Raw genomic sequence first — 72089 nt, 5'->3', positions numbered from 1 at the left:
CTTCGAGGTCAGCCAGGATCGACTAATGTAATGGCCGGGGCGTGTGCACAGACCTTTTGTTTGATAATCTGGGTCAATACTGCCGATACAATCCCGGGTAGAGGTATGAGGGGACACAGAAGGACGCGGCCTCTGCTCCAGGTTGATTAAAGGCTGACGATAATCCCAGACGGACTCCCGGAGTCTCGGTGGACAAACACGGGAGACCCGCCGCTGCTTTTATCAGGTAACTCCACACTGATCAATCAAAACAAAGATCAAAGAGACTGGTGTCGGGGGACACTGTTCGGCCCCCACGAAAAACAGGAACGCTTCTTCGGTGTCATTCCCGAACTGTCGAGCAACCGCGTGCCGTCAGACACTAAAACGACGAATAAATCTCACGCTGCGGAAACCAATTGAGTGAGAGCTTCCTGCTGATAAGCCGGTAAGCATGCCAGTTCGTACCCAGTGGTGTGTGTGTGTGTGTGTGTGTGTGTGTGTGTGTGTGTGTGTGTGTGTGTGTGTGTGTGTGTGTGTGTGTGTATGTGTGTAAGTGCGTGTGCATGTATGTGTATGTGTGAGTGTATGTGGCGGTGTGTGTGTGTTTGTGTGTGTGTGCGGAAGTGTGTGTATGTTTATGTGTGTGTAGGTGCGTGTGTGTGTATATGTTTGTGTGTGTGTGCCTGTGTGTGTGGAGGTGTGTGTATGTTTATGTGTGTGTAGGTGCGTGTGTGTGTGTATATGTTTGTGTGTGTGTGCCTGTGTGTGTGGAGGTGTGTGTATGTTTATGTGTTTTTGTGTGTGTATGTTTGTAGGTGTGTGTATGTGGCGGTGTGTGTGTGTGCCTATGTGTGTGGAAGTGTGTGTATGTTTATGTGTGTTTGTATGTATGTGTGTGTCTAGGTGTGTTTGTGTGTGTGTGTGTGTGTATGGAAGTGTGTGTATGTTTATGTGTTTTTGTGTGTGTATGTGTGTAAGTGCATGTGCATGTGTGTGTGAGTGTATGTGTATGTGGCTGTGTTTGTGTGTGTGTGCCTATGTGTGTGGAAGTGTGTGTATGTTTATGTGTGTGTATGTGTGTAGGTGCGTGTGCGTGTGTATGTGTGAGTGTATGTGTGAGTGTATGTGGCTGTGTGTGTGTGTGCCTATGTGTGTGGAAGTGTGTGTATGTTTATGTGTGTGTGTATGTATGTGTGTGTCTAGGTGTGTTTGTGTGTGTATGTGTAGGCGTGTGCGTGCCTGCGTGTGTGTGTGAGCCAGAAGGAAGGAGGGGATGTTGTTCCACCTGACACGGCTCGTCCGCCCACCTGACAAAGCGCTAATTTGGGGAGCGCTTATTTCTTTGTTTCTCGGAGGAACAGAGCCACCAGGTGGCCGCTGAGCCGTTCTGCTCATGTCTCTTCACACAAAACCCTGAACGAGATGGACGCCTGAGAGCGGCGTGTCGAACTCGTCTTCACCGCGGGCCACATCAGCATCATGGCTGCCCTCAAAGGGTTGTAACTGTAACACTACATAAACTACTCCTGAACATAGTTAAATAACTCCCCTTGCATTTGATTATTGTTTATTTGAGTGTAGAAATATTGGACATAAGAATATTTCTCTAATATAACATAAAACCATTAAATTCAAAACCTTCAAAATAAAAGCACAGGATATTCTTTTTAATAATAATTTAATTGTATATAATTTTTCCCCGTTTTCTATTTCTTGGGAGTTTTTCCTGATCCGATGTGAGGTCAAAGGTCAGGAAAGTCGTTTGTATACAGACTGTAAAACCCACTGAGGCAAACTTTTAATTTGTGATATTGGGCGAAACTGAATTGAATTGAATACGTCTTTCAAGCCGTCAGGGGCCACATAAAGTGATGTGGCGGGCCGAATTCGGCCCCTGGGCCTTCTGTTTGACACCTGTGCCTTAGAGCATCTGCACACACACACACACACACTCACTTGCCACACATGGCGTGAGAAGAGAAAAAAAAGAGACACTTGTTCTTAGACACTGATTTATATTCCAAAGTGCTCGTGTCAGATCCCGCCATGTAAAAAGGGCTCTATTACTAATAAATGAACATACGAGATGTAAAAAAAAGACGAAAAGATTCCCTTCAAATTTGCCAGTATAACGTGAATCTTTTATGCAAATGGTATTTCAAATGAGGTGAAGCTATCTTCAGAGACCTTGACTGTTTTTCCTCAGCCCTCTATTAAAATTTATGCCACCACTGATTTATACATTTTATTAATAGCTCGCTGCCGAGGAAAGAGAAGCAAAAGTGATGAAACAGCTTCACTTCCGTCTTTCTTCTACGCGGTCCCTCTTTCCCTTCGCTGGTCCAGCAGGTCCCTCGTCACTCTCTCAATCTTTCATGCTCGCTCGCTCCATCTCTCCCTCTCTCGCTCCCTCTCACTCCTCTGTGGTGTCTCATAGTGATTTTATAATTGGGCTCTGCTCATTGTTATTCAAAACCCTGTAGAACCAATTAGTGGCAGACCTCCCGACCTTCAGTTGCTATGTAATGGCGGTAACTAAAGACTCTAAGTGAGGCAGCTGAGAGCAAAGGTCGGAGTTTTCTTTAGTTCCTGATTAATAATTCTGTCAACCCTATCACATGCAGACATTAAACAGAATTGCTACTTTAAGGCTCTCGTTGGATTTTTTTTTTGGGCTTATTTTTCACTTATTTTTACCGCTTTTTATTCATCTTTAAAGACGCCCTGGATGCTCCCTCCCTGCTCTCTTGTCATATAAATGCTGAGATAAAAGGATAATGAGACTTTGCAGGAAACCTGGGAGTGACCTCGGCCAACAAGTGTGGACCGTCGGAAAGTTTTCTCGAGACAGATCATTATCGTTGGTATTTTCCCTCACATCTCAGTCTCTTATCACTGATGTTGACTTTTATTTCAAACCTAGAACAAACAACTAGCAGTGACAGATTGTTCTGTGAAAATGTGACTGGATTCAGGGTAACGGATTGCTGACGGGCCGAGAATGATGATGCAATGTTGTGACAAAAAGAGTATCTGAAGCTTCAAGAAGTGTGTTATTACAGCCAATAAAAAAATTAAAAAGCCAATTGCCTTGTACGACTGTCACATGTTTTGAACATTTCAGCTGGATTTACAAGCACACAATTTCCTTAAATTAGGCTCAAATATCAGTCTTATAAGTATATAAAAAGGTGGAGATACTTATGGATGCCACAATATGAAACTTTGATATCGTGATTATTGGCAGAGTAATATATCACATTTTTTATAATTATTAATCACAACATTATTCACAATCCTATAGCTAATGAACTGTAATATGCATCATTATCATCATCGTCATCATCATCATCATTAACTATAGCCTGATGATTTGGGACGGCTGTAGCTCAGTGGGGTAAGGGGGTGGTCTTGCAACCCCAAGGTCGTCGGTTCGATCCCCGCTCTCCACATTCGTTGAGTGTCGAAGTGTCCATGAGCAAGGCACTGAACCCCCAGTTGCTCCCCGGGCGCATCACTGCAGCCCACTGCTCCTTAATAACTAAGGATGGGTTAAATGCAGAGAATACATGTCGTTGCCTGTGTACCTGTACTCAGTGCAATGACAATAGATTGAATCCAATCCAATGATTTATAGTGGCTATTTGCATAACACAATTGTAAGTCATTGTGAAATAAAATATTGTATTTTGATTGATAGAAGGATCTTGACATTGGCAGTTTATGTATCATAAGCTGCTTAGAGCTAATATTGGGAAGTTATACTGTTCATAATTCCCACTGAAATTCTCATAAAAACATATTCAATGAACTGAATTTATTACATTTTCTCACCAAATCTGCATTTTTAAATATTACATTTGAACACATCATGATAGTGTCATAATGGAGCATGAACGCGCCACAATGAAACTAGATGATCTCCGTTAGCTCTCCACCTCACCACAGATTTATCTTCTCACATTGTAGCACGATCAGGGATCGGTGACTACAAGACATTCATGTTAATCTCCAGATTGATTGTTAATCAGTAAAACTTCTTGTGTGCATAAAGAGCTGCGATGTCTGACACACACACAAACAATGTTGCTGACATTCGTCAACGTTGTGTTGACGATTACTCATTTAAACGTGCTATCAGTTAAACGGAAAAAGAGCCAAACGTGGGTTGTCACACAAAGGAGAATAGTGCAAGTCCACCTTAAGTCATTCCGCCTTAAGTGTGCCAGAGCAGCCGAAGTTGTTGTTAACTTCTGGGCTAATCCCGACACTTTAATCATCAGCCGGCTGACACAGGACACGAGAATCTTGTAAATGACTCTGAAAAGGTTCTGTTAATATGTTCAATATGTATGTTTTGGGTCCTTTTATTTTGAACTTCTTCTTAATCTCGAAACATGACATCGCAAAAAGTACGTTAGTTGACGGTGTACGGAAAGAAAAAGGGTGTTCATAAGTATTTGTCTTACTCTATGAACTGCTCAGCACCGAGCTGGAACGGGAACAAGGTACTCTGTTATATTTGGGCTTTGACGACATGTTTAGTGACTTTATTTTTTAATCAACTTGTAAAATGTATTGGGATAAGATGCTCATGCTATATATATGTATAAAACAAAGAGAAAATGTTGTAATTAATTTCCACATGTATATATGAATGTCATCTAATTAATGTTTACACTCATAAGAGCTCATTTCTGTTTTATTTGCTTCATAGCTTTTATGGTGATTTATGGAAATTAAATGGAAAAAGAAACACTCTTAAATTTATGTTCGTCAACAAGGCTCATGGTTGAACATGAGAAAAGGAAATTCAGGAAAACATCAGCACGCTTCGCTATTGGGGTCCGACTGGGGTCCGCTACAAATCTATCTCGTGTCTCCTCATGGGTCCTCCTCCTTGAGGAGCAGAAGCGTTTATTCACGGACAAATAAAGTGTAAACACACTGCACCGCAACGCTATCAGCTAATAATGTCGTGGCAGCTACACCGTCGAGGCCGAGCTGTATCACTGCTGGCAGAGAGGACTTGACCTCGTGGACATAATGTTTCAATAACAACACAAATAAATATCCAAATAGTTCAAAGCCGTGTTTTGGAACGGCTCTAACCGTCAGCACACTGTTGGCAAGGAGAAAGACACAACACACACACACACACACACACACACCATGTCCTGATCGCAGTCTGTCGTGACTCAAATACACTCCTCTTTTCCGTATGTGTTGACACAACAAGCTGTGATGCGTCTGAGCCGCGTTACAGAAACTTTATATAGAACAAGTATAAATTAAGATCCGCGGAGCCAACACACTTTTTAATTCCTCTGCTTTCACTTTTTTTACAACATCAGGCCACAACTTGAATTCCCACAGTCACTAAAAAGAGAATAAAGCCTTTAAAAAAAATGATTATATAGTTATTGGTTTCCTGATCCTTATCTCTGTAAGAAACTTCCTCAAATCAAATCCACTACACTGGTATTAAATGTTAGATAAATAATGTACAAATGCAGAAGAGAAGGAAACAGGGAAATGTAAAGGGAAGGAAGGGAGACTTCACCTCAACGCTTCTTGGATGTTGTCCTTTGACATCCACGGGGAAATGTCTGTATCAGTCCAGTCTAAACAAAGACAACCTGCCACAGTCTCTCCATGTCTGACCCGGTCATGCTCCCAACAAACACAAGATGAACTTTCCGCAACCTTGTCGTCACCGAAGAGAAGTTCACCTCCAACAGTGAATACTGACAAATGTCCTCAGACAGTCGGCAGTCACAACAGATAACTCCAATGTGACGCTACGCTCAGCCAGATGTCCCACAGTTACACTTAGGCAGCGTTAGTCGAGAAACATCTAACGCGCGGAGAGAAAGCCTCGGGAAGTCCCGATAAATATATCAGCAGAGAGACCGAGGAACAGATGTAATGCTGACTTATTGATGGACGTGCAGAGAGACAGTGGCAGACAGACAGGAGGCGCACACAGGCCCGCTCTTCTTTTCCAAATTAAAAAAAAATCTCGGAGGTATCCATGAGTTCGATACTTGTCAAGAGATATCACACATAATTAGTACATTTTTGAAATGTAATCCCTGAATGAAGATCTGTTCTCATTGGATAATTAAGCGCGGGTATTTTACATATGGACTTGTGTTCGTTATAAAGGTTCAGAATATGGACACTTTGCAGATGATAGAATTCAGGCTCCGGATGCGGTGAATTAAGTTTAACAATATTTAATGGCAAGAAGTTTAAACAAAGAATCAAGGCTCGCGATCGCGGGTCTGTCCGTCCTGAGCCCCACAGGCTCCTCCCCTTGTAAACACCAGGGAACGGTTTCTGTCTGACTCAGGGACCAGAACGAGAGGCCGGACCCTCACCTGTACAGACTCTTTTATTCGTCTCCAACAGCCAATCCCTGTTCTCAAAGGTTGGTTCTTTCATATTCAGATCGGGGATGCATTCCGGTTGGCTAAACCAATACTACGACAACATGGCTGGATTAAACGTCACGTCGCTGCGACGAGGCGTCACTTCCGGTCAGCTAACTAACTAGTTCCTTCACAATAAAAGTCTAGTAGGTCACTTCCCGGATTAAAGTAACGTCACAGGTTTCAACCGGCTTCGACATTTCTGAAATACTAACTAACATTGCGACATACATTAACTCTTGCCATTTACATTTAACATTTGCATAGAGAAAGAAGTCTTTCCCTTATGCTTCATAATACATTCATAATAATATTCTCCCTAATATTTCCTATTATAATATATTTCTATATGTATTAATTTAAAGCATAAGACTACAGAATCAAAATAAACTATTACAACCTAACAATGTGCACTCAACTTTAACGTATAACAGGTTTTTCAAAACGTGAAACAGCTTTTAGAGTTTTCCTCTATTCGCTGCAGAGCGATAACCGGTGGTAGCATCCATGCTAGAAGCTGGCATCAATATCGGCCTCCATGGGCAGCATGTTCACCATCAGCCCAAAACAAAAATATGTTTCTGACATTATCTGGGGGATCCTCGATGTTAAGTTTGAGTTTGAATTTAGTTTATTTCGATCAGCAAAATATACAACAATCAGAATTCAACAAAAGAAGAAAGTGGCTGACCGAAAGGGTCAGGGCTGAAGCTATCTAGCTTATAAGTGCCCTAATCTATGATTTCTCCAAAAAACTTTATTCAAAGAACCATATATATATATATATATATTATATACACACATATACATATATACATATACACACATACATATACATACACATATATACACACACATACACACACATACATACACACATATACATAAAACAAAACAAAAAAACAAAAATGTTATGTTAATTGCAGCATTTGAGGGGGACATAGAAATAAAGATAAGTAATGCATATCCTGTGAGGAGCACCGGCTATCGGAAAGTCGCAGCCTTGTTAGTTTGAGATTATTGGAGAAAACTCCTGCCGGTCCTAATTAACGCAACGTATTAAATCCTGATCGACAGGACGGTGTCGACACGTTGTCGACCAGATTGTTCCGAGAACCGGAGTTTCACCTTCGTGTGTGTGCAATGACTGCAGGAGTAGAACCTTGAGCCAGATGGAAAATACTATAATTTTATCGCCACTGGCATAATGAGAAATGATTGACAAGGACGGAAAAGCGAAGGCTTTAATAATCTCACTTTAATAAGAATTAATGGGGGCTTGTTGCCTGATTTCCCCTCTATGGTTAGAGAGAGAGAGCGAGAGAGAGAGAGGTTTGTAGAAAATAGGCTACCCCTAGAGTGTGTGTGTCGGTGCACATTTGCATACGTGAATGATTGAGATACCACGGAGTACGAGAAGAAGAAAAAGACAGCAAAGCAACATCAAATATCTTATTTTCACTCGTGGGTTTCCAGAAGAGAATGAAGAAGAAGAAAAAGGCAAACTAATGAAATCAGAAAAGACCTACTTCCAGTATTCCCGTGTACAGACACCGAGGGCTGGTGGAAGAGGAACTAATGACACAGATGAGAAAACAGCCCTCCAGTTAGTCCCATCAGCTTTACTCATAACGAACTTTGAGACCTTTTATGCCGCAGTCTAAAAATCTCTTTCGCTCAGAGAGTGCTGAGAGCCGTTCTGCTGCGCACAGTGCCAACCCATTACGAGGCCACAGTTCGCCTTAATCACGACCGGTTTCCCGCTCTTGTGTAATAAAATACTGGATTGTCAGACGCTCCCTTTACCAATCAAACCACACACTCAAGTGGATTAATTGATTCAACGCATGGATGCATGCTTGCACAAGCACTAACAAACATGGACAAAACCCTTCACCCTGCATAATATCAAGACGAGAACTAACGCCCGCGCCAGATCAACACCGCCAGCCAAAAGAGACGCGACGACACAAACGGCTTTCCACTGCTCCAGCAGGAAAGGGAGTGTTGGTAATTGGTGGATGTCATTATGTGAGAACGGTCATCTCCATCTCCCAGAATACATCCGAACTTAAGATGCCAATGGTTCTCTCTGCAGCCGGTCGCATTGTAAAATAGTTTACTTCTATCTACGCTGATATCAAACCAACCCATCTCCTTTCGGGCCCCGTTTTCTTTATTTATTGTAACCCCATCTGTCTCACAGAGATAGACATCAACAATTCCTCTCTTTTTTTTTATTGCTCAAATGCAGCTGGATTCTTCACGTGGCAGCCTTGTTTACTCTCTCGGAACACCCTCGGCCTTGTTTCAGCGTCTACTTTTATCTAAATCTGAGCGCTGGTGTCGATAGAGGACGACGGATGAGCAATTTGTTGGCAGGGGGGAGGAAATGAAGCTTCCTGCTTTTTATTGGGACGCTGCTGGGATCACGTGACACTGCCGAGGGGAGACGTGCGGCCTGCGGGAAGAAGGAGTAAACCATGGTGGTTTTTTCAGGCCGCTCGCTCGCAGACGTACACGTACGCTGCCGCTTTTAATTTGTGGAAGTCGGCAACCAAAACAAGATGTGCTTCTTTCTTTTTCTTGTGGGATAGTAAACTGAATATCTTTGGGTTTTAGACCATTCTTGTGCTCTGACGGGCATTTTTTTCCCTTCCAAAAGCCGTATGCCATTCAAGCTTTCATCGATTGTTCACATGTTCTTGATGATCTTTTCGGCCTCTTGAGAGTTAATTTTCTAAATTCCCCGCCGTGGTAACTCACGTTGCACAGTGTGACTCCAGAATCGTCAGGCAGCACTCTGCACTATGTGAAAATGTTGTTTTGGAGAGCACGGCGTGACCTTTACTTTGAAATTGCTTTTTATGGCGGCGTGGTGCGCAGACACCAATGACACATGCTGTTTCAAGGGTAATGGTGCTGTCGCAACAGAGCTCGGTTTGCGTGGCCTGAAGTTGCTGTAAAATGATACGGCAGCAGGCAAGTGGGAAAGAGAGAAAAAAAGAGGGAAGCTGAGGGAAGTTGAGGTTTCACTGAGGCCGAGAGAAATAACCGAAAGTTCAGCGAGAAATGATGAAGTGCGGAAAAAAGAGAGCCGGGGTAGAGAGATGAACTTAAAATGAAGCTAATGAGAGGGACATGTTGAAAAGGGACACCAAAAAAAAGAAGAGAAAAAAGAGAAATAAGAAAAGGGGAAGTGGATGGATGAGGAAAGAAAAAAAAGTAGGTGTGAAATGCAACATGAAGTAGTCATTATGTCGGTTATTGGGTTTAAGCATCATGTGGTTGTGGTGAGGACAGACGGGCATCCGTCCAGCCGTATGGAAAGCAGGTTGTGAAAGACAAATATGCTGACCCGAACCCATCGTGTTCCTCAAATGTGAAGAGCGGTTTCATGTTCACACAAAAGCAAGAGCTGAACATTCAAGTCGGCTAAGCCGCGTTCCTTTTTTTTTACGTGAGAGAATGGCTATGCCTGTATTTCATCGTTTTTCTTTGTTTTTCTTCCATTAAAAGCCACTAAAAAGCATCAAACTCGCATTCGAGGAGTCAACGCATGCTTTTGGCGTTGCACGATGTCAAGTGAGCACATGTCCACTCATGAAGCCCAAATGCATCGATATGACGTTGACTGGATCGACGTGAAAACCCATTGTCATTTTCCTCCAAAAGCCTTGAAACCACGAAACAGATGGCAATCCACACACTTGTTTTTTTGCTCACGAGAGAGAAAGCGACGTAGCTCGGGGAGATTGGCCCACGCCGCGACACAACAACTCAACGGGAATATTAATGCAAACAACAAACCTAATTGCTTTCACACTGGTGGGGGTGCGATGTTTGCATCCGTGAATCTTAACACTTGTTTCCGTTTCCCCAACACCAGTACTGGCCCTCTGTGGAGTATGGAGTGTTTAACACACACACACACCCACACACCCCTCCCCATCACCACTTTTGCAGCCCACCATAAATCCTTAACGACAAACTCTATAAACTTCTCTGGGCTTGAATATTTATAGATGCCTGTGGTTCCCCAGAGTGCCGTTTTCTGTCTGGGGCTCAACACACGACAGAAACCTCTCCGGCCTGCTGCGGCCCTCATGCTGAAAAGGCGCGGTGGTCCGCTGGGCTCGGGCCATAAACAAAAACGGCCCCCCGTGGCACGAAAGGAGTAACATATCAAGAGTTTATTCAAATCCAGAGCACGGGCATAAAGCAACCTCTCCAGCTGTCTGCGGCTCTCACGGCTCTCACGGCTCCCGCTGCTCCGGCTTCCTGACTTTAATCAAGCTGAAGTCTTTTAATCAAACAAAGAGTTGACAGGTAGTAAAAAAAAAATCCCTTCAGGCTGAATCGACTCATCATCGGATCTTATTCGGAAGTCCAACTTCCTACACGGTTCAGTGGCAAAACAGCCATTTAAGTCAAGTTACGAAGATGAAAGCCGGCCGGCATCGGTCCGCGGCGACGCGATAAAAATGTAGTCGCCGCTCAGCATCGACTTTTTAATATGCGTCTGATCATTTAACTGCAGTTCAATCTGAGCCTCTAAGCACCACATGACACGAGAGTTCAACAAAATGTTAAGTAGCACGCATACTGTGAACAATACTTGATGAAAACTTTGTAATTGTGGCTTCAACATGGGTCACGATGAAAAGAAGTAACTCTGAAGACATCCACCTTTTTGTTGATGTTATTATTTATAGATTGAGAACTAAAAGGTAATGCAAACAAGTTGTTTTCGTTTTTCATTGAGCAAATCTTGGCACATTCTGGTTTTACAGGGGAAATGATGAACGCAGAGTTTGAGCCATAATGACAGGTCAGCAGTTAACTGACCCAGCCCGCCGGCTGCTTTGAAGCACAGAACCACGTGAGAAACCCTCACTGGAAACTCTTTGCAAAAGAAACACCTGGCAAGTGATTGGATGAACCATCTGTCAATCAAACTCTTGCCTTCTCCTCGACAAAAGCCAATTCTTTGCTCTTCTTCAGATGAAGAAATACTCTGAAGTTGTAAGATAACTCCTGCTACTGCAACATCTACGCCCACCTCTTAATCACAGGATGCTGATTGGCTCACACAGACGCACTACTTGAAGCCTTTCAAGATGGGTATTTCTGCAATATGCGATCCCGCAAATTCCCGCGTGATCTCGTGGCGTCGCGAGAATCCAGCTGCCGTGAAAGTTAACGCGTTTACATCCCGACGTCAGTATACGAGTTTGCATGAAGACGATTAGAGCATCGATGTGTTTACCGGCAGTACATAAATTACGACAGTACTTTCCCTCATAATTGAGAGGATGTGTTGAAAGAATACAACTATTCCACTTCCTGTTGTTTCCGGGGGTTTTTTGCTAGAAATAGTGCTGCGTCTGTAATTCACTTGTGGGTCACAACGGGTCAGGTCAGCTTTAGTCTCGGGCTTCCCCAGGCTGTAAGGCTGTACTTGTTCATACACACAGAGACAGAGAGCCAGAGAAAGTGTTACAGAATAAATATGTCCTCTCCTGTAGACAGTTGCAGGGCTCTCAAGTTTTGAAGACAGGCAAGAGTGACATTTCCATCAGCAGCACCCCCCCCCCCCCCCACCAGGATTCCAGGATGCTTTATTTTCATTGGTTGCTGGATTAAATCTTACCCAGATACAACAGATTCTGGTTTTTTTCTGATTGGCTATTGTGTAGCCCATTTCTTTTTTTTGATTGGCTGATAAGTGGCTCCTCACAGCAGAACTCCAGGGGAGCGCTTTATTCCTCCACGGTGAGGGCAGCGCGGCCAGCTCATGTTTGCGCGCTGCGGCACATTAAAACATTAAATAGCCGAGAGTTTTTTTCAGCGTGAGAAATACGATGTGTGGCGGGAGTGCGTGACGTAAGACCGAAATGCGTGAGTGTCACGCTCAATGCGTGACACTTGAGAGCCCTGCAGTTGTAGACAAGCAAGAGGGAATGTTATACAGCGGGCTGGTGTTCACGGCCGCTCTGTAGAGACTGAATGAACACCAATTCATTCAGTTAAATGTTCACTCCATTGGCAATGTAAGAGAACATATCTTTAAAAGAAAAAGTATTCAACTATAAGAATAAAAAAGGAGATATTCCCATTAGTAGTCTAGTAATGGCCGTGCTTTTGTTTAGAGTTGTGAACAAACTGTACTGATGAGCAACATAGATGTCAGAAATATAGATTATTTATGTATGTATGTATATATATATATTTACTGTTCCCACAATGGGAATTACAAAACACTTACAATAATTGACAACATCAGCCGTATGCGAACATCAGACAACCACATGTTATCCAAAGAGGATCCACATGTAAATGAAGACTTTAGAAGCCACATTAAGTCGTAAATCAATTTAGAATTTGTTCAAAGACTAAACAACCAGATATGAATGTCTGAACCAGTAAATCAAAAAGCTTGAAATGTGAAATTAATTTCAAAAATACAATATTGCCATAACACAGCCCTGTTAATTGATTTTCACCATTTCCAACATTTAAAATAAGTATATTAGCATAAACATACTAGCAAGAATTCTAATGCTGTCGCCATACTTACCCAAGTGGTGTACATGGTGTAGCTTTAATTGTTACATTTTAAGTTGCGTAACATTATGAATAAATGGGAGGAAGAATAAGTGATTATAATCATGAGTCATGTTTTATAAAGATATTTCAGAAACCATTGTACATTCTCTTTTGAGGAGGTAATACTCCTACTAATACTACTGATACTACTATTACTACTACTATACTAATATTACTATTACTATTTCTACTACTACTATTACTACTACTACTTGTACAACTAATACTATTACTACTCCTTATATTACTACTACTACTTATATTACTACTACTACTACTACTTTTACTACTTCTACTACTATTACTACTACTACTTCTATTACTACTACTACTACTACTACTACTTATGTTACTACTACACTACTACTTTTACTACTACTACGACTACTACTACTACTACTATATTACTACTATAATTATTATTACTACTACTACTACGACTACTATATTACTCCTATTATTATTAGTACTACTACTACTACTACCACTACTCCTACTACTCTTCCTATACCAGTCTACGACCTCACACCACTACGATACCTCCTAATTGTAATCATGTCCGCGGCGCCTCGGAGGCATTCGGTGCCTTTGGATCATTTCTTCCGAGCAGGAAGCAGAAACCTTGCCACACCTCGTGAAACTACGACACAAAACAGAACCTCCACTGAACTGGCCTTGTGCTCCGTCAGGTGTGAGCAGAGCTGTTAACATGCAGCGTGGTGGAGGTGGCACCGCCTGCGCTACTGTCCGTGGTCCGCCGTGTAGAAACCTCCGACCTCGTTGAGAAAGCTCAACCGTTTTTATAAGTCTCTTAGCACCCCTTCACAGCGGCAATGTTTCACTTTTACTAATAACTTTCACCCTTTCTAATAATGCTAATTGCCCCCAATGATTCATAAGTAATACGTCTTTAAGGGGAAAACACTTTTAATGGAGGCCTGCCAACACCCAGCTGAAGAAAATTAACTTGCATGTAATTTCCCCCCGGAGTTGGACGTGTTAAAACCAATCTGACTGAATGTTTGTGAGATTTTGAGAGGAGAGTGGGGGATGCAGATGGTAGGAGTGTGTGTGTGTGTGGGGGAGGTGTTTATGTGTTGACATGATTACAATAACAATTAACTCGATGCTGAAAATACTTGGCATTCCCTTCCAATATAATGTTGTTTTTTCCCCCTAATATGTGTTTGAGTGTTGAAGTGACTGAGCTAAACTTTGTTCATTTCCATTCTAATTTTTTATTTCCCATTTTAAAAAAATCTTGCGGTCGCCGCAAAAAGAGTTCATCAACAGACATCGTGCCGGTGGGCAATTATAAAGAGCTGCTTCGCTAAGCAGGCGGTTTCCACCGAGGAATCTACCCGCGGCGACGTGCCGCTTCTAACAGCTGGCCCACGGTGACATAATCCTCAACGTTAACGCCGTGCATTACAAGCTCTGGACGTCTCTGACCTCAACACCCACCAACACACAGCAGAGATCAGGCAGGGACAATTACTGTTCAAAATCCCTCCCCACCCCCACCCCCCACAAATAAAAACACGTTAGATGCATTTGCTAAAATGTAAGACAAGTAAAAGGTACAAATTGTCACATTTGACCAACTGGAACCATCAAATGATTTTCTTAAAAAACTATAAGGACTCGTAGATTATCAAACTGTGTTTTCTGCCCGGTGACTCGTCGTTGCAGCTGTAACATGGATTCACTTTCACGTATTGAAAGTCTCGGACTCGTGAAATGTGTTTTTGGTGCCGTATTTAAGAGGCACGGCTTAAGTTAAAGGTCGAGTGTGAGAAGTCAGATGTTCATAATTGTACTTAAGTAAAAGTAGAAAAGTACTAAAGTGCAAAAAGCCAAAGTACTCATCATGAAAGCATGGCCCATTTCTAAATAATGTATGTTATTGGATTATAATTATTGAGGTGTACATTATTAAATGCTGCAGGTGGTAGCTAACTTAGTAACTTTTGTTTTTAAGTACATCTAGAGGAGTTCTAAGTCCACTATTTGCCACTGAACTGTATCGGGAAACAAGCAAGTTAAAATAATGAAAGTGTGATATACCTCAAAATGGTACTTAAGTGCAGTACTTGAGTATATACCCTGTATACAAATACACAACACACAAACATCCCTCTGACAGATGAAGTGGAGTAACTGTGTGTGTGTGTGTGTGTGTGTGTGTGTGTGTGTGTGTGTGTGTGTGTGTGTGTGTGTGTGTGTGTGTGTGTGTGTGTGTGAGTGTGTGTATGTGTTATCTCAGCTTCTCGCTTTGTTGTCATCGCCGGCCGGCCACGCTTGTTTTCGTGCATGTTTGTGTACGTGCATGTTTACGCGTGTGCATGTTTGTGTACGTGCATGTGAATGCGTGTGCATGTTTGTGTACGTGCATGTTTATGTGTGTGTGTGTGTGTGTGTTTGTGTACGTGAGCCCCATTGGTCAGCTAGCGGCACAGCCTCTCGCTCCCTGTATCCAGGATTGGTTTGATACTGATAAAGTCTTTCGGCAAACACCTATAGGAACTACTAGAAATCAGTATTCATAAACATACAGCTGTTTTCAAACTCATTAACGTATAATATCACAACGCTTTACTCAATCATCTCTCATATTTGAAGTTTTTATTAACTTATCAATAAACCAAACAAGCACGAGTTGCATGAACACCAATAGACAGGGAAAATAAGCATTGATGGTTCAGTATCGCCACTATTAACTATTTTCAGCACAGAGGTGCTGAGGAGATCGCAGAATTTTATTAGCATCCAGAGTATCTCTGCTAACAACTGATGGATAAATAATGTGTATAGCTTTTACCCAAGAGCTACGAATGCAAATCAACTTGGCGAGTCCCTGGAACAGGAAGCTGTTTACAGACAAGAACGAGAAAACAAATTTGTACCGAGACAATTTTAACCATGGAATAATCTGCCACCGTGACGAAAAACTGCATCATTAGCACTTTTTTTCTTTTTTTTTTAAAAGGCTCGAGCTTCCAAGACTTCCTGATGGCCGTCTCGGGGAGGGCAGATTCATCTCACTAACAGTGTTTACTTTCACATATGGACGCTCTAATCCACCTGGTATTGTGAGTACTTTTTTTCTTTTTTTTTTAAACAATCTCTTGAGCAGATGTTGTGGGACAGGAAGCTGAGGCTTTGTGCAGATTTCATGGCCACGATTGCCTCCTGTCGCAACGCGGTGCTGGTGAATCATCCGTCACCTGAAACAGTGATTATAGTGCGTGGCAGTAAAGTGTGCACATGGGGGTCGCCTCTGTGACCTTTGACCCCTTCCCGGTCCTGTAACCCGTCTTTAGACTGACGCGTAACAGGATGTCGTCTCCTGTCCGGGGTCCCTCACGATTTACAGATGGACGAATTTAGGTCAAGAAAAAAAAAAAAGTCATCATTCAACCCATCCACGAGTTAACGTTAACTTTGTGGAAATGTTTCTATTTCTAGAAAACAAATTCATCAGGATCTTAAGCGTGATGTTACATGTTCCACACACAATATGACTCGTTGTCCCAGATGGAGATTCTCACTATCTAGCTGAAAAACATTGCGTTCCACTGTCAACATACATTTAATTAATGAAAGGGTCTCAATAAATGAATTAAAAAGTTTAACAACTTGGTTAGTTCCTACTGAAATTAGACAAAAGCTGATTTGTGTGCCGCCTGGGGGCGGAGCAAACACAACACTGATATATATCAGCTTTTTAGTCTACATGGAGAACTTGTTTTCACATCCATTAAATACTGAGCATCATTAGTCGACATTTGAAGTCACGCTTCTGATGAAAATACAGAGAAATAAATATGGATGATCTTCACAGAAGTACTAGAAATGATCACAATCTCTTAACTTGCTGACTTTGTGTGCCGGGCAGGTTTATCATCAGATAAGAACGGGTTCAGAGCAGTGAGACTGAACCGAGAGTGAAGTCGCAGGCCGGAAAACCAAAACATGAAAGACGCAGAGAAGAACGAGTCTGGAGATAAGTGTCTGTGGGTTGGTGACCCCTTTAACATACAGTGAGCCTGTGTGAGCCGTTGTTGCTGTACACATACTGATAGTCGCTGCAGTAATACGCATTCAAATAATAAAATATTCAAAGTGCAGAAAGTGCAGAAAGTTGAAATGGTATAAAAAGTCAAAGTATTTTCAGACATTTAAAAATACAAAAAAACACAAAGAGAGTAGTCCGACAACTGGAGTGGTTTTACAGTAATTTGCTGCTATTCCAGCTTTGCACAGAAGTCTTTAAACACTGGAGGTATAAATAACTCCAACAGCTGAGGGTTAAAATACAAACGAGGGATTAAAAAAGAGGTTGAGAAACAAAGGTGGTGGGGGAAAAAAGAGAGCCAATCTAATTAAGATCTCAATCACTCAATTAGACTTGAGCAGGAGAAACAAATGGCAAATAAATTATTTCATCATAACAACCGGTTTAATTGCTCCAAGACTGACATCTGGCATGCCCCCTCCAGACTGATGAGTGTGTGCGCGCAGAGAGAGAGAGAGAGAGAGAGAGAGAGAGAGAGAGAGAGAGAGAGAGAGAGAGAGAGAGAGAGAGAGAGAGAGAGAGAGAGAGAGAGAGAGAGAGAGAGAGAGAGACTACAACAACATTGGAAGGGCGGGAGTTCAACGATGAGTGTGCCTCCACTGAGCCCTGACTGCGTTTATGAGCGTGAAACTGCCCCGAGTGCAGTGGTGCGGCAGCCCGGTGTATCCATCCGCACTTCACCCCTCCCCCCGGTGTATTCGTCCGCACTTCACCCACGTGGCCAGCGGAGAGCGGTTGAATTAATGGAGGCCGAGGGCAGACTGAGAACGGGGGAACCTTCGAGAAAGAGGGGTCGGTTTTTTGTGTTGTTTTTTTCGCCCGACACGCACAGAGAACGTGTGGCCCCGGTCGTCGATACGACAAGCGGGAGTTTTGTGAGACGCGAGAGGTGCAAGCTGTGGCCGGAAGGTGCCGTGCAGAAACAACAAAGACTAGCTCATTTCTCCCCCCCCCGGCCTCGGGTTCTCAGTGCTCAGCTGCACCGCGTCTTGTTATGAGTCTGTCTAACCACTTCCTCATGCTGCTGGCAGAGAGGTCAGAGTTCAGCCAGGTCCTCTGACAGGCTGCAATAACAAGAACGCAGCGAACGAGAACTCTCTTTTTTCATGTTCTCTCTTCGGCGACGATACCTCTTTTTCATTCTACCCGCAGCCCCTCTCCTCTCTTTCCCTTCCTGTAGCCAGTAATCGCATTTTTCACTGAATTCGTCACAGGGGTGGCCTTGTTATGTTCACCCTCCGCGCACGTCTGTATCATCCTCATGCTGTCTGATCTCTGTCTGAAAGCCTTTTTTCCCTCTTTTTTTTAAGGAAGAAAGAAAAAACGTCATCTGAAAGAATTTGTGCAATTAAGCAAAGAGTCGAGTATTTTGAAACGGCACTGCAAGAAGAAGGATGCGTTGCACAAAGATGATGACATCTATGAAAAATGTGATAAATACATGATGGGGGGGGGGCGGAGTTAGTGCCTATAGCAGCACTGGCGGGCGGTGTTTCCCTCTTGGTCTCGACTCACTCGCATTAAAACACGAGCTGCTCTGAGGGGCGCGACACCGTCATGAAGTCAGTCCGCTCATTGTGTCGCTTTAAGCGGATCTCGCCTCCTGAACAGACGGAGATATGCTGCCCTCTGCTGGTTCAGACCGGTACTGCAGCTACAATACAATACCAAGATTTTTTTTTTTAAACTCGCAAAAACACAAAAGTCAACCCACATATGTGGAGTTAATCTACTTAAATGTGACACTTTTTCTAAACGGTTTATTGAATGTGGAGTTAGATTGAATTCAAGCCATAAATCGCCACTGTTTCATTTGGAATCCAAGAGCGCAGAAAACAACACGGCTATCATTATACTTAAACGCTGCGTTGCTTGTGCAAACAAGAGAATAAAAATGCAATTCAAACGTCCACACAGTCGAAGAGTTTCCAATATTTGAAAATGTAAGCTTCAGTCCTGTTAAGTATATTCACACGTCAATAATAAACATTACTGAAGGTTTCAAATTTGTCAAATATATTTTACTCAAGAATTAGACACGTTTTCTGTGATTGCCTTGAAATATAGAGCAACCAAACTAAAAGGTAAAACTGTTACTGTTTAAGTTATGATAATGTCACAAGTTGCTATCATTTGCCAGATCTATATTTCCTATGGTGGCTGCACTTTAATATTCAACCGGACATATTAAAATGTTGTATTAAATTGTAGAATTTAAAACAAACTATGTGATGATCAGTGTCGGCACATTTCTGAGTCCTGATTGACAGTTTATGTAAAGTTGTTAACCGACAAATAATCCCCAAGCTAGTTATGAAAATAACTACAAAAGACAAACTGCAGAAAGCTTGAGACTTTTTCTCTGAGCTGTAACTGTTTATAGAGCTGAACTATGTTCCCTCTGTTGTCCCACGTATCGTATTCACGAGTCTAATCTGAAATTATTCACTCCACTATTCCACTGAAAGCAATAAAATTATAACTCAAACAGGTCAAAGTTCACAAAGAGGGCGATACGCCCTCCAGTGTAGAACCATTCCTCCCACATGAGCCCGACGGCCTCGCCAAGCTGCACATGCCCGTGAGTCCTTACCATGCACGTGAGTCCTTACCGTGAGTCCTTACCGTGTCCGTGAGTCCTTACCGTGCACGTGACTCACCAGTTATAACTGTGTATCAAGCCTGAGTTTGTCTTAATAGGTTGAAAATACAAGCGTGTGGTGTTCAGTTGCAGCATTATGAAGCTCGCCAAACGTCTTCAGCCGGTGACTGAAGGTGTTTCCATCCGATTCATGAACATCGATCAGGTGTTCTGAACCTCATCCTCATCCTTTTTCTCTTCTTTTTTTAAAATACCGTGTTTACTGTGAGCGGATACAGAACATTTTACTATGAAAACAAGCTTATTTTTCTGGAATATTCTGCAGCAATTCTCCGTCCATCTGTGAGTGTGTGTGTGTGTGTGTACACACTGATGAGTGTAAACACACTCACCGCGTACGCTGAATACATGCTGCGACACATAAACTGGATACTTGGACTCAAGTCGTATTAATGCTCAGGTTTTAGTATCTACAAACACGCTCCATGAGTAGAGACAGTCTCTGTCTGTCAGTACAAAGCAACACATTCCATCTCATATGTGACGTGAATCGCTTCCATCTCTTTATAAAGAAGTAAGGGATGACCCGAAAGTCGTCAATGTCTCCATCCCAAAATGGCTTGAAGTCTAGTTTCTCATGTTGTCACGACGCTATTAGAGTGGACCCAAAAGCACGACTCAGACAGGAGTAACAAAGATTACTGTCTTTGGTTGGAAACAGGCTGGGTCAAAACCGAGAGATCAGTCGAAGAAGCAAACAAGTCCAAAAAGGGGCGGGGCAGAGAATCAGAGGTCAGGGCAGGCAGGCAGGGTCAGAACAGGCAGGTCAGGAATATACTCTAATAACGCTGGAGAACTTGGCACGAAAACACAAGACAATCTGGCAGAGGACAAGTGGAAGTGAGGGAGCTAAATAGTGAGGGACTAATGAGGGGATGGGCTGCAGGTGAGAAGGGCGTGAGGACCAGGTGAAGGGAATGAGGGACTAACGAGGGAGTGATCAGAGGCAGGTGAGAAGGGCGTGAGGACCAGGTGAAGGGAATGAGGGACTAACGAGGTGATCAGAGGCAGGTGAGGGGAGTTGGATTGACGAGATGGTGTGACAGGATGAAAACAACTATTACAAAAAGGAAGGCGTGGAGCTAAACTGTTACACATGTTATGACTGACAGCTTAGAAATTGAGTCAATCTCCCTTTCACCTTTAAAAAAAAAAAAACTCAATTCCAATATATTTTGGGGGGAAAACTGAAAACCCTGAGAATTTTTTTTTTTTTTGAGGGGCGGCTTTAAGGAAACAGATTTAGGGGAATATGAAGTATCTGTGCAGGTGTGCCTGAAGTAAACCTGGGGGCTTTTTTTTCTTCTTCTATTGTTGACCACTTTGACTCTGATATCCCGAGCACACGGGATTCTTTCTCTCCTCTTCCGTGAATATAAAGTCATCTCCGGCATGTTAAAAAGTTGAATTTCATGCCGGCCTTAACAACTTACATACAAAGTGATAATGGAACCGAGCGGGTCAGACGTCAACAACACAAAGCAGATGCTGCCGCGGGGTGAGGGACGTCTGCTGCGCGTGGGTTTAAGGCTCAAGTACCAGATGTTTACATTTGATCTTCCAACAAGCAGCAGGTCACATCCCAGGGAGAGCACGCTGGTGTTAGTAGGTCCGAATGGTGTGTGTGTGTGTGTGTGTGTGTGTCTGGTGTGTGTGTGAGACGTATAAGTGGGTCAGAGATGTGGTTCCAGGGTCGCGCTGGTGGACTCTGAGGTGTGTTTGCACATTTCTGGCATGGGGGTCCATCCGAATGGCTTCGACCTCGCAGGTCAAATTCAATATTTGTTGTGCGGATGATTTATAAATATTTCCCTTTGGTCTCGCCAAGGGCAAGATGTGTTGCCAAGGGAAAGCGCTCTCTGAAGTCGAGCCAAGAAAGTCGGTTTTGTGAGATGCCTGCATGCTTAAACACACACACACACACACGCGCAAACACGGATGTATTCTCTCTCTCACGCACACATACACATCTTGCATGGATATATTCTCTCTCTCACACACACACATGAATTCTCTCACACACACACACATATCGCATGGATGTATTCTCTCTGACACACACACACACACATATCGCTTGGATGTATTCTCACACACACACACACACACACACCTATAGCATGGATGTATTCTCACACACACACATCACATTGATGTATTCTCACACACACACATCACATTGATGTATTCTCACACACACACACCTATAGCATGGATGTATTCTCACACACACACATCGCATTGATGTATTCTCACACACACGCATTGCATGGATGTATTCTCACACACACGCATCGCATGGATGTATTCTCACACACACACACATCGCATGGATGTATTCTCACACACACATCGCATGGATGTATTCACACACACACACACGCACACACACCTCTCTCTCTCTCTCTGCAGCTTGTCAGGCCCTGATCAGGTGAACAGGAGCACTCCCCATGAGATTAAAAACCGGAATGCCGGAAACGTCCAATCATTGCGAGTTAGCATCAGAGACGCAGCGAGGCCGTCGTGGCCAACAGGGCCGAGATCAGAGGGCTCGACACGCCGGCCGTCTGAAGACAACACTGTGTTTAAACTGCCGTCTAATGAGGGGAAGAAGAAAAAAGGGCTGCAATTAAATCGAGTTGCTGCACAGCGGGGGAGGACGTTATGAGGGGGGGGGGGGCTCATCTTTTTCTGCCTGAATATCAGACGGTTAGAGCCGGTGATTAAAAGAGGACGCCATTCAGTGAGCGGAGAACATCACAACAACCAATTAAAATTAAATTTATTTAGAGGTTTTTTTTAAATATATATTTTTTAACGATAGTCTTTGGAGAAAAGTATAAAAGCTGGTTCTCATGTTTGGTCGACTGCTGTAGGTGCATCATCAAGAAACACATTTAATTAGTTTACTAATTATATGTAAACAAAAACAAAAGGACATGCACATTAATAGAAAAATGTCTGGGCCGCATCATGAACAACAACAAAAAAGAGCTAATTTATAGACGTAGGATTTTAAAGACGTAGAAAACTTGCCAGCTTGAATCTGGAGACTCCAAACTTCGCGAGTGAAGAAGGACATGCACAGATCTTTAACTAAAGTACAAGTAAACGTGTAAAAATACTCAGAAGTCAAAGGTAGTTGTCCAAATTCTTATATTAGTACAAGTATGTACCAAAAGTACTCCGTGTTACATCCTGACCACTCATAAAAACAAAAGTTACTCATCATTTAATGGGTATTTATAAAGCCATCATAAGTGCACTACTTAGAAAGTGGTACCCAGAATGGTTCTTTTACTTTATAATCAGATGGACAGCTTATTCTATAATACTTCATTTAGTTTTATACAAGGGTTGCATGTCAAATCTTAATCTGCAAAGTAATAAAACTATCAAATCAATGAAGTGACGTCAAATTTAATGGAGCACAAGTATGATGTAACCCATCATTGACATATTTATGGTATAGGTACCTACCATAAACATATAGTTGTATACTTTCCACCACTAAAAACGTCAAAGCACTGTGAACATTACACTATATACTGTATATATATTACGGGCTTATTATTTCGAAGGAACATGCTTTCAACTTGATCAATTCCAATCAAAACTTGGCTTTCCTTTAAACCTTTACAGAGGATGATCTAAAAAAAAATTTTGGCAAAAATCTACCCCCGGAGAGTTCTTGATTCTGAGCCATGTTGACTAAAGATTACCAAATGTGGAAGAAAGGGGGAAAGAATGAATACAGATGTGTCCGTTTTTTTACAGCCTGTTTACATCTCGTGAACTCCCGCCCAAAGAAAAGAGTTTTCCTTTTATGTGTCTAATGAGATGGTGTGACAATATGGCCGCGTGTAACACGCTCAGCTCTCAAGGCCTCTCAGGCCTATGAAGTTAGATTTGAAGTCGGGCTGAGTTCATATCTACGCTCCGCGATAACTCAGCAACTCAACCCCCACGGCCGAGGCGGGAGAGAGGCTTTGAGCGTTTGACCTTTTGACCTCCTCGCTACTGAAATCCCAGCTGTGTTGAGGAAATGAACCCCCTGAACTACTTCATCATCATCATCATCATCATCATCAAGCCACTACAAAGCAAAGCGAAGAGCTAATTCATGTCGGGGCGAGAGGCTGCAAATTATAGGAGCTGGACGCTCTGAAAGTCTGATACTGCGTTCAAGAGCGCTGAACTTCTGGGTCGTTTGTGAATCCTTCAAAACACAAATCATTGGGATGTTTTTTTTAATGTTGATACTTCTCGTGTGCTTTCTTTCCCCCTCCGAGAGTTTGATGTGAACATTGTTCAGTTATATGTGCGTTCAGAACAAAACTGGAGCCAAGAGCGGTCGGAAAGAAATAGTTCAGTACGCACCCGAAGCGCCACAACATTAAACTAACAACACCCCGTATTACGGCCTAAGTGGACTTAGTTTCAGAATTTTCCATCAAACTCGTCGGTTATTGGTTAATGATCTGGGAAAGAGGGTCTCGGGAAAAAAACTAATAATAAAAGTTAGCATTCTAACTCTTTGCCAGGAATCACAATATATTGTAGCAACCCTGTTAAGTGGCTCTGTGTAGTTGGAGATATAAGCCGTCAATCACGGTGTGGCAGTGTGCATGCTGGTCGAGCGGCGTGCCTGTGATTGGCGGAGCAGAGGGGAGGCGGGGTTAACCTGTCGGGAAACGGAAGTTGGGTGTGGTTGACGGGAACCGTTGTTGTTGTTAATGTTCGAGCTGATAAGAAGAGTTATCTGTATCGCTTAATAACGTCATCCTGTTTAAGTGCCATAAGTGCCATTACGTACGAGACATTACAATATCATTTTTTTATTTTATCTAAGTGTTATAAGCACTTTATTACACCCACTGTGCTCTTTTTGCTATTATTAAAAGTAAATGTTTGACACTTAAGGAAACTAACTTTTTATTGAGAGGTACAGCTGGAGCTCCCCCCCCCCACCACTCTATTCTCCGTCACTACCTTAAGCCAGAGTAATGTGTAACAGTTAGTCCTCGCTGCTTCACTGAGCCGCCCTTCGTGTCGGCGGTCTGTTTCGGCTGAACTGCCTCCCCGACCGACACGCCATCCCACGATACCGCAACCGAAACTGCAGCGGCTCCCCCCCCCCAGAGAAACCCCCGCCAACGTCAAATCAACGTCAGTCCTCCAGACTCGCTGCTTTTCATCCCCGCCGTCATCGTGGAAATCGAACGCAGCCTTTTTCCGACCGCACTAACAAGCTCCAGCTCACACCCTTCGGGCCTAACCCGACGTCTTAAAGACGACTGAAGGAGGTAGAGCCTCGGCCATGTTTCCAAGCACCCGAGCAACCCCAAAAGCCTTATCCCATTAAACCACATACACCGTCTCGTGTGATGCGCCCACGAGCAGACATGCAAAACCGGGGCTATTTTCCATTTGAGAGGGAGGGATTATTGTGAAAGAAGTGGTGGGAAGCATGGCAGTCGGGGAGAGGGGGAGATGTGGCGGTTTGGGCCCCCCCCATCTGTTTCTCGCTAAGTCAATGAAGGGGAGGAAGAAAAGCTGAGCAGATACTCTAAGCATTAGTGGTTAACCAACTACTAATGAGGGGAAAAAGATAAACATTGAACTCAGATGAAACCATTTAGCATACGCTGGTGTGCAATGTCCTGACCGGGTTTCAGGGAAATATGGCCAACACTCATGTAAGCCTCATGTGCAATAAATAAAGGGATCAAAACAAACAAAAAAGGAGAGCAGATTGGGCCTGTTCTAATCGATCTGTGCCTGTGTTTTAAAAACCATCCTCAGATTCCAGGGATCTGCGTAACGCATGTATCACATACATGTAGACTCCACACCTTTGATGCAGCAGATCTCCGGGGCACTGGGCTCTGGTGTAGCCTTGGCATGTAAAGCTTGATCCTCCTGCCAGGGTTTGAGGCCCGAGGCTTTTTTCATTCCTCTGATCGCCTCTCTCTTCCCTCATCCTCCTACCCCCCCCCCCCCACCCCCCGCTGCCTTCCCCTCCTCCGAAGCTCTGGAATAAATCCTGGGAAATGAGAGGGCCTCCTGCCCCCTCGCCGCTCTACTCATTCCCAGGTGTGCAAACCCCAGGTCAACCCGGGATCAGACGGTTACGCTGCCAAAAACGTTGGAGGGTGGAGGAGGGAATATTAAATGACGGCGGATAAAGAGTTCAGGGAGGAGAGGAGCAAGACGAAAGGTGAGGAGTGGAGGGGGAGAAGAAAGAAAAAAAGAAACGAGATGAAATACAGGAATGGGAAGGACGAGACAGCGCTTGCTTTTTGGAAATGTGAGCCATGCTGGAACCATTGGACTCAAAATCAGCACCATGTGTCCTCCAGAGCCTTATTATCCCATAAATGAACTTTATTGAGGCAACAAAGTGCTTCGGAGCTCTGCAAAAAAACATTAAAGGGGAGACCTCGCCTGTCTCGGGGCCCGGAGCCAAGAGTGGTCCGATTCCTCAGGGGACTTGTGAAGAAAAGAAAAAAGAAGAGGGGCCCCCGGCCTCGTGTTCGCTGCCCCCAGTGTAGCCTCGCGAGCTGGCCGGCCAGCACCGCCTGAGTAATGGCCTATTAGTGACGGAGAAATAGTTAGCAATTACTCCGGGGAGACAAACATGGCACAGACCTCTTGACTGAGCTGACCTGTGGAATTAACCAGGAAGGAAGGATGACAGACAACAGGTAAAACAGCAGGAAGGAAGGAGGCAGCGGAGAGAGAAGGAGGCAAAGAAAACAGAGGACACGACGTGGGCCGAACAACTGGGAAAAGCTTTTTCCGTCGGTCGCTTGATTACTTGCATATTTCGCAGGGAGAATTTTCACCACCGAATATCAACTTTCAGTTTATAAATGTGCTCACAAACAGACGTGCAGAAACGCTGAGTCAGATATATGTACAAGAGCACTTTAGGGGTTTAAAACATGATCATTCTTGCATCTACGGAGTGCCGTGTGCTCTGTACTTAAAGAAGAGCTCCACTTGCACATCAGTTTCCAGGTGATGAAGAGAACTCCCGCATGTGCAGGAGAAAAAAGAGAGAAGAAAAGTTGAATGAAATCCCTTTTGTGGCTCCAGAGGGAGCCATAAAGCACTCGGGAGATGAGGCGCGTGTGGCAGCGTCGGGTCGAGGCCCCCCGAAGACTACAAGGATGAAGATGAAACAAATACATGGGGAGGTGTGGAGTTTCAACAAAAAAAGCCAGTTCACGATGCAGAGCTCATCTTCGGCTTGCGGCGATCGCGGCTGGAGGTCGCATCGGCCGAACTGGCACACGCCGCTGGATGGCGGGTCGCGTTGAGGCCCCGAGAAAGAAGAATATGTGGAATAAAAACAAAAAAAACAAGGGAAACCGAGCAGGCTAATCCGGCCGTGTAGGAGAGAGAGGGTGAGCATAACCACAATAAGATGTCACAACTCCAGTCAGACACAAGAAGGCCTCTCAGTTTCTGTAGGGTGGGGGGGGGAGCTGGCAGATCGCTGCGTGAGATAACAAAATGTTGGCGACAGTTTAAAAAAGGACTGGACGTGGGCCGTGTATGTGTGTGTGTGTGTGTCTGCTGTGTGTGTGTGTGTGTGTATACAACCAACCGACCTGCTTCCTTCGCCAGGCTACCACTGGTGAGGCGTGCGGTGGACGACCGGGGCTCGTTCCAACAGAAATAAAAGTCTCAGATCCTTGGCGGGATGACGAATATTTATAGAGATGGATTCTTTGTGGCCGGGAAAGGGGTTACGATGGTAAACCGAACGGCCGCAAGTAGATGCATGGGACTGATTAGGACCCTGGAAATGAGATTAAAGAGAGATCTACCAACAGATTGAATTGTATTTGCCATAATTGCTGAGAACAGCTTATTTAGTGGAGACCGCAAAAAAAAAGAGAATCATAAACCCAAAGGAAGGAGGAGAGGAGAGGAGGGAAGGAGGGGAGGGCTGCCATTTGAAACCAGCAAGCTTTACTCACAGAAATCAAACCCGGGACATGTCTTGTATGAATTAGAGGGTGTGTGTGTGTGTGTGTGTGTGTGTGTGTGTGTGTGTGTGTGTGTGTGTGTGTGCATGTTGCGTTTGTATGAACAGAGGACGGGATGAGGGATGGATGACTTACTCAGAAAGTTCAGCTCAAAGCCTGTAGGAATGATTTAGATTATCTGGGGGGGGGGGGGAGGTGGTGGTGGTGTGTGTGTGTGTGGGGGGGGGGGGGGTATGTTTAGGCCATTTCAACTCTACTTTAAATGGAACGTCCCCCATGTGCCTGCTGTGCATACATCTGATATTTCTGACTGGCCATTCCGTCGACAAAAGAGCTTTCATGAAAAATAAATCTTGTGAAGAGAAACTAAAACAACAACAACAGATACATAAATAGAAATAGAAGCGCGGGCTGGAAGATAAAAGAGAGCGCCGTGCGCCAGAGAGCTCCTCGCTCCCATTCCTGGGTTGATTGTGCTTAAAGTGAAACCACATGAACTGCGCCGCTTCCACAGGGGAAGTAAGAAGTGTGTGGAGCTAAGAGCTCACATTTACGGACTGCCCTGAAGGCCCCCGAACACTCGCTTTTTTCTTCTTCTCTGTAACATTAAACATGCATGACTAAATGAGCAACTATCAATATCAAAGTGCAAGGGAACAAACTCGGCTAATTGTCTCCATCGGCCTTCACCGGTGTCGTTTGATCAGATTTGATTGACAGTTGTCTGGCAGCGTAAGAAAACAGGACTGTAAAACATTTTTTATTTAAATATCTATAAATCCTGTTTGGTGCACATATATATTAGTGTTGGCAGATTCTTCTGACAGCTCCAACCACTAAACGAACCTCGGACAAAAACCACAATGACTATTGGCAGAATATTCTGTGTTTATGTCCGATAACATTGTTCTAATTTATTATAGTAAGAAGCGGGGGGGAAACTCAGCCATGCACCTCACATGGATTATAAACATGACAGCTCTTATGGATATGACATCATTGAACACTTCCAATTATTCATAAACATCAATTTGTACTTCACAAAATTGAGATTATACACTCCGAACTTTATGCCACTTTTTCCACATATTTATGCAACTCACCAACCATGATCATCACCGTCAACCTGTGTATGTGTTTGACTGCCTAAATTTTGAATTAGCACCTTATTGATATTTTATATTTGCTCTATTTTCCTACTTTGGCACTGGAACTTAACATGACAATTTCCCTAAATCAATATAATAAAGCTCTATTATCTGAGAGGCTGAACTGCAGCGAGATGCTAACGCCAGCCAGCTAACACGATGAGAGACGATGCGAACATATTGATCAGCAGATTAAATTTGTTTCCACGTTCACCGTGATAATTGGCACGAAGCGCATGTGTATTTGCCTCGGAGGTATTTGTTCATAAACCAACATATTGGATGAGTTGAAAGTTCTGACCAGGTGATGGCGCTACATTAAACGTCAGTGGATAACCTGCTGGAAATTCACTTTGGTCACTGCCTTGGGTATATATTTAGTTTCCTTTGTATATTTAGTATTTTAGTATTGTTATTGTTTATTTTGATTAATGCCCTAATGTGCACCTGCTGCTGTGATCCTGAAATGTCTCCACTGTGGGACTAATAAAGGATTATCTTATCTTTTAACCAAAATAATTAAACTACTAGAATAATGTGTGTGTTTAGGTGCATATGTAGACGTCTGGCTCGGCAAAAGGAGGTGACCTCTTTGTATCTATTTTTATGTTTTTGTTTTCCTGTTCCTCGAGGTGGGTGTACCAGTGGGAGAGGTGGGCTTATTATCCGTTTGTATACGACAACAAAAAGATGAACAACAATGGAAATATCAGTTAAAGTACATGTTTACTGTGTTATGTACCTGTCAATATTTACCCTAAAAAAACACATCGTCTGGAGACAATCCATGGAGTGAAATGTTGACGTTGAACCGTCGTGGACAGGGGTCCCCAAACTTTTTCCTGTGAGGGCCACATGACTGTTCCCTCCTCTGATGGGGGCCGGGGGCAGTTTGTAACAGAAACAGTGTGACGATCGCAGGGGTGCCTAAATGTAAACATTAATTTTTTTCTAAAAAGCCACACATAACCAAATATTAATAACCCTTTCTGGGATCTTCACAGAAAAAAAAAAGTCAGGAAATAAATAACACTATTTATGAAATAATAAAAATAAAAACAATCATAATGCGTCTCTGGTATTGTTCAGGGGGCCTTAGTTTGGGGACCACTGGTCATGGAACTCCAACAATCGTCTGGAAACACAGAAACACGGGACAACAATGTGGTTTTCTATGTTAGGCACTTTTATTGATTTTCACTGAGTCACAAACACAAAGATTATTGTCAAAGACACAGACCGGTCCACGGCAACGTGGTTTAGAGATTTAACTGGATTCAAATAACAGTCTATGTTAACAGTCGGTGGCAGACGGGAAGTAATGACTCAGAGCATCTGCATGAGGCGTTTACTAAACTGTTCGTGTAAGTTTTTTGGCCAAAATATAACAACAGAGAGTGAGAATTTGAACTTTGTAAAGCTGGAAGATAAAAGACACAAGTGCTCCAAAGAAAATCACCGTTCCGGAGGTTCGTTTATGCACATAAATAAAAAGGCGTCGGCTCTCTTGGCGTCACAGTCGACGTTACCCTGAGCGTGTTTTGTGCCGCTCTACTTCCAGACCTGCTGAATATCAGAATTGTCACACTTGTAATTAAAAGTAGTACAAAGCTATGAAAAATATATCAGTGTAAAGGCATCAGAGACTCGCTCAGCAATCACAACACCACTACACGACACCATCGAGAGGCACAAAGAGCTGGCTCAGGGGTACTGCTGCGGACACCGGGGCTTCATATACGGGACATGTGCTGTCCTTCAAAATAAAAGGGGGTGTGGTATATAAATGTAGCAATGCAAAGCGATAGATATTAGTCGATAAAGCTTCGTCATTTCATTGTCACATTCACATTTTCATATTGTCCCAGTTTACCGTGAGAGATAAAAAATAAAAATAAAAAGACATTTGCAGATATGCCCGCTTCCAAAAGGCAGCAGCTGTTATTACAACTTCTAAACAACTTGGCCTGCCAAGTCTCTCCACTAGAGGACACTCTGGGTTCAACTAAAAGGAACTGTCGGACACAGCAAGAGACCTCCACTCCCTCCATCACGCCATCACTCCATCACTCCACCACTCCATCACTCCATCACTCCAATCCAGCACAAACCAAAGTCCAGACCGAAGCCGTGTGAGCGACGTGACTCGGAAATCTGTCGTGACATTAACATTTACCGTATTGCAAAACAAAAAGAGAAAAAGGCGAGTCCAGGTTTGGATGAAATCACGAGTGCCAGTCTGGACCTCCAGGAGGCGATAACTGCGCCACAAAAAATTAGTAGAGAGACTCGTACGTCTCGAGAAAGTCGCTGACGTGAACAAGGTCAGAGGGCAATTGTGCCAACATGTGCATTTAAATAATTATTGGATGCAGTTATCGGTCCCTCCGTCCATACCGCGTGTGTCTTTACAAACAAGTCAGAGATGAAAGTCAAAGTCCACCGTCCTCTTCCTGTGAGCAACTTCCGAAAAAGAGATTTTAGAGCAAAATGTACTTATTCTTTGGCGATGTCCGAACAAAGAGGGACCTTTCCATTGAAAAGACAGCTCTGAATACTTGATGAAGCCTCATATTTGCACAGATGTCAGTCAGATCACAGCGACCGAGACCTCCTGATATACTATATGTATCGACTTATAAAGGGCTCTTTTAGTATCCAGTACTAACAGGTGGAATAATTACAGCAAATTAAACCGATTTCAGTGTTCAGACTTCTAACGTCGGAGAAACCCGACCTTCGAAAGGGCACATTGAGTAGAATTCGTGAGTTCACGAGTGAAAGCTTTGACTCACTCCTGCTGCTCGCTTGCCGTTTCCATTTGACATACTTGTGTGTTTCTTGGTGCCGTGTCCGCTTCCTTTTCGATTCCCCCGCTTTCCGATCTGGCACCCGGTTGTTGTTTTATAGAAGTCGACGCCCAGAAACGTTTCAAACGCAGACGGACACCGACGCACTCCTAGTGGGTCGTGAGTGAATTTTAAGGGGGATTATTTTTTGCATTCTGCCTTTGAAGGTCCAGTTGAAGAAATTGTGACCGCATGTCTCAAATTCTAGCAACAAACTGGATGAGTGCTGTCGAGTGGGAATGTGGAACGTGGTCTTTGTGTTGGTGTCCATTTGACATTTCGGCTGTGTCAGATAACCCCCAACCCCCCCCACAACAGATCTCATTTCCACCAACACTCTGTAAGAGTGAAAAATGTTCCCGCACGCATGTCAAACATGTACGTTAAGATGATTTCACAATGAGGGTGCCACCATTTCAATTCAAGATTATTTTTAAAAAAGTGATCGAAAAATTCGTTTTTGGATTCCAACCTTCGAAATCAGTGGTCGAGATGGCGGAGAAACAAGAAAACTTTAAATGGCACCGCTATTTTCACAGGTCAGTTTGATGCAGAAATGTGTACAATAACCGCTGTAAGTACAGTTTTTGTTGAAATAAGTTGAAATAATTTGTATATTCATTTACGATTTTTTCACTTTTACCCACAACTTTGATGTTTGGGAACCAAAGTGCAGTCATACTACTGAAAAAAGAAAAGAAAGAAGAAGCCTGTTTTGGACATTTTACCAAAGGACAAAGGCGTGCACACCCACAAGGCACCCACAGGGCACCCACAGGGGCCACAGGGCACCCACAGGGCACCCACAGGGGCCACAGCAGGTGAGCTCAGGAGGAGGCGATGTGGACATGGTGGATTGGAGTCAGCAGGCAGCATTTTGTTTCGCCGAAGCTTCAACACACAAACTCCTGCCTCATGCGGATGATCTGCAGCAAGGCGGCCTGCACGTCCTCGTCCATGTGGCCCTGGGAGAGAAACACAAATTCAGTTAATCCGGTCCCGATTATCACTAAAAGCCGTGTCGTCAATCGCTCACGGACATGACGGATATCTCGGCGTTCCGGCCTCTCGACAGCTGCGGTGCACCTTCGTATGTTCAAATCGTTCTGGCCGAGTCGTAATTCTTGTTTTGATTTTGCAGCCGGCTCCCAGTGGACTCAACGTCACACGTTCCCAAAAGCATCCGCAGCGGCCGCTTCCCACATGTAACCGGAGTGTTTACATATGAGGAAGCGTCTCTCCGCTGGAATGGTGACGACGTGCTGAAAGCCGACTGATCGCGATTGAACAAAACGCTAAACCGCGAATCAATAAAAACTGATTTCAGAACATCTTTTACTGGTCGTCTCCGGATGGTTCCACGGTCGCGGTGACCGTTTATTGGTTTATTGTGAGCCGCCAGTGTGTCACTGATTTGCTTCGCCTCTCTAAAACGTCGACTGCGTGCTAACGAGAGCCGCGCTGCAGCTGTTGCAACAGCTGCCCACTTTTGTCCATTTTCTTCCTTTTTGCTCGACGGCGTTTGAGAAGGTATGACTCGCAAATAACATCTGCAAAGTTTAGTTATCGACATCGGAAATGCGTGGCCGTGAACGACCGAGGATCGACACCAATGTCGTTAAACGCTTATTACCTTCGCATTGAAAATGCGGAAGGTTATGTTTTGATCGCCGTGTATTTATTTGTATGCGTGCGTGCGTGTTATTTGCATAACTCAAAAAGTATTAAACCGAATCGCATGAAATTTGGTGGGATGATTGGTTATTATCCGGGGACCATTTGATTCGATTTTGGGATCGATCGGGTCAAAAGTCATAAAAAGGTCAAAATCTTCTTTTTATCAGTCAATTTTTATCCAATTGGCATGCAACTAATGCCAAAATGTTCATAATTCAATGCCCAATCTTGTGATATGCGAAGGTATGCGCTCTACCGAGTGCCCATTCTAGTTTTTTATGCGATTCAGAGGTTTGATTAAAAAATATGAATCTCTTCTCCAGAACACGTACAGGAACAATGTAACTTTGCTCCTGTTCTCAACAAGATCCTCATCGAAGTGGAACCGAGTGAACAGAACCGGGGACCGCTCATGAAGATGAAGGTCAGAGAGAAACGTACCTGTGCGGCACTGAGAAGATGAGTCCGGTAGATGGAGACCACCTCTCTGTGCTGCCTCTCAGCATCCTGACGGAGGAGAAGAGAAACGCGTTCAGTGGTCGTCGGACGCCTACGTGTTACGATAACAGCGGCACACGTTTGTTTTCTACAGTGGGCGATGTTTCGCTTTCTGTCATATGAAAGTCATGTAAAATACTTTATCTTGAGGGCAATATAAATATGTCATTTCATTACTATTTCACTTCCAGTTATTCTTGTATTAATTTGTCTTGAATCCTCGAAGTTCCTTATTTGTGTTTCTTAGTGCCTATTTATTGCTACATTGTAACTAGGTCTCTGTAAAAATCACTTAATGTAGTTTCCATGTTTTATTCTAAATCAAAACGAATGGATTGTAAAGCCAAAATGTTGCAGTATAAATATAAAAATCTAATTAATTAACCTCCTTAAGATAATTCAAAAAAAAAAATATATCACTGTATTTAAGCGTAGATGATGTTTTTTTCCCCAGACAGCCTTCAACAAAAAAGACAGTTACTGTGCAGTGAATGGAATATAAAAACGGCAGAATATACACATGATGATGTCATTTCCTGTGTGTCCACTCACATCCAGCTGTTGCTGCAGGCTCTTGATCTGACCGTGCAGCGTGTCGATGAGCAGCGTCTGTCTCTTATTGGGCGCGCTGCTCGTGTACGCCAGCTGGGAGAGACCGTTCAGTGCCTGCTTCAACCGCTCCACATCTGTCAGCAACTCTGTGATCTGACACACACAGATGCGTCGGCACACACGTTAATGTTCATCCATTTATCATTACGTGCAACCAGGCAACAAAACTAGAAACAACACCAAATCGGATTTTTGTGTGTGTCAAAACAGACACAAAGTAGAACGGGCACTCGGTAGAGTGCATACCTTCGCATATCACAAGATTGGGCATTGAATTATGAACATGTTGGCATTAGTTGCATTCCAATTGGATAGAAATTGACCGTGCTATGGTAAAAAGAAGATGTTGACCTTTTCATGACCTTGACCATGACCTTTGACCCGATCGATCCCAAAATCTAATCAAATGGTCTCCGGATAATAACCAATCATCCCACCAAATTTCATGCAATTCAAGAAGATGTTGACCTTTTTCATGACCTTGACCTTGACCTTTGACCCGATCGATCCCAAAATCTAATCCAATGGTCCCCGGATAATAACCAATCATCCCACCAAATTTCATGCGATTCGGTTAATACTTTTTTACTTAAGCGAATAACACGCATACAAAAATAAATAAATAAATACACGGCGATCAAAACAGAACCTTCGGCATTTTCAATGCGAAGGTAATTATTGTGAATGGAAGATGATCACATTTTGCGTCTACATTCAGCGAAAGTCAAAAACAAATACTGCCGACACCAAACGTCGTTGAAATAAAACGACCGCATTCAGCGTTACCTTCTTGTCTTTGGTTTCAGTCTGCTGCGCCGACTTCTGAATCGCCCTTTGAAGATCACAGATGGTGTTGAGCGACTTGTCGTCTCTCCTTCAGCTGGCCGACCTCCTCTCGACGGCGCGCCCTCCTCCTGACGGCCTCCATCTCGGCGCGGCTCTGCTCGCCGTCCCTCGCCCGCGCCGCCTCCCGCCGGGCCTCTTCGCTCTCCTCCGCTGAGCTCCGGAGCGCGTCGCTCAGGCCGGCCGCCGCCTCCTCCTCCAGCCGCCGCTTCTCCGTCGTCAGCCGGCTCATTTGGTCTTCTCGGCCCTCGGCGTCGGCGAGGGCCCGCGTGGCCCGCAGGAGCTCCGACTGCAGCGCCGACTGCAGCGCCGACGCATCTCGGGCCCTCTGGGCGCCGTTCGCCTCCTCTTGGCGCAGAGCCAGGCGAAGCCCGGCGACCTCGGCCTCCAGGGCGCCGCTGGCCTCGGCTTGCTGCTGCAGCAGAGACGTCCGATCCCCACGGCGCTCCTGGACCTCTTTCTGCAGGGCGCACACCCTCTGCGCCTCCTCCTGCTGAGCCTCCCGCGCCTTCTTGCAGTCGGCCTGCGCCCGCTGCATGGCGTCGTGGAGCGCTTTGAGCTCCGTGTCGTACGTCGCGATCCGAGTCAACTCCGATTTCAGCCGCTCCTGGAGGTTCTGGATCTGGGCGCCGCCGAGGGCGTTCTGCTCTTGGAGATCCGCTCTCTGCAGCGTTGCCTCCTCGTGCCGCCGCTCCAACTTCGCCAACTTCTGAGTCAATCCCTCGAACTCCTCCTCCACATTCTTGTGCTTTTCACCGGTGACGACCGCCGAGTCCAGTCTCCGTTGAACGGACGCCATCTCGACTCTGAGCTTGTCGTTCTCCCGTTTGACGCTCTCCCCCGCAGACACTTCTCTCTTATACTTCTCTTCCGTCTCCAACAGCTGGACCGTCAGCTCCTCCACCTGCGCACTGTGGGAGTGGTCTTTCTCCCTCGCCGCCGTCAGAGGGATGAACTTGGACTGGATGGCCTCCTGTATGGTATCAAGTTCTTTCTTCTGTGCTTCCAGTTCTTGGGTAAGCTTGACCGCTTCCTCCTGAGCCACAATGACTATTGGCAGAATATTCTGTGTTTATGTCCGATAACATTGTTCTAATTTATTATAGTAAGAAGCGGGGGGGAAACTCAGCCATGCACCTCACATGGATTATAAACATGACAGCTCTTATGGATATGACATCATTGAACACTTCCAATTATTCATAAACATCAATTTGTACTTCACAAAATTGAGATTATACACTCCGAACTTTATGCCACTTTTTCCACATATTTATGCAACTCACCAACCATGATCATCACCGTCAACCTGTGTATGTGTTTGACTGCCTAAATTTTGAATTAGCACCTTATTGATATTTTATATTTGCTCTATTTTCCTACTTTGGCACTGGAACTTAACATGACAATTTCCCTAAATCAATATAATAAAGCTCTATTATCTGAGAGGCTGAACTGCAGCGAGATGCTAACGCCAGCCAGCTAACACGATGAGAGACGATGCGAACATATTGATCAGCAGATTAAATTTGTTTCCACGTTCACCGTGATAATTGGCACGAAGCGCATGTGTATTTGCCTCGGAGGTATTTGTTCATAAACCAACATATTGGATGAGTTGAAAGTTCTGACCAGGTGATGGCGCTACATTAAACGTCAGTGGATAACCTGCTGGAAATTCACTTTGGTCACCGCCTTGGGTATATATTTAGTTTCCTTTGTATATTTAGTATTTTAGTATTGTTATTGTGTTGTATCTTTTATTTTTATTAATGCCCTAATGTGCACCTGCTGCTGTGATCCTGAAATGTCTCCACTGTGGGACTAATAAAGGATTATCTTATCTTTTAACCAAAATAATTAAACTACTAGAATAATGTGTGTGTTTAGGTGCATATGTAGACGTCTAGCTCGGCAAAAGGAGGTGACCTCTTTGTATCTATTTTTATGTTTTTGTTTTCCTGTTCCTCGAGGTGGGTGTACCAGTGGGAGAGGTGGGCTTATTATCCGTTTGTATACGTCAACAAAAAGATGAAAAACAATGGAAATATCAGTTAAAGTACATGTTTACTGTGTTATGTACCTGTCAATATTTACCCTAAAAAAACACATCGTCTGGAGACAATCCATGGAGTGAAATGTTGACGTTGAACCGTCGTGGACAGGGGTCCCCAAACTTTTTCCTGTGAGGGCCACATGACTGTTCCCTCCTCTGATGGGGGCCGGGGGCAGTTTGTAACAGAAACAGTGTGACGATCGCAGGGGTGCCTAAATGTAAACATTAATTTTTTTCTAAAAAGCCACACATAACCAAATATTAATAACCCTTTCTGGGATCTTCACAGAAAAAAAAAAGTCAGGAAATAAATAACACTATTTATGAAATAATAAGAATAAAACAATCATAATGCGTCTCTGGTATTGTTCAGGGGGCCTTAGTTTGGGGACCACTGGTCATGGAACTCCAACAATCGTCTGGAAACACAGAAACACGGGACAACAATGTGGTTTTCTATGTTAGGCACTTTTATTGATTTTCACTGAGTCACAAACACAAAGATTATTGTCAAAGACACAGACCGGTCCACGGCAACGTGGTTTAGAGATTTAACTGGATTCAAATAACAGTCTATGTTAACAGTCGGTGGCAGACGGGAAGTAATGACTCAGAGCATCTGCATGAGGCGTTTACTAAACTGTTCGTGTAAGTTTTTTGGCCAAAATATAACAACAGAGAGTGAGAATTTGAACTTTGTAAAGCTGGAAGATAAAAGACACAAGTGCTCCAAAGAAAATCACCGTTCCGGAGGTTCGTTTATGCACATAAATAAAAAGGCGTCGGCTCTCTTGGCGTCACAGTCGACGTTACCCTGAGCGTGTTTTGTGCCGCTCTACTTCCAGACCTGCTGAATATCAGAATTGTCACACTTGTAATTAAAAGTAGTACAAAGCTATGAAAAATATATCAGTGTAAAGGCATCAGAGACTCGCTCAGCAATCACAACACCACTACACGACACCATCGAGAGGCACAAAGAGCTGGCTCAAGGGTACTGCTGCGGACACCGGGCTTCATATACGGGACATGTGCTGTCCTTCAAAATAAAAGGGGGTGTGGTATATAAATGTAGCAATGCAAAGCGATAGATATTAGTCGATAAAGCTTCGTCATTTCATTGTCACATTCACATTTTCATATTGTCCCAGTTTACCGTGAGAGATAAAAAATAAAAATAAAAGACATTTGCAGATATGCCCGCTTCCAAAAGGCAGCAGCTGTTATTACAACTTCTAAACAACTTGGCCTGCCAAGTCTCTCCACTAGAGGACACTCTGGGTTCAACTAAAAGGAACTGTCGGACACAGCAAGAGACCTCCACTCCCTCCATCACGCCATCACTCCATCACTCCACCACTCCATCACTCCATCACTCCAATCCAGCACAAACCAAAGTCCAGACCGAAGCCGTGTGAGCGACGTGACTCGGAAATCTGTCGTTACATTAACATTTACCGTATTGCAAAACAAAAAGAGAAAAAGGCGAGTCCAGGTTTGGATGAAATCACGAGTGCCAGTCTGGACCTCCAGGAGGCGATAACTGCGCCACAAAAAATTAGTAGAGACTCGTACGTCTCGAGAAAGTCGCTGACATGAACAAGGTCAGAGGGCAATTGTGCCAACATGTGCATTTAAATAATTATTGGATGCAGTTATCGGTCCCTCCGTCCATACCGCGTGTGTCTTTACAAACAAGTCAGAGATGAAAGTCAAAGTCCACCGTCCTCTTCCTGTGAGCAACTTCCGAAAAAGAGATTTTAGAGCAAAATGTACTTATTCTTTGGCGATGTCCGAACAAAGAGGGACCTTTCCATTGAAAAGACAGCTCTGAATACTTGATGAAGCCTCATATTTGCACAGATGTCAGTCAGATCACAGCGACCGAGACCTCCTGATATACTATATGTATCGACTTATAAAGGGCTCTTTTAGTATCCAGTACTAACAGGTGGAATAATTACAGCAAATTAAACCGATTTCAGTGTTCAGACTTCTAACGTCGGAGAAACCCGACCTTCGAAAGGGCACATTGAGTAGAATTCGTGAGTTCACGAGTGAAAGCTTTGACTCACTCCTGCTGCTCGCTTGCCGTTTCCATTTGACATACTTGTGTGTTTCTTGGTGCCGTGTCCGCTTCCTTTTCGATTCCCCCGCTTTCCGATCTGGCACCCGGTTGTTGTTTTATAGAAGTCGACGCCCAGAAACGTTTCAAACGCAGACGGACACCGACGCACTCCTAGTGGGTCGTGAGTGAATTTTAAGGGGGATTATTTTTTGCATTCTGCCTTTGAAGGTCCAGTTGAAGAAATTGTGACCGCATGTCTCAAATTCTAGCAACAAACTGGATGAGTGCTGTCGAGTGGGAATGTGGAACGTGGTCTTTGTGTTGGTGTCCATTTGACATTTCGGCTGTGTCAGATAACCCCCAACCCCCCCCCCGCCCCACAACAGATCTCATTTCCACCAACACTCTGTAAGAGTGAAAAATGTTCCCGCACGCATGTCAAACATGTACGTTAAGATGATTTCACAATGAGGGTGCCACCATTTCAATTCAAGATTATTTTTAAAAAAGTGATCGAAAAATTCGTTTTTGGATTCCAACCTTCGAAATCAGTGGTCGAGATGGCGGAGAAACAAGAAAACTTTAAATGGCACCGCTATTTTCACAGGTCAGTTTGATGCAGAAATGTGTACAATAACCGCTGTAAGTACAGTTTTTGTTGAAATAAGTTGAAATAATTTGTATATTCATTTACGATTTTTTCACTTTTACCCACAACTTTGATGTTTGGGAACCAAAGTGCAGTCATACTACTGAAAAAAGAAAAGAAAGAAGAAGCCTGTTTTGGACATTTTACCAAAGGACAAAGGCGTGCACACCCACAAGGCACCCACAGGGCACCCACAGGGGCCACAGGGCACCCACAGGGCACCCACAGGGGCCACAGCAGGTGAGCTCAGGAGGAGGCGATGTGGACATGGTGGATTGGAGTCAGCAGGCAGCATTTTGTTTCGCCGAAGCTTCAACACACAAACTCCTGCCTCATGCGGATGATCTGCAGCAAGGCGGCCTGCACGTCCTCGTCCATGTGGCCCTGGGAGAGAAACACAAATTCAGTTAATCCGGTCCCGATTATCACTAAAAGCCGTGTCGTCAATCGCTCACGGACATGACGGATATCTCGGCGTTCCGGCCTCTCGACAGCTGCGGTGCACCTTCGTATGTTCAAATCGTTCTGGCCGAGTCGTAATTCTTGTTTTGATTTTGCAGCCGGCTCCCAGTGGACTCAACGCACACGTTCCCAAAGCATCCGCAGCGACCGCTTCCAACATGTAACCGGAGTGTTTACATATGAGGAAGCGTCTCTCCGCTGGAATGGTGACGACGTGCTGAAAGCCGACTGATCGCGATTGAACAAAACGCTAAACCGCGAATCAATAAAAACTGATTTCAGAACATCTTTTACTGGTCGTCTCCGGATGGTTCCACGGTCGCGGTGACCGTTTATTGGTTTATTGTGAGCCGCCAGTGTGTCACTGATTTGCTTCGCCTCTAAAACGTCGACTGCGTGCTAACGAGAGCCGCGCTGCAGCTGTTGCAACAGCTGCCCACTTTTGTCCATTTTCTTCCTTTTTGCTCGACGGCGTTTGAGAAGGTATGACTCGCAAATAACATCTGCAAAGTTTAGTTATCGACATCGGAAATGCGTGGCCGTGAACGACCGAGGATCGACACCAATGTCGTTAAACGCTTATTACCTTCGCATTGAAAATGCGGAAGGTTATGTTTTGATCGCCGTGTATTTATTTGTATGCGTGCGTGTGTGTTATTCGCATAACTCAAAAAGTATTAAAGCGAATCGCATGAAATTTGGTGGGATGATTGGTTATTATCCGGGGACCATTTGATTCGATTTTGGGATCGATCGGGTCAAAAGTCATAAAAAGGTCAAAATCTTCCTTTTTATCATAGTCAATTGTTATCCAATTGGCATGCAACTAATGCCAAAATGTTCATAATTCAATGCCCAATCTTGTGATATGCGAAGGTATGCGCTCTACCGAGTGCCCATTCTAGTTTTTTATGCGATTCAGAGGTTTGATAAAAAAATATGAATCTCTTCTCCAGAACAAGTACAGGAACAATGTAACTTTGTTCCTGTTCTCAACAAGATCCTCATCGAAGTGGAACCGAGTGAACAGAACCGGGGACCGCTCATGAAGATGAAGGTCAGAGAGAAACGTACCTGTGCGGCACTGAGAAGATGAGTCCGGTAGATGGAGACCACCTCTGTGCTGCCTCTCAGCATCCTGACGGAGGAGAAGAGAAACGCGTTCAGTGGTCGCCGGACGCCTACGTGTTACGATAACAGCGGCACACGTTTGTTTTCTACAGTGGGCGATGTTTCGCTTTCTGTCATATGAAAGTCATGTAAAATACTTTATCTTGAGGGCAATATAAATATGTCATTTCATTACTATTTCACTTCCAGTTATTCTTGTATTAATTTGTCTTGAATCCTCGAAGTTCCTTATTTGTGTTTCTTAGTGCCTATTTATTGCTACATTGTAACTAGGTCTCTGTAAAAATCACTTAATGTAGTTTCCATGTTTTATTCTAAATCAAAACGAATGGATTGTAAAGCCAAAATGTTGCAGTATAAATATAAAAATCTAATTAATTAACCTCCTTAAGATAATTCAAAAAAAAAAATATATCACTGTATTTAAGCGTAGATGATGTTTTTTTCCCCAGACAGCCTTCAACAAAAAAGACAGTTACTGTGCAGTGAATGGAATATAAAAACGGCAGAATATACACATGATGATGTCATTTCCTGTGTGTCCACTCACATCCAGCTGTTGCTGCAGGCTCTTGATCTGACCGTGCAGCGTGTCGATGAGCAGCGTCTGTCTCTTATTGGGCGCGCTGCTCGTGTACGCCAGCTGGGAGAGACCGTTCAGTGCCTGCTTCAACCGCTCCACATCTGTCAGCAACTCTGTGATCTGACACACACACACACACACACACGTTAATGTTCATCCATTTATCATTACGTGCAACCAGGCAACAAAACTAGAAACAACACCAAATCGGATTTTTGTGTGTGTCAAAACAGACACAAAGTAGAACGGGCACTCGGTAGAGTGCATACCTTCGCATATCACAAGATTGGGCATTGAATTATGAACATGTTGGCATTAGTTGCATTCCAATTGGATAGAAATTGACCGTGCTATGGTAAAAAGAAGATGTTGACCTTTTCATGACCTTGACCATGACCTTTGACCCGATCGATCCCAAAATCTAATCAAATGGTCTCCGGATAATAACCAATCATCCCACCAAATTTCATGCAATTCAAGAAGATGTTGACCTTTTCATGACCTTGACCTTGACCTTTGACCCGATCGATCCCAAAATCTAATCCAATGGTCCCCGGATAATAACCAATCATCCCACCAAATTTCATGCGATTCGGTTAATACTTTTTTACTTAAGCGAATAACACGCATACAAAAATAAATAAATAAATACACGGCGATCAAAACAGAACCTTCGGCATTTTCAATGCGAAGGTAATTATTGTGAATGGAAGATGATCACATTTTGCGTCTACATTCAGCGAAAGTCAAAAACACAAATACTGCCGACACCAAACGTCGTTGAAATAAAACGACCGCATTCAGCGCTACCTTCTTGTCTTTGGTTTCAGTCTGCTGCGCCGACTTCTGAATCGCCCTTTGAAGATCACAGATGGTGTTGAGCGACTTGTCGTGTCTCTCCTTCAGCTGGCCGACCTCCCTCTCGACGGCGCGGCCCTCCTCCTGGACGGCCTCCATCTCGGCGCGGGCTCTGCTCTCGCCGTCCCTCGCCCGCGCCGCCTCCCGCCGGGCCTCTTCGCTCTCCTCCGCTGAGCTCCGGAGCGCGTCGCTCAGGCCGGCCGCCGCCTCCTCCTCCAGCCGCCGCTTCTCCGTCGTCAGCCGGCTCATTTGGTCTTCTCGGCCCTCGGCGTCGGCGAGGGCCCGCGTGGCCCGCAGGAGCTCCGACTGCAGCGCCGACTGCAGCGCCGACGCATCTCGGGCCCTCTGGGCGCCGTTCGCCTCCTCTTGGCGCAGAGCCAGGCGAAGCCCGGCGACCTCGGCCTCCAGGGCGCCGCTGGCCTCGTCTTGCTGCTGCAGCAGAGTCGTCCGATCCCCACGGCGCTCCTGTACCTCTTTCTGCAGGGCGCACACCCTCTGCGCCTCCTCCTGCTGAGCCTCCGCGCTTCTTGCAGTCGGCCTGCGCCCGCTGCATGGCGTCGTGGAGCGCCTTGAGCTCTGTGTCGTACGTCGCGATCCGAGTCAACTCCGATTTCAGCCGCTCCTGGAGGTTCTGGATCTGGGCGCCGCCGAGGGCGTTCTGCTCTTGGAGATCCGCTCTCTGCAGCGTTGCCTCCTCGTGCCGCCGCTCCAACTTCGCCAACTTCTGAGTCAATCCCTCGAACTCCTCCTCCACATTCTTGTGCTTTTCACCGGTGACGACCGCCGAGTCCAGTCTCCGTTGAACGGACGCCATCTCGACTCTGAGCTTGTCGTTCTCCCGTTTGACGCTCTCCCCCGCAGACACTTCTCTCTTATACTTCTCTTCCGTCTCCAACAGCTGGACCGTCAGCTCCTCCACCTGCGCACTGTGGGAGTGGTCTTTCTCCCTCGCCGCCGTCAGAGGGATGAACTTGGACTGGATGGCCTCCTGTATGGTATCAAGTTCTTTCTTCTGTGCTTCCAGTTCTTGGGTAAGCTTGACCGCTTCCTCCTGAGCCAGCGCGTAATTCCCCGACACTTCGCTCGCTCTCCTCTCCGCCTCGAGCACGGCGGCGTTCAACTCGTCCGCGATGGCTCGGTGGTCTTTGACGCTCACGTAGTCTCTTTCCATCTCCAACTGGACTTTTTCCAACTTTGCTTTCAACTTTTCATTTCTTTCTTTCACATTCCTCACCTCCTCCCCACTTTCCTTACCCTTGGTCTCCGACTTCAACCTCTCGGCCTTCGCGCTCTCCAAGGTGGAGCTCAACTCCACCTTCACTTGCTCGTGCTGCCGCCTGGGAACATACTCGCCCGCTAAGCTCTGCTTCAGAGTCCGGCTCTGCGCCGTCAGCTGCGCGCACTCCTCGTCCCGGTCGTCGCATCGCCGCCGCAACACTTCGAGTTTCTCCGACAGCTCGGCATTCTGGGATCTCAGAGCGTCCATGTCGCTCAGGTGTTTCTCGCCGGCGTTCTGCAGGCTGCTGATGTTCTGCTGCAGCGCCGGCCTCTCGGATTGAAGCTGCCGGACTCGCCCTTCTGCTTTTCCGCAACGTTCGCTGGCTTCCAACAGTTTGTCCTCCAGCTCCTCCAACGCCGTCACCATGTCCCTCCGGGCGTCGTCGTGCGCCTTCGCGGGAACGTAGTCGACGTCGATCCTGCCGCTGAGCTCCTCCAGCTGCTCTCGCAGTACATCCCTCTCCTCCTCGCTCTCTTCGACCTCCTGAATTAGACCCTGGCTTCGGGCCGTGACGTCGGCCAGTTTCTTTCTCAAAGAAGCGTTCTGCTCCTCGAGCGCCGCCCGTATCCTCTGTTGCTCCTCGGCGAACATCGACCCCGGTCCCCCCTTGGACGGCGGGCCGTCCAGCTTCCGGTGGAGCTCCGACACCTCCTCCAGCGTGCGGTCGTAGTCCTCCCTCAGCTCGGCGATCTGCCGCTCCTTCTCATCGACCGCGTTGCTCAGCAGGTTTTTCATGTTGTCGAACTTCTCCGCCGGCACCGTGTTGCCGTGTTTCATCCGGCTCTCCTTCAAGCGGGTTTCCATTTCCAGAAGGGTCTCCGCCAGTTCGTCCCGGTCGGCGGTCACGGCTCCCAGCGCTTGGTTCAGCTTTTCTGCCTCCGTCGACAGCTGGCTCTCGCCGCTCTTGTACTCCTCCAAGGCCTTCTCGCTGTGTTTGAGGCGGTTGCGAACGCGGCACACTTCGGCCGACGCTCCTTCGTACTTGGCCTTGACGTCCAGGAGCTGAGCTCGCAGCTCTTCCGTCGCCTGGCCCCCCAAGTGCTCCTTCACGGTGACGACATGGGCCTGCAGCTGTTTGACCTTACACTCAGAATCCAGCATCCTCTTCTGGATGTCGCCCAGGGCGTCCTCCAGTTCTTGGACCTGCTGGTCGGCCTGTTTCTGGATGGCGTCTCGGCTGAGAACCAGCTCCTGGCACTCTCGGTTCTTGCGGTTCAGGGCCGTCAGGAGCCGCGTCGCCTCTTCATCCGCGACCACTTGTCTTCTCTTGACCGCCTCGAGTTCACGTCGGAGGGCATCCAGATCACCGGAGGCGTCCCGGCCCGCAGTGGCATGACTCTGCTCTGGAGGTCGAGACAGCGAGCGCGACATGCCAGGTTTCGGGAGCTGTTGCAGAGAATGAGGAAAATATATTTTGTTTTATTGTCATTATCATTTATGAGAGCGAAGAGAAGAGATGTCAAATGCTGCGTAATCCATTCACAAAAAAAAGGTTTGTTGGCTACCTTTCCTTAGATTGATAATTTTACAGATTTAAATTTAAATCAGTCAAATTCTCTCTTACGGAGGAGGGCAAGAAGAAGATAAGCAGGAACTGAATACTGTATAAAAGTTTTCTTCCATTTTTTTCCTCGTGAAAGGGTTTTTCTATATTTCTTGGGAGTTTTTTCTGATCCGATGTGAGGTCCTGGGTCACGGATGTCGTACGTGTACAGATTGTAAAGCCCTTTGAGGCAAATTCGTAATTTGTGATATTTGGCTATATAAAATAAACTGAATAGAACATTTAATTGAATTTGTATGGAGAGCCTACTGTCAGCCCACCATTGTTAACAGACTGCTCAAATGCAAACTACTGTACTTTAGACATTTGAAAGTCATGTCAAACTGTTCCGCAGATAGAAACTTACATGTTCGTAGTCCAGGCTGTGAGCTTGTTTGACCAAAATGTTTTCTTTACCTGCGGGAAAAACAGGTAACAAACATGACACTCAGCCCTCGTCATACTCTGCAGCTGAATGTCGAAATAATGGTCTCAAAAGTTTCTTTATGAGTCAAGAGATGACACTCACCTTTGATAACAGACTGTCCAGAGTAGTCCCCCTGTGAATACACACAGAAACATACATTTACAAACGGTACAGACCTTTATTCTAGTTTCAAAACTTGATAGACTATTCTTCATAACCCTTATATAAACGAGGATGTGACATTTGAGATCAAACTATTTTACAAGTGAGACGTTTCGGAAGGTGGGTTCACAGAGCAACATCCAACACATGACAACACCATCAGATAACAGCAATAGATAGGACAACATATACATTACATAACATAACATAGCAGCATCTTGGTCACATGTTTGTTAATTAAGGAAACTGCCGCGAGGTATACATCGTTTGATCAGCACTGATGTATTTTGCACCAACACTCAAATATGAAACTGAATGTACATTTTTTTTAAATTTAAAATTACAGCTCAAGACTGTCGACATGTATGAAGTCGGAAGTAAAAATGAGATTAAGTCTAAAGTCACTGACCAAAGTACTCCGGAGCTGAACCTTGACAGTCTCCTGGCCTCGAGGCCCTTCCTCTCTCTCTTTGGAAGTCAGTAACATCTTCAACTGATCCTTCTGATTCACGAGGAAGAAACACGAAGATCAATAAGTGACTAATAAGTGAATGATTTCATAATATCATTTATCAAAAGGAATATGTACACTTTACTCACTCCTCAAAAATACATTTAGATACATATTTTACATCTTTATGAAAGAAATATCTGCCCCACACCATTCGGTAAGGGCTTCTAAGACTATTTTTACAAACATTATCAAATGGGCTTAATAAACATGTTTGGAGGTAAATTGACCAAAGTGCTGCAAATAATATATTTGTTTCACTTTTAGCAATCGTCTTTTTTGATGGTTACATCTGACTCACAGATCTCACTGCACACAATCAGTTAATAAGCAGCAACTTCTAGAAGATTGAGCCTCATTAATAATAATTGATAATTAATAATAATAGCAAACACACACCTTAACGCATAGATGTTGACGTTTGTGGGAGTCATACATTTGACTTTTTGTTGATCTTTCTTTTCTGACTTTCTAACTAAAATCAATACTTTATTGCATTAAAAAAAATGTGTTTGAGGAAATTACACAACGCTGACTTGCTACAGCACTTGACCCTAAATCCTGAATGTGTGGACCTGGCAGCAAGTTATCAAGTGCCATTACGTCACAGTTGGACTGAGCTACCTCCCTTGCCCCTTGATAACACTACGCCAACTTCCTCAACCTCTTTCGTTTGCTCTTATTTTTAGGATTCAGAGGTCACGCGGTAACTTAAGACGTCTCCAGGCTGCTACTGCTGGATAATAAGATCCTTTCAAACTAACTGCGAATGAGGCCCACAATGTCTAATGCATCATTTCAGTTTCATACCTCTTTTTGAGCGTCTTCCACAGTGATCTTTTCCTGCAGAAGAATGAAAAAGAAAAAATGTTTCCAGTCAATTAAGTGATTAATATCTCACAACAAACCACTACATTATTTTTTATTAAATGTCGTCGCTATTATTCTGGCAGCTAAAATTTAGCAATCTAATATGCTCACTGAATGATGTACGTCATCACTATTTTACATCAGCAATCACAAATCTCAAAGGCTGCTTTGGGTTTAGAAACATATTTCCCACTCCTTGATATTGGGATGATGACATTAAGCCAAGAGAGCTCGACTCAAATCATCTTTTAATATTATATATTTGCTTATATTTGTCTGGTTAAAGAGCCTCAGATGTACCCACACACTGAAAACACAAGCCTGTTTGCAGGGTTGCTCACGCTGCTTAGCTATTCTTTAGCCACGTAGCTCTTGTTGTCTTGTTTACCTGTGTCAGCTGTTGCTGCAGCACGTTGACTTCATCTAACAAGGCTCCCTGGTCCTGGTGGTAGTTCCTAAGACTTTCCTGCAGGGTCTCGTTCTGCCTCTCCAAGTCCTGAAACAACCGCCAACACATGCAACAATAAAGCTTACAAACGTCAACCAACCAAAACACAATTACTGAATGCTTAAAAAATAATAATGTTTTCCCTGTTTTATGGTTAAGGATATATGTATGACTGAATTTGACATTGTATGCAGTGAATTCAAGCAAACACTCCTTAAATGTCAGGAAAGTTGCGTGTGTGTTTGTGTGGAATAGAGAGGATAAGGCTTAACAGCACTTACATGTATGATCAGATCCCTTCTGTTGACCTCAGCTGCCTCTGATCTCTCCACTGAATGCTGGGGATGAGACGGGGATCTTTTTTTACAACCATGTTTTGAAGATATAACATTACCACAGGTTCTAAAAGTGTACAGAACAACACTCAGTTGTGATCACTAGATGGCAGTCATGCAAAAAAAATGCTTTGAAGTGTGGATTCAAAGTGTCTTTGTATATGAATGGCATTGTGCTTTACCATATTTGAATTTTGTTCATTAAAAAACGAGAATGCCGAAGAAATTTGCCGCACCAAATGTCAAGGTGTATAGTAGTGTGGTGAATAAAGGCTGCTCCTCGCTATAGTTAGGGTGTAATGGATGGGCTGAGCCAGTGAACTGAATGCTGCAGGATTACCTGTCGCTTCCACTGCTCCATCTTCGCGGTTTCTTTGTCTGGAACAAAACCCGAAAACAGCTAAATCAGACACACATCAAGATGTTTTTTTGTCAAGACTTGATAAAACAGGTGTGTTTACAGAACAGAGTTTCTTCAAAACATGTTCAAGGAAAGGAATGCACTCAAGCACAAAAAGCAAGAAAATATATCAGAGAAACACGGAATCAGGGAATAATCGTGAAAATCAAGATTATGGCTCAAAATAAAGTGAGATATTCAAATTGAGAAGTGTTAAAACACATATTGTGGTGATGCCCCACCCACTCCTCCTCTCTACCTCCATCTGCCTGATGGATCATGGAGTTCTGGATCGTGGCCCATGTCATATTCATTGAATGTGTTATAACTCTGGAATGATTCCTTCTGTACACATGACATCTATTACACCTGTCTATCCTGGAGAGGGATCCTCCTCTGTTGCTCTCCTGAAGGTTTCTTCCCTTATTCCCGGTGAAAGGTTTTTTTGGGAGTTTTTTTCTGATCTGATGTGAGGTTCTGGGACAGGGATGTCTATGTGTACAGATTGTAAAGCCCTCCGAGGCAAATTTGTAATTTGTGAGAATGGGCTATACAAAATAATCTGAATTGAATTGAATATTGACCAAGAGTAAAAAAATACAAATTATACAGAATATTTACATTCTGCAATGACGTAATTCTATAATATATAGGTGATCTAAAACCGTGTAAAGTAAGACAACAGCATCCTGCTTTGTCGTATTACGGTTATTACATATTTTTCCCAAATGCAGCCACACAAACAGCCACACTTTGCCGTTGTTGCCAATGAGAGACGGAGAACCACTGAATTAATACTTAAAAGAGTGTCATGCAGCTAAAAAAGAGCAACATAACTCTAGACATGTGTTGCTCTTCATCTTTCACCTTTAAAAATAGCAAGTAATTATATATTATTCAAAGAAAAGGTGAGGTGGCTCTTAGCTTCAACGCCATGCTAATTATGCTCTACTTATATTTATTCCAAACAAACTGCAACAGAACTCTGTCATGTTTTGGTCAACTGACCTCTGGTGGCTTTGTCGAGGAAACTTTTGACCATGGAAACAAGCTCCAGGTTCTTGCTGAGGCGAGCGTAGTGAAAGGCATCGTGGCCCAAGCCGTCCACCGCCTTCACATCGGTGCCGCTCTTCAGCAACACCTCCACTGCGTCCTTGCAGCCGTACTCGCAGCCCAGAATCAGCGCCGTCCTGATGGCGGCAGAAACAAAACACTGTTTATGAGGAAGAACACACACAAACCATCCGTGCAACAATTGTGTCTGAATATGAGGACGTCGAATCACAAAACACGCGGTACAAAAAACTATTCATTGTGCATGTAGTTCCACTGCTGCTGAATAATTCAGAGCTGTGGGAGCTGAGCAGATTGTATTTGTCTTTTTCGTGTCACCGCATCCTAGTTTTTTTATTTTAGGAACTGTGTTTTCTTCGTGGTTTGCTGCTCAGAAACGTGTACAACATTAATGTGACGTTAAACATTATACTAAAATGAAAGCAGAAATGTAAGATGTGCTGAGGCGGTTCCTTTTTTATGGATCTGAAAATGATATAATATATGATGTTGTGACACTACTGCAATCTATAAAAATGAAGCCATGGAATGTGTTTATTTTTATAACTCCAACCAACATAAACAGAAAACTGGTTTGTCTCGTAAACCGGGCAAATGTACTATAAAAAATAGCGAGCATCCAATTACATTGAAATATTCTACATCTCCTTAAAAAGATATTCTGTTTATTTAAATTTCTACTTTTAATGATATGACCTGCTAACCTAGATTTTGCTACGAGGTTTCTATAATCCTTTTTGCAAAGAAGGTTTTCAGAAGGTCCTTTTCAGAAATACTCTTTTAATTTGATGATAAATGTTATTGGCTCACACAGAATTTAAAGTATGTTCTGTGATGTTAATGTCAGAAAGTCTGTCACTGCAAAGAAATATACAGAAATTAAAATAGAGTGACTTGTTTTAAATTAATAATCCACGCCATCTGTCACACAGACTTCCAATTATTAAAACGTATGTATGACATTAAGCGAACCAAAGATAGACAGCATGACGGGGGCGATGGTTCTTACTTGTTTTGTTTGTCCCGGATGGTGATGTCGGCCCCTCGCTCAAGCAGCAGCTGACAGATGCGTGGATGACACATCTGGGTTGCCAGCACCAGAGGTGTCCTGCCATCCTGGAGAACACAAATACACAAATGTACATCCAAAACCACAGTTATGAGATAAAGAGGTTACTGGTTGTTTTTAAAAATCAAAATGTTCAATTCCAGTCCAAAGATTCAATCCGTTTCCAACTTGAAAACCTGTTTGTGCCGCTCTAACTAACCTTTTTTGTCAAGGAGAAAGACAATCAATATGCCTTTCTACAACGGTAACTGAACACAAAGAGATCTTAGAACTGACTATTTCAACACATTGTGTCAAATGAAGAAGAAAAACGTTATTCTTACAAAATCAGTAGCATTCACAGAAGCCCCGCTGTCACAGAGAAGTTTCACGCTTGAGGAGCAGCCGGCCATGACTGTGGAGAAAAAAAAGAGGAGAAATGGCCACAATCATTTCATCAGTTATCACTGAAATACACATGTGCACCAATCTCAGCCCGCAGCAGCGAGGAGCTGCTTTTAGATCTACAAGCGCTCGCTTTCCTGGAAACTTTTATGTGACATGGTTCATATTATTGATTATGTGCAATTTAGGATTTTCATCTATTTTAAATAGAGTGCAGTAAGGCGGTTACTAAGACCAGACAATGTAGAATATAGTTGAGAAGAGTAGAGGCAATTTTACTTTCCCTTCGTGACGAAGGAAAATTGTTACTATGGTAAAGTACAACAAAGTAGAATAGTCATTAAGGAAAAGTAGTAAAAGGTAGCGTTAAGTAAAATTGTTACAGCGGTAATGTCGAATAAAGAAAAAAAATAGTAGTGATGGTAGAGAAGATTAAAGTTGTTACTAAGGTTAAGTAGAATACAGTAGAGTAGAATAGAATATTTGCTATGTTAAAGTAGAATAAAGTAGTTAAGACTAGTGTAGATCACAGTAGAGTAAGTAGACTTAGTACGAGAGTAGAATCCAGTCAGTACTAGAATAGAGTAGAGTCAGTACTAGAGTAATCAGTACTAGAGTAGAGTAAGGACTAGAGTAGTGTAGACCAAGTACTGGAGTATTCTGCAGCACTCTGGACAAGAGTATAGTCAGAACCAGAGTATAGTCAAAAACTAGAGTAGAGTCAGTACACGAGTAGAGTAAGGACTAGAGTAGAGTCAGTACTAGAATAAAGTAGTCAGCACTAGAGTAGAGTAGTCAGTACTAAAGTAGTCAGTACTAGAATAGAGTAGTCAGTACTAGAGTAGAGTAAGGACTAGAGTAGAGTCTTACCAGCATCATGTAGAGCTGTTCTTCCTTGTAGGTCCACATTTCCAACTGGACTGTTGTGCTGTAAAACAACAGAATCAACACGAATGAACAAAAACATGGAAACAATTTAATTAAACTGAGGCCACAAAATCTCATGCGCACAAATGAATAAATGATGGCCTCGATATATATATTGTCTCTATGGCCAGTCTCCATGAAAAACTAAGTTAAGTGATGCTGTTAAGTCACCAGGACCAACTAGCGGTTGCCTTTCTTTCCTGTAGCTTATGAAGGAAACACCATATTTCTGTGGATAATGAAGTTAGCTAAAGAGTGGTTTATCAGAGTTTAGATTTTTCGTTATTCAAAGCCAAAAGAACTCAAGATAATCTCAATTAACTACTAAATAAAGTCAGTGATGGGGAGCAAGTGGCTTGATTCGCAAAGATTTCCCATTTTGACAATTACTTTAACCAAGGAGAGTCCACTGGTTGTTTAACTTCAAACCCATACCTGCATTTAAGGACATATTTTAAATAATAGTTTCATTACATCTTAATAAGTGTAGAATCAAATTAATAATTTCCATTGGTTGGGCAGTGGAACCTGAGAACAAGAGCAGACAGGTCATATGAGGCTAAGTGGCGCTGTGCTGATATGCTTGTGACATCTCATCCCAGTCAGCCAGCTGGTTGAGGTACCACTGTGGTGATGAGGGCCTGCTATGAAGGCCTTGAGGACTCAATGCTAACAGGGGCCTGGTGTTGCTGGGTAAGCTTGCCAGTGAGCCCCACTATGAAAACCCAACTCTCTCTAGCAACAAGGGCCAAAAATTAGCAGCGCGCTCAAATGACAACGCGAAGGGGGCGGGGGGTTGGGGGGGGAAAAAGGGGGTTGAACCGGCAATGGGAGCCGACGGTGGAGCATGGAGGGGTGGGGGCACGAGGGGTGGGGGGGGGGTATCCTATACATTCATGGTTTGGGCTGACGAGGGCGAGAGTGGAGGTGGTGCTGTCGGCGGACGTCGGCGTCCAGCTGCTATGTCTGGTGCGATGACGGCACCGAGAATGGACGGAAGGTTTGCAGGAGGGTCGGCTTGTCAACACCACTGACAACCCCCTGCCAACAGCCGCGACCTCAGTTAGATCACTGCCGTGAGTGAGGGGGGGGCGGGAGGGAGGGAGGGCGGGCAGGCGGGAGGGCCTACAACACTATGAGAGCACAATATTGCAGAGATAGCCCTCCCGATTGTAAACACATCAATCCCCCAGTGGGACACGGTGACTCAACAGGGCCTTCTGTTGACCAATACGGAGTGGGCTCAGCTGCCAGAGCGCTTTGGCAATAATTATTTAAAGAAGGAAACTGCTCTGACTGGCCAGTGACTGGGGAGCAGGTCCGTTCATGCAGTCGAGTGCGTCGATGCACAACACACCAACATGATGAGCAAGAAAACTGACATCCCAACAAAAAAAAGATTCATATTTTATCGTTTGTTAAGTTGTCCTAAAAAAGGAGTACATATACATCAGTCAGGTACACATATTGTTGGTACACATGGAGGACAAATGCACTTTACCTGCAAGAGTTTCTGCACACACAGAGAATGCCCATTTCTTGAAGCCTGATGAAGAGCATTTTTGCCTGCAAGCGATAAATGCAGCAAACAGAACCGTCAGTACAATCACAATCAAGGGTTTGCAATGAATGTATTTTTAGAGCTGAACTCGGAGTGCAATCATCACTTAATGACGCTGTTGGATGGCGCTCGTATGTCCACAACCGCACTGCGGGAAACCACAGAAGCTGAAGTTGCATTTGCTTCTTCCCGTCGGTGCCATTAATCAAACATATTATTCGGTCACAAGCAACAAGCAGCCATCACTCTGCACCCTGAAATAGATTTAATTGATATTGTGGCATGACTGAAAACATATTCATGCTTTTCTTCCCTCTTTTTAAATGGCAGATCGCTGCTTTATCACTGCAACAAATAGCTTAATTATAATGAGCTGCATTCATCTTTGCCTTGCTGTGTGAAGATGTTGTCTAAATAGCTTCTGAAAGTAGACATGAGATCAGTTCACGTCTCCAGCTCATTATTCAGCCTCATTTCACATCCCGATTTAAAACGACAATGCGGAGCAGCCCTTCTGCTTAACAGAATAACACATTCTCATCTTCATCTCCCTTCATTTGAAACGTGATAACGCGAACGTGAGACGTGAGAGGCCCTCAATGACGTATATGATCGGTACTTAAGCTGTGAGCGAACAGTCTGATGTGAAGAGATCGGTACAGATATACCGTCTCCAGGCGGTTTAATTAAGTAAACGCAGTGAGCGGCCGTGCGTGACGACACCAGGCGCTGCAGATTGATCAGTCCCCCCGCCGTCAGACACAGCGGGGATTTCATGAACTGAAGGAGACGTTTTCATACAGTGTAAAGTGTGTTGGGTCAGTGCACTTATATAGAAATAGAGGTGTAAGTGCATGAGGCAGTCACACGCTGATTAAGTAAACAAGGTGTTTTTAGTATTAGGACCACGATCATTGACATGATGGGGTTTTGAAAAAAATATTAGAAATCCTGCTTTCATCCAACCTGAACTCACCAGTTGCATCAGTCGCAGTGACATCAACACTGTGTCCCAGGATGAGATTGAGACACTCTAGGTGTCCTCGCGTTGCAGCCAAATGAAACCTGGCAAACAGAGAGAGAGAGATGGAGAAAGGATTAAAACTGACGGAGGGAGAAGTCAAAGAGCAGCCAGCATGGAGTAGATAAGGGCAAGTGAAAAAAGCCATAGGGTGTAAAGAGAAGGGGGAGTGAGGGTGAAACTTAAGGACAGGCGAGGGACAGCTAACAGACGCCTGGCTCCTCGCCATCAGCAAGATCAGCATTCTTAAGGCAAATAACAAGAAACCTCCGGGTCTGTCTCGTCTCCAAGGAAACCGAGAGCAGCGTAAACAATGCGTTCCCACCGTCTCAGCTTTACAGTTGCACGACCATACACAAAGTATAAAAACACCTGCATAAAAGAAAGTTGCATAAATACTGCAGCTTCTCTTTTTTAGCTTTCCGTGTCCCACATTCTCATTTGTCTGTGAAGGCAACACCTCTGGCACTATTCTAATAGAGATAATTATGTTTAAATTGCCGTTTAAGAATAATTACACATGACAATGTGAATGAGTGTGTTGCCTCTATGTTCACCGTTTAGTTTGAACGACCTTAATGATAAACAACTGCCCTAAATGTGAATCATCATGATCTCCTATAGCTTGGAGATGGCAAATTAAACCAACAGGGACAAGGATTGTTATCGTCTTGTCAAATATGTATTCATGTTTAATTGTCGACTCAATTAAACAGTGTTCTACTGAACCTGGTTGGCAACAGATCTTTAATCATCACTTTTGAGTGGAAACATGTCTGTTCCCCTTCTCTGATTCAACCCACAGCAGCACTGCCGCCACCAGCCACGAAGGTCTGCAGAGCACTCGCGTGTAAACCAATCTCAGTCCATCACCCATCGAGCCACATGAGCCCGTTTATACACTAACCCTTCGGTATCTGCCAAGGAGACAGCGAGGCTGTCACCTCAACACTGCCGCGGGGTATTAAAAGCCGTGTTGATGGCCTGGAGATGCAGGTTCTCTGGGGAGCAGTGCAGGGTCCGGGCAGACTGGAAGTAGACCAGACCTACCCAAGTTAGGGGGATAGAAGTATTGTGAACTATAAAGTTCACGAGGCACGGCTTTTTCCAGAAGATAACTGGAGGAAATATACAATGGCAAGCTTGAACTGGGGGGGCGATCGTGGATTTCCTCTAGATCTTAAGATGAATAAAGAATGACAAGTTGTGTGACAGGGAGCGCCGCAAAAACAGGTTACACTATATTATGACTAAATGCAACAAACTAAACAGGGACAGATTTGAATTGAGGAGCCTTGATTCTAATAAAATGCTTTTGATTGGCCTAAAACTGCCTTAAAAAAAACTAAAGTCAAAAAGCTAAATTTAACAAGAAGACACAAAGAAGATATACACCGTTTACCCAGCTGGAGACCTCAACAAAAATGTACCGTTCACCATTTTTTTCCTAAATAATGGGTGTGGCTTTGTGAGAGCACACAGCATTTCGTCGTCACACCTGCTCCCGGGGCGGTGTTCAGGTCGACAGTCTACACGGGATACGCGGGCTATTTTTAGAGCGAGTGGACAGGGGAAGAGTAAACCAGAGAGTAGAACGCTGGGAGCTGAACCATATACAGCGTATAATAATGTGCGTCTCTCAAAAAGGCACAGCGGACAAAATACTGTGGCCGCTGCAGCTTCAAATTCTACTCAATCATTGGTGCACATCGTTTGAAGAAGTCTACATATCCTCTGGCGCATCTATGTGCCAGTGAGAACAATATTCAGAATATCTTAGCGAAACTCTTGAAGCCGCATTACGACATTTTAAACTAGAACGGGCACTCTGTAGAGCACATACCTTCGCATATCACAAGATTGGGCATTGAATTATGAACATTTTGGCATTAGTTGCATGCCAATCTGATAAAAATTGACCGCGCTATGGTAAAAATATGATTGGTCCCCGGATAATTACCAATCATCCCACCAAATTTCATGCGATTCGGTCTAAAACTTTTTGACTTATGCGAATAACACGCACGCACGCATACAAATACACGGCGATCAAAAACCTTCCGCATTTTCAATGCGAAGGTAATTAACACTTAATCAGTGACTTTGCAATTTCAAAGTGGTCACTCACAATGGAATCATCACTTCTCATCCAATTGTGTAGAACCGTTTTCAGAAAAAAGTTTTCAGCTCCAAACGGCAGACAAGCTGAAGACATTTAGTGAGCTAAAGACTCGTATATTATTCTCCGGAGTAAATCGCAGCTCGAGGGCTGCATGACTGAGTCTAAAAACCCAGATATGAGTGAGCATTTTTTCCACTCCCTCTCCCGTCGTCTCGGAGTCAATGTTTTTCTTTAAATAGGATTTTGGTGTCTGAAATAAGCTCTGTGGTTCACACAAGCTTAAGAGGATTGTAACATTCTGTTCCAAGATATAAAGTATGTCAGTAAATACCTCTCTCAGGAACTTTGGATCTTTTAAGTGTCTTGCCAACAAGTGGCTAAATGGGACGACAAAACGTCATCACGGTGACTACTCTGCCTTCGCAGACTCGCCGCGTATGCATCGATCAGTCGTTCGTTTATAGCTCGACCTTAGCTTGCACTCTCGCTTCAAAAAAATCATGAAAGTGTTGCTCGTTTGTGAAGATTATCTTGCTGAAAACAACATGGAAGTATTGTTTTTCTGCAATTATCCAAAGGAAATATCCCATTGGCTTTTTGTCAAGGGAACCAGTGCGATAATAACATCTGGGGGTGGCCTTAAACATTATGTCATCCCCTGCAGCCCTGTAGGATAGTGGACATGCTGCTTTAAAGAAAACACATCAGGGTTAACAGTCTGTAATGAGTTCACCCCACAGAGGTCCCTGATTACAAGACATCACCATCAGAAATTCCTCTGCTAAACTTTTGCAGAGGCCAGAAAGCCGTGGACACGTGTGAGTCTGTGTGTGGCCCACTGAACTAAAAGTAGACCTGCCGAGTTAAGATTGTGGTTCACTTTTGTTTGGGCTAGCCTCCACGGGCAAAAGCGTGACCCGTTTTCTATAAATGTTCAATGTGTTGATTTTATAGCGAACTAGCTGTGGTCCGTCCGCCCTGCAGGGGAACACCAAAATGAAGAGCGGGACGGCCGTGTTTGTGAACAACAACCTCTGCAGTCACAGGATATTTAGTTTGAACAGATTCGAGCACCCTATTATGAGACCAGGCATTTATTAAGTTGTGTGTGTGTGCAATTCGGCTTATTTACAAGCATGCATGTATAAAATCGTTGGTCTGTGCAATGGTGCCAATTTCACACACACACTGCTGAAAATACACGGCACCTTCGTGTCTCCATAGTTTTATGCCTTAACAAAGCCTTTGTCAAAATAAACCTGAAGCCAGAGACTTCTTCATATATCTAGGATTAAACGGAGGGCGCCGGGCCTCCCAAAATGCTGCTGTTGGAATCTGGTTACAGTTAGCAATAAAATCAGCTCAATGCATTGTTTTCCATTCTGCCCTTACAGACCAAAAAGGCCTGTGTGTGCGATACCTGAAATACCTGTGGTCATATTCCGTTGACACGTTTCAGTTGCGTTGACCTACTTTTATCCCTGCACCTTCCATTAACCTCCTGTCCTACCTTTCAGTCTTTCTAATGACAGGGTTCTGACACATTTTGACCAAGACTTTTCCATGACTTTAAACCAAATTTCCATGACCAAACTGAAATCTCAGTTTTAACATGAACATTTTTGAAAATTGTGCGTATTGATAGCGTACGCCGGCTTATATTTTGAGCGTCTTTCTTTAAAAAAACGTATTAATTATTTCAAACTCGCCGTAAATGAATATGTGATTATAACAAATTTCCATGACTTTTCCCAAACTTTTATGATTTAAGTTTTTTCCCTGACTTTTCCAGGCCTGGAAATAACAATTTAAAAATTCCATGACTTTTCCAGGTTTTCCATGACCGTACGAACCCTGTAATGAATCCTTGTGAATGGTGTAAATCCTTCCCTTTGCTAAACAAAAAAACCACTGAAAAACCATACCAAACAAAACATGGTCTTTAAAGATCCTGATAATAGCCTGCAGCTGGGGGAAATGTATTACTTCGTCTTGCAACCGCCACGGTCGCTCCGATCTGACTTAACAGGGAGTCATTTCCTGTGGGGACGACATAAACCGCCTCGAGCCAATGTGGTCAAGCCTTCAGTGGCGACAAACATTTCGTGTACCAACTCCCACAAAATGACATCTCCGGTGAGATGGACACTAAAACAGACATTTCTGGACATACAAATTGACACGCAACAGTAATATGCAACTGCAACTGCATACGCCGGGCAGCTGGGGGCAGTTTTGAGGTTGAGAGGGTTACCATAGTAACGGGGAAATATCGGGAGGGGGTGGGATCTGAGGGTCATGCACGGAGACTGGGCGGCACGAGATGCAACAATTTGTGACTTCATTATGAAGAAATTCCCATCAATAGATGCTTTATCTGTGAACCAGGGTTGGGATTGTGTGGCTGTGAGACCACAACAATGTTTGAAATGTGCGATGCCCCGCACCATTAGAATTAAATTTGTTTGAAAAAAGGCATTGCAGTGGTCGTAGTAACATTCAGGAGGAATATACGTACGTGTAAGACAGTGAATGTGGATGTGTGCATGTACGTAGACGTTATGTTTACTCACGCCGAGCGTCCTTCCACGTCGAGCTTGGTGGGGATGACGCCCTTCTTGCAGAGCACGGCGGCCACCTTGTCCACCTCGCTCCGCTCCACGGCCTTCATCAGCCGATCGTCATACTTGTTCCAGTCTGTGTTCTGACGATGAAGACGGGGAACATTCAGACGTGTCGGATGTTTGACAGCATTTATCGAAGCCAAATAGCTAAACGCATACTCTAATTCTAACGCTTATACAATGTGGTTTCCAGTTCTCACAGCAGACTAATACATGCAACAGTGACATTTGCATATGACACACTGGTTATGTAGTTTGTACTTTTGTAACACATAAAAGAGTTAAAGCAGAATGTGCCAAGAATGTGCTGTGCTGCAGTTTCACTAGCCCCGCCCCCTCATGAGTGATAGCTACAAAGCATGGGAACAGAGGGCTTTTAAGACGTCGGGGAAGCACGCTTTTAGTGGCATGTGTTTTATACTGGAGGTCAAAAAGGAGCAGAGCACACACGCACAAGGTATAACCCAAACTGAGTTTCAAACACAAGCAATGTGGATGTACACAGCAGCAAAGCACTACGACACAACAGGAACATTATGAAACCACACATGCATCATGTGGACAACATCATGTGCAATTTACTGCAAGTGTGAATCATTTAATGAGCCGCTCAATTGATAATCCTCCCAATTTGCCTCGGGAATTCCTTCCATTCCACTTTTTTAAATCACAACTTTCATGGAACTCAATTTGAAGACATCATATTAACATAACAGCAGCCATAACTCAAACCAATGAATACCTACAAAGTGCATGGAGGTGCATTTCAGCCAGCGGCTCATCTTCGGCGAGTGGAGCTGGTCCTTGCACCGTGCTACTGAAAAGCCTGCCATGGTCACGATTTACAAAGCAAAAACCCGAGAGAAAAGTGGACTAAAAAAGGATCCCCCTCGGTCTCTCGGTGCACTCAACCAGTGAGTGCAACAACAACAACAACAAAAACGGATGAGACGACAGAAGGGCGACAGTCTACTGTCGAGGACGTCCTCTTAGGGAAGGCTCAACCTGTCGAGTTTCCCTCTCTTGAGGCAGAGAAGCTTATTTGGCAGGATTTTCTAAGCGTTCCGATGTTGCTCACAGGCTCTGCCCGGAAGTTCATCACTGCACAGCAGTTTAGTTTGTTGTTAAAAGGGAGGAGAAGGAGGAGTAGAAGGAGGAAGGAATGGAGGTGGAGAAGCAGTAGGGCCAGCCCTGCCAGCCCGGGGACCTGCCCTGGCCGGCAACTGCAACTCCTCCTCGGGGGGGGAAAAGTCAGCTCAGCCTGGCTCCCTCTCGCCTCCCCCAAGTGCCTCCCCCTCTCTGGCCTTGATCCTCCAACCTTCTGTTCGGCTCAGTCTCCTTCCGTCCTGATGCTCTTCCTCCGCTTCTCTGAATTGTTTTGTTTTTCTATCTCGCCGGGCACGTCGTAACTCAAGAGCTTCTCCCTCGGTGCCTCTTCTCTGCTCCGTCAGTGGTCTCCGGCGTCTTCGCCCCACCGAATGTCAGGTTGGTCAGGCTCAGTGGGGTAAATATGTGAGCTCTCCCAGGTTTAAAATACCACCCCCTCCCTGGTAAACAGCGTCGGTGCAGACAGCGCTGCAGACTGGTTACCTCTTTATATTTTGACCCTGCAACCTTTCTGCAGTGACTGATAGGAAGACAGGGGCTAAGAATACATTCTGCACATGCCTGCACTGTGAGTAATGGCTTTAGCGTCTATCACCACTGCCAGCATGAAACAAGGCCAGCCAAAAAGACCTCGCTTACCCCGCCACCCCCCACCATGCTCCCCACTTTGCCTCCATCTGAAAATATTAATGTCAGAGGGGGATTATGGTTTGCACATTTGAAGTGGTCTTGGCACTGACCATCACAGGACTGTTAACCCATCCATCTAAAGAGGGTGGTGTGGCTCCAAAGCCCCGGTAGGTAGTGAGGTTAGATGTCAGCATGTTTTACAACCAACTGCCTGAGACTGCAGCCACAACCAAAACGACACTGCCTCTTCACTCACGCAAAAAAAAAAAAAGACTGCAAAAAAGACAAGCTTTGCTGTTACTAGGTAAAAAAAACTGAAGAAAAAAAAGGGGTATAGAGACAGCAACCCAAGGACCGGTTTAATTTACACACTGCATCAGCTCCTTGTGGCCTCGTGTTACTGCCCACTGCCAGACTGGCGTTAACAGAGCGGCACCGATATCCACAAACATGCTAAATAACCTCCTGCGCATGGCATGTCATGTGAAGAAGTAGGTGTCACCTTACGAAATCTGCTCAGCCTAGCATAGAGACAAAGGCGCCAACATGGCACCTGGCCAGCATACTGGTCCTGTAAATATCTTACGTGGGCGTGTGTGTATGTGTGAGTGTGTGAATCTGTTAATGTACGATAGGGCAGTGAGCAAGTTAAAGTTACCACTGCATTAGTCCCTCACTGATTTGTATTGTTGGTTCCTTCTTAAAGTAGTTTCAAAAGGTAAGAGTTTTATAGAATATGATGCCCATTTTCTCTTCACTCAGCAGTGAAATTACATAAACTTGAATCACTTGACTGCAGCCTTTAAGCCCTGCGAAGATGATGACAAGACCACATGACAATATTTAGTTTCATGTCACGCAGTGAATATGATGTCAATGTTATGTGACTTATGTCCCTGCTTTACTTTCATACGATGGAATGGTGACGACAAAGTCAAGCATATGAATATGTGAAATGTTTGGTTTTTTTTTAAACTGAGCTCAACGACATTTGATCTTAGGCGTGTGTTAGGGATCAAAGATATTGATTGTGTGTGTGTGGGGGGGGGGGAGATTTGTGTTTCTACAGATTTTTTTAAGATAGAGATAAATAAAATGATTTTGTCAAATAAAAAAATAAAAAATAAACATCAAGTTTTGTTCCATGTGAATATTATTAAAACCCACATATTGCACAAGAAGCAGCATTTTTATTGGTAATTTCTTTCTTTTGGAATTGGATACATTTCAAAGCCAAACAAAAATATCAGTCATATTAGACAGACTTTGTTTTTGAAGGTTTTCATTTGATCATGCGCTGATTGCTGATCATGCGTTATCATTCTAACATTTCTTAATTTGCATCAAACACAATTTACAGCTGAGGTTGATGGACATGGCATTGTTTTTGTGAGTATTTAGTCAGAAACAAAAGTATTGATGTGGAAAACTTTTGGGATTACCTCATTATCATAATTCCTCCTGAGGGCGTTCAAATAATTGTATCAGATTTCGAGAGAATCCATCGCACAGTAAAAAACGAGAAAAAAGGTAAACATCATTATGCGCAGGATTAATCTCCTACGACCCATGAATTTATCCATTTTTTTTCCATTTTCAAAGAGGTGGCCCGAGCAACCTTTCCATCTTTTGAAGCACACCACTGAAGGGCCACACAAGAGAACATATTACCTTAGAATATCTGTAATAATCTCAATTTGTGCACAAATGCTGGCGCTAAGGGGCACAAAGGACACAAACTGTTTGCGTCCTCCGATTGCATCGTTCACTGGTGTGTTGGTGGTGAACTGATATTGAACCCGGTTGCGCGTGCAACGGACACAAACACATTACCGAAAGACTATATTTAAACGCAGTGTGACCGTGAGGACAAAACAGTGGATGCGCCAGTCGGGGCTTCTACCTGTCCGCACAGATTAGTTCAGGTGTCAGTTGGAGGCTGTTGTCACCTCCAGTTCAGATTTTCCATCACCGTCTCCAACACCTCGGTTTCCTGCCTCTCTCGGCTGGACTAATGGGTCTCCCGTGTCCCGGCAGATGAAATCACAAGCAGGAAATATCCAACTGGTCATCTGAAACAGACCGATGCCAAGACCAAATCATAAAGCTGTGTGCCAATATGTCACGCGATCGCGGTGCCACATGCCAAACTGCAGTTACTCGCGTGGTTTCATAGGATTACGATTATGGGGATGAGCGGGATCGCAGGAGACATCTGTGAAGAGACGTTATGTCGTGAAATGTAAACCTTTGACATTTTACGAGCGAAGTGGATAGCTATCTGGAAGTACAGACCTTTACATTTTTGTTTATATTAGTGTTTTAAATTAGGGATGAAACCCAAGTTGCCTGAAGGACGTTATGTTATTGGTTGCTGGACTCACTCCTTCTGCTCATGCTGGCTATTCAGGGGTACATTCTTAGATAAAAGAGGGGGAAAACAAGTCCTGCTCCAGTAAACAAAAATATCTAAAAGATCTGATGTTAATATTGTCTAATTTAAGTCATATCTTGCCATTTTTATTCCTCCTACTACGGTAAAACTATGAAATCGGGTGCAGACCACGGCAGATAACATTTACTGTGTACATCTGTTAGCCTCTTTTAGCCCAGTTCACCCGTGTTCAGTGTGAGGCAATAAAAACAGCATTACCCGTTTAACGAGACAAATGAGTCCGCAGCCACGCTCCTTACTTGGCTAAATGCTAACCACAGCGTGATCACATGCTGATCCATCTTTTCCATGTCCACCAACTTACTTTAGTGTATTAAAGTGGCAACATTGGCGAATCAGCACGAAAAGTACAGCTGAATCTGAATGATATTAGTTTTGCAGACCGTCATAAACAAGTGTATTTTTATGGACAAAACATATGTAAATCAACAAGTGGCGGTGCGTGAAAGTGACAGGACGAGGCACGCTTTGCAGTCCATCTGCCGTTATGGGACAGGTACACTCATGCTTCGGATGAAAGGCCCCTCTCGAGTCGGGCTGGCCGCCTGCTGATGGTTCAGGCCAGGTGTCGAGAGGAAAAAGGCGTCCTGTGTTTGGTATGTACGCTCGCGGCATATCTGCGTAGCTGCTAAACACAGGACCACTCTTGCTGGGCAGAGTAGAGCAGGACAGACAGACACGCCCTCTGGTGGTGTACAGAAGAACAACCAGTTGAATTCACTAAAAGTCTATTTGTATCCTGGACACCGGGTGACTAATGGACAGCTTCACTGTTGATGCTTTCTATACACGGTCATTCTTTGTCTCTTTGCATCGTCAAAACTTCAGTCGTCAAACCGCTTTATGACATCAAGAGGGTTTGAAGCTGAAGCTTAAACTTATGAATAGAGTTGGGTTGATTTATGTTTTTCTGGTCTGGCCAGGTGTCTGAGCTGAAGACTAATCTCTCTTATGCAAACCAACCAAACCAGCATTTGTCCTCATAGCGAGTTATGGCAAATCAAGGAATAACCTAACTGAGCAACTGTGCTGACGGATTTAAATCAAACTTGCATCGCATCAGTATTCATACACTCTGTCATATTCATTGATTGTGTTGTTACTGTGTTTTAATTTGTGTGTAATGATTCCTTCTGTACAAATGGCATCTATTGCACCTGTCCATCCTGGAGAGGGATCCTCCTCTGTTGCTCTCCTGAAGGTTTCTTCCCTTTTTTCCCCGTGAAGTGTTGTTTGGGAGTCTTTCTTGATTCGATGTGAGGTTCTGGGACTGGGATGTCTATGTGTACATATTTTAAAGCACTCTGAGACAAATTTGTAATTTTTCAAAATGGGCTATATAAATAAACTGAATTGAATCGGTGATAAAAGAACTAGGGCAATGTGATAAAAGGGAGCCTCTATAGTGTCTGTCAGGGAATGAGCAAAGAGAGGGGGGCGATGGGGGAACATTCTGTTTGTCAACTCAAAAGCTCATGTCTATTTTGGGGTGGCGAGACAGACGGACCGAGTTAGTCTAAAATCAAAAAATTAAAATTAAACTGCCCAATTATGGCAACATTTTGGATTTGAAGCTGACCAAAGAGAAAAAAACCAAGCGAACTGCAGTCACGACACCGATTCATGGGTTCGCTCGGTATCAACTCACTCCACTCGAGAGCGGCTGCTGAGAAACAATTGGGTAGAATAGTTCGATCCGCTGTCACGCTCGTATCAAACTTGAAAATCTTTACGCCAGCCGTACCGCACTCATACGTTTATGTTGGCTTTTTCTGGCTTCTTTTTTTTTTCTTTTTTTTTAGCTTCGGTCTTTTCTTCCTTTTTTCTTTTTTTTTGTTTATTTAAGGTTTTTTTCGACACTCTGGTATGCTTCGTTTTCCGCACTTTTACTGTGCTTTTGGACCCGCTTTGTTGGGGCTGCCGTGTGAGCCGCTCGCGTGGCTTAAACAATGACTGCCCGCTCAGGCCAAGCTTCTCGCTGACCTACGGCGACGGAGAGGGCTTCCGGCCCTGAGAAAGGCCCGCGAGCCTGAGGCGGGTGTCGGCCGACCTCGAGGACGAACGAGAGAGCAAAAAATAAACCTCATGGAGTCAAAGCTAACGGATCGGTACCGTCGATGGTACGCGGGAGCCCCGGCTTCCTTCCACCAAGGACATGTACGCTCAGAGAGAGGTCGCTCTCTGGGCCTTCCGTGAGCGCCCAATGATGTGTGGCCAGCAGCGACGCTGCCTTCAGACGGCTTCAGACCGGCGTCTTTGCTGACGAGACACAGAGCGGTGCAACGTCAGGGCGGTGAGAGAGGAATGAAGCTGAAGTGAGCCCGGTTATGTGCGACGTGCGCGGTGCCTGCAGTAGCCCGTGGCCTGAACTGTTGGCCACTCGCACGTTGGGTCATTTATGTTGTCGTTGGCTGAGGCGTTGCGCCCGCCACTGTTTGCCATCCACACACAGCCGCCAGCTGCTGAACCTGTGGATCCACTGCACCATCCACTCCACTGTGTGCGCCTGGTGAATCATGAGCCTCACTGGCTATGGCTGGAACTGGCCCCCAGCCCACCACATAAAAGCCTCCTCTGCCAACCTTCCATCAAATTACACTGGATACAGCTCTGTTGACTTCACATCGACGGCTCTACCTCCATACTAGTGAATACAACTCTTTCCCCTCCCAGGTCTGATCATGACCTGTCCAGCGTCACTCTGACTTCCCCAGGTCTGTGAAGAGACACCAGGACCACCAGGACGTGGCCAGAGGACCTGCTGAGGCTATACACGACACCAGGGAGGAGGAGGACCAACGGACTGGGATGTGTTGTGTGTGGACCGAGGCAGCATCACGAGGAACAGGGAGGACTGCACGACATACGGAGGACATCAACATCATGCCACCACTCCCATCCCATCACATGACTGTGCGCTGCTTCCCAACCCTCATCAGGACGGACTGTGAAGAGCTTCCTTCTGCTGGAAGAAGCGAGACTCTTGAAGAACGGGAGGAACCAGAAGAAGCTGAGCGTGCCCTGCAGGTGAAGGTCAAGGAGGCAGGACCAGCTGGAAGCTGACAGGAGGCCTCAGGAGGTTGACTCAGGTGAGGTGGGAAGCATCTGAGGGGCTAGAAGGTGCTCAAGGCCAGGTGAGGTCTGGGGGGCTCCTGGGGCTAATTTTCTGACAGGTTGGGACCATGCACTCCCCCCCCTCTCCCCCTCATCACCCTCTCCCCTCCCTCACACCCTCTCCTCCCTCCCCCACACTCCTCCACTCCTGAGCTCCTCACCAACTGACACCCTCCACCTCCTCTCTGTCCTGCTCCACCACACCTCTCGCTGACAATGCTGGCCAGCCCAAGAGCTGTCTGTGTTCGCTGCACCAGCCCAGAGCAGGGAGCTCCTGAAGGAGGGCGCTGAAGGTGTCAGGCTCTCCAGCTGTTCCTTCAACTGCAGCGCCTCTTTCTGGATCCCCAGCCTGAGGCTCCGGACCTCCCACCCTTGTGGAAGGGAAGTCTGCCTGTGCCAGCTCCCACCGTCCTCTCCCGCGCCTCCTGTCCCTCGTGGACCCTCACCAATTGAAGGTGCACTCTCAGCCTCTCCTCCCTTTCTCAACCGGCCTCATCATCTTGGACGAGCTATTATTCATCCTGATCTTCATGTACTTTCCGTGCTAGTCACATTCACTTCTCTGCCAAGCTACCAGATGGAACACCTGGATGGAACCCTCTGGTCTGAGCTGGTTCTCTTGCTTCTCACCGTCCAGCCCCAGCTGCTGAGTGACTGCCGCTCCAGCTCTGCTGGACGCCTGTCAGGGTGGGCCGCTGTCCATCTCCTGATCAGGTCTCCATGTAGAGACAGTTCTGTCAGTTGTCCTGATGGTGCTTGGTGGAGCTGTGTGCTGTCTGGGTGATGTTCTTTTCCACGGAGTTTCTTCCTGAACTGTTCTGTCTCCTTCCTGATGATGGAGCACCAGTCCATTGGTCGGAGCGATCACATTCTTCTGCAGTCAGAGGGGATTCTGCAGTGAGGAGGGTGGAGGGAGGGCGGGTGAGACTGGATAACGTGGGGTGAGAGTGCGGCCAAGATGAGAGAAGTGGCTCGCGGGAGCCATGGGCCAAGACCAGAGAGGAGGCTGGGGACTTCAGAGACATGGTGGAGGAGTGGAAGTGACATGGGAGTGGAAGTGGACGTGACTGGAGGATCCAACGACAACTGCACTGACTGGGCTACAGGAAACTGAAGCTAAGAAGAATGAGTACGTCAATCTTTGAGAGAAGCTTTTTCCTTCAGAAAGCTTTCAACAGATCCTGGAGTTATTCTACCAGAGTTATTCTAGCCAGGTCACCAGCCGCCATGCCTCTGAGGGCGTCTGCTGGGGAGCAGGAGCAAACTGGCTAGCACAACTGGTAAAGCTGGCTAGCTCCGCCGGCTCCATCTCCGGCTGACCAGCTGACTGGACAGGTGAGAGGAGGTCGGTGAAGAAACTGGTGTCCATATTGGACAACCCACACCCACCACCTCACCCTCCAGGACAGGACACAGACCAGACGTCTCGCTCCAGCCGCTGCCACAAGGAGAGACACAGGAGAACATTCGCTGCTGCATGAGGCAGGACTCAACAGTTCACTTGCCAGACCACCCTAACCCTTCTTATATTTTGTTTTTTTTTTTTTTCTTCTTGTGTTGCTTTCTGTGTTGACCAAATTTCCCCTTGGGGATTAATAAAGTATATATCTATCTATCTATCTATCTATCTATGTTGCAAGTTAAGTGTAAATTTGAAAGGCGAAAAAAGAAAGATCAAGTTTCACGGTGTCCGAAAGGTCTTTTCTCTCTGCAGCTTTGTGTGCAAATAATTGTCGAGTCGAGCTCTCGTCCCCGGGGAGTCGCCGTTGCTCACTGACAATGGAGCGGAAGCTGTGGGACGAAATCTAGAGCAAACGCATGGGAATGCACAAATGACATATTACAAACAAGTATCCGTCATGTGATTGTGCCTATAAAAAGCAGTATTACAATCTATCTTAAGTGGGCATTTATTGTATTGCAAGTACAGAGCACATAATAACCAATTGAACCAGAATGGAGGCTCTGTATTATGAACAATCACAATCATCACCAGTGTGACCGATTGTTTCATGCCGTCGCTTAAATCAGAATGACTAGTTTGCTGAAAAGTGCCAATGAGAGAAGAATACAGTTTACTAAGGCATTGAATACTTCTCACAATAAAGTTAGGTGGATTCCAAGGAAGTAGAGAAAATGCGGGCTACCCTCAAAAACTGATAAAAACTGATACCATAGTTCTGTTTTATGACACGAGAGTTTAAAACACAACACAACTATGTGTAGAGTGGATGAGTGGGAGTTTCCTGGCGAGTGGCGCCCCCCTTGAGATAACTTCACCTGTGTTGCCCCAGAGATTAAAAAAGGAGTATAGTTGGTCCAGCTGCTGGGTCTCACCATTTTAGATGACTTATGACCCAGAGGGCAAAGCCTTTCCATGTTATTTTCTTCTACTTCCGACACCCGCTGATCAGCTTTCCAGTTGCCCAAACCCTGTGAACTTTGCCCCTGCCAACTCCCCAGTAAGATCATGAAAAACAACAAGGCCATAATATAGTTTCTGAAAGACAGTTCTAGAAAGACGATGATGGTATTGGTGCGAGATATCTCAAACTACTTCATTATAAGTTGACATCTGAAAAGTCTCTTATTGAATCTGGACAAAACCCCTTTTATGTTACTGAATTCTCATCTCTACTGCCTTCACCTCAAATAGATTTGGAGGATTATAATGAACCACAGATTTGTTTTTCAGACCTCTTAAAGCATATTGAAGAATGGTGTTAAGTTAAAAAATATTAATTAGATCAGATTTGTTACATTACAAATAAGAAAATCTAAGAATAATAACCAATACAATTAACAGTAAACATACAGGAAAAGAAAAAGAAACAGTCAATTAATAAACATTAGATGTTAGATAAAACCGAGATGGTCAACATTAGACCGGCTAAACCTCAGCATGTTACCGTTGCCAAAGTGAGCATTAGCATTAAGCTAGAAACATTTTTCAAATAAATATTTTAATTAAAAAACATCCCAACATAATTTTGAAGGCAACAGATCTGTAGCTGTTGTCTATCAGGTTAAAATACCAATTTCCTCTGAAATGTCAGCAGACACATTTTAATAGGCATCGTCAAAACAACATTGTCCCACGGCAGGAGAATTAAAAACAAGCAGGGTTGTGGGCTTTGGCTGTCGATGGCTGCTTGGGTGGCTGATATTATTGCAGCTGGTCTGACAAGAGAAAATAAGAGAGCAGGGCAGACAGAGAAATGGCGCTATGAACTGATTTCCAATTACCTCGTCAGGAACCATTTAGATAACCAACTCAAAAACACTACTGGAAATTGACACGGTCATTTTCTAAAAGAGCTACTCTATTATTTTTTAAAAATCAAAAAAATAGAATGGGCACTCGGTAGAGCGCATACCTTCGCATATCACAAGATTGGGCATTGAATTATGAACATGTTGGCATTAGTTGCAATTGGATACAAATTGACCGTGCTATGGTAAAAATAAGATTTTTACCTTTTCATGACCTTGACCCGATCGATCCCAAAATCTAATCAAATGGTCCCCGGATAATAACCAATCATCCCACCAGATTTCATGCGATTCGGTTGAATACTTTTTGACTTATGCGAATAAAACGCACGCATACAAAGACACGGCGATCAAAACATTACCTTCCGCATTTTCAATGCGAAGGTAATAATATTTGCATTTTCAGTGCTATGAGAGACAGTAGGAGAATACACATTATGGTGAAAGAGACAAAGAAATGTGTGCGTCTACCACCCGTGTTTATTAGGGATGCACCGATCTGATCAGCGCCGATCCATATCGGCCGATATTCCCATTATCGGTTTTGATCGGCGTTCTCAAAACGGCCGATCAGCTGACGTACCATCTGCGAGAAAAACTATCAGAGACGTTTCAATCGCGGCGCATCGCAACGGAGACGATGCGCCCGGCGAGGGCCGGCAGAGTGCAGAGGACCACGAGGGGATCCTCACGCACCGAGCGGCGTCCCCGTCCCCCGAGTTGAATCTCTGGGTCAACTCAGCCGACTCTCACATGTCTGAGCCCCTAGAGACTGATGCTCACAGTAAACGCATTCGATCGGGAGCGCGCGAGGGTTTTGATAAAGTTAGCGGAAGGATTTAAGTGACAACATCCGGTTTTGCAAAGTTAGCGGAAAGAACCACGTGAAACAACATCCGTTTATCAAAATAAGATGTCGACAAATCAAACACAAACATATAAAAGTAAACAATTAACTGATTTTGTATCTTTATAGATCGCTTCTGAGATTTAGCTTAAATTATGCTAACATTAAAACATTTTTACTGAACCAAGGAAGAGTTTATAAAAATAAGTCAGACTTTTGTATGTTAAACAAAGTCCTGTATGTAGATTTCCCCAAGAGTTCCAGGAAATGAAAAATGCAGATGTGTTCCATACATATCTGAAATCCCCATCACTGGCAATCAAACAATTTTAATGTATCAATTAGGACATTTTTCAAAGTAAAAGTCCTAAATGTTTAAAGAAATCGGTAATTTCTTTAATGTTTGAGTTGCTTTATATATGTATTTCCTCATAGTCCTAGGCAATAATGCTACACAATAAATAGAATGCTTCAATCGACACCGTGATCGGTATTATCAGATCGGCAGGGACTGATTTCAGTGATCGGTATTATCAGATCGGCAGATACTGATTTCAGTGATCGGTGATCGGCACCAAAAACCTGATCGGTGCATCTCTAGTGTTTATACATGCGACAGTGGTACGTTAATATGGCCGGAAGGGAGTGTTGTGAAAGGAATGAGGGCCATTTGAAAATAAAAAATAAAAAATGAGGCAACATTACGG

General features: G+C 44.5%; 1 protein-coding gene across 1 annotated transcript; it reads right to left on the bottom strand.

The window, feature by feature from the left end:
• Positions 1-32573: 32573 nt before the first annotated feature.
• uacab (uveal autoantigen with coiled-coil domains and ankyrin repeats b) lies at positions 32574-62674 on the bottom strand. The gene is given in 20 exon segments (XM_056413742.1): positions 32574-32727; positions 33881-33946; positions 42309-42461; positions 43152-43722; positions 43724-45864; positions 46389-46438; positions 46551-46581; positions 47020-47112; positions 47932-47964; positions 48380-48487; positions 48721-48777; positions 49115-49152; positions 50183-50364; positions 51258-51364; positions 51641-51711; positions 52572-52629; positions 54130-54194; positions 55166-55254; positions 59906-60036; positions 60703-62674. Coding segments are annotated over 20 exon segments (4203 nt in total). The 5' UTR covers positions 60790-62674; the 3' UTR covers positions 32574-32655.
• Between the last annotated feature and the right edge of the window lie 9415 nt (positions 62675-72089).

This window comes from Pseudoliparis swirei, chromosome 4 (assembly GCF_029220125.1).
Source record: "Pseudoliparis swirei isolate HS2019 ecotype Mariana Trench chromosome 4, NWPU_hadal_v1, whole genome shotgun sequence".
NCBI lineage: Eukaryota > Metazoa > Chordata > Actinopteri > Perciformes > Liparidae > Pseudoliparis > Pseudoliparis swirei.
The sequence above is the reverse complement of the archived record's forward strand: the minus strand, read 5'-3'. Positions and strand labels throughout refer to the sequence as shown.